This window comes from Cupressus sempervirens, chromosome 4 (assembly GCF_028749045.1).
Source record: "Cupressus sempervirens isolate cs-2001-9-10 chromosome 4, ASM2874904v1, whole genome shotgun sequence".
Taxonomy (NCBI): Eukaryota; Viridiplantae; Streptophyta; class Pinopsida; order Cupressales; family Cupressaceae; genus Cupressus; species Cupressus sempervirens.
The window spans coordinates 802735240-802807328 of record NC_143121.1 but is presented as its reverse complement, the minus strand read 5'-3'; positions in this window follow the sequence as shown (position 1 = coordinate 802807328).

Sequence of the window (72089 nt, the reverse complement as noted above, 5' to 3'; positions counted from 1 at the left end):
TAGAATATCAGTCAGATGAGAGGACTATAGGGAAGGCTTCAATCTATTCGTAGGTTTATTTCATAATTGGTGGATAGATCACAACCCTTCACAAAGACCTTACATAAGGGTGTGAATTCAATTGGAGCCAAGATTGTGAGCAAAGCTTAACACAGATTAAACAATATCTTGTCAATCCGCCAATCTTGATGCCTCCCATCCATGGGAAGCCTTTGCTTTTATACATCTAGGCAATTGAAACATCTCTAGGCATCCTATTGGCTTAGGAAGATAATGACAACAAAGAAAGGGCTATTTACTACTTGAGCCAAAAACTGGTCTCTTATGAGAAAAATTACAACATTATTGAGAAAGCTTTCTTTGTAGTTGTCTTTGCTTCTCAAAAGTTGAGACACCATATGCTTGTCCACACTACATAGCTTGTGGCTAAAATAGATCCATTAAAGTACTTGCTCAGTAAGGTAGCTCTCACAGGAAGATTGGCTAAATGGGTTATGATACTCAATGAGTTTGACATTCAATACGTTGAATGCAAGGCTATCAAGGGATAGACAATTGCAGATCAATTGGCCGATGAACCCATACAGAGTCTTCTGCCAATGAACATTGATTTCCTAGATGAGTTGATTCTAACACTCACACACCACACATGGGTCATGTTCTTTGATGGATCCTTCCCACAACAAGGATCAAGTGCTGGATTACTCTTTATTATGCCACAAAGATATTCATTGCCCAAAGTGTACAAGATTCTATTTCCTTGTACAAACAACATTGCTGAATACGAGGCTTTGATCAATGGCATGAAAATTGTAGCTGAATGGAGAGTGGATTAGTTAGATATCTTTGGTGACTCTCAGCTTGTCATCAACCAAGTTAATGATATGTACCAAACAAAGGATGAAAAACTAATTCCTTACAAGCACATGGTTGATGACTTAAAGAAGTATTTTGTGCACATCACCTTCTAGCAAGTTCCACGAGCAGATAATAAAGCAGCTAATGCCATGGCTACTCTGGCCTCTCTGCTACAAATGCTTGAAAATGATCTCTGACATGAGTTCTTGGTGGAAGCGTTACACTATGACACCCCTGATTCTAAGATGATTTGTTTTGTTATAGGACAAGAATCATCTCGCTACCTTCACATTTATTCCTACCTTCACAATCAAACCATCTTGGAAGGTCTGACCCAGAATGAGAAATGTTACCTAATCTGTAATGCTTCGCATTATGTGATTATTGCTGATAATCTATATAGGAGAGGTCTCGATGGAACACTCCTTAGGTGTTTAGAACTTGAAGAGTCCAAACATGCACTAATTGATGTTCATGAGGGCATTTGTGGAGCTCATTCCAATGGCCTGACACTAGCTCACAAACTCCTTCATGCTGGTTACTACTAGCCCAAAATGGATAAAGAAGCTATCAAGTATGCTAGGTCCTACAAGCAGTGTCAACTACACAGGAATATGATTCATGCTCCAGCCAGGGAGCTGATTCCTTCTACTACAACATGGCCATTTCAACATTGGGCCTTTGACTTGGTGGGATAGATCCACCCAACCTCCTCTAATGGACATAATCTCATTATCACACCTATAGATTATTTCATGAAGTGGGTAGAGACAGTCCCTCTCATAGGTGTTGATGGAAAAAATATAGCACTTTTCATCACAAAATACATCATCTACAGATATGGTGTACCATCCTCAATTATTACTGACAATGGAGGACAATTCAAGAACAAAAGACCTCAAGGAACTATGCAAGAAATTCAAAATCACACAACATTGGTCTTCCATTTATTACCTTTGGGTAATGGCCAGGCTGAGGCATCCAATAAGGTGATCCTCAAAATTCTTCATCATACAGTTAGCAAGTCAGGGAGAGACTGGCATCTCCAGATCAATCCAGCTATGTGGGCATATAGGACAAACATTAGAACTCCACCGAGCATAACTCCCTTTGCGTTGGTGTATGGGGTGGATGCTATGCTTCCAATAGAGGTTGAGATTCCTACCTTGAGAATCTCTATGAAGGGCCTTATCACTGATGATGACTATAGGATAGCTCAGCTTCAAGATCTTATGTTACTGGATGAACGTCGACAAGTTGCATGTGATCATCTATGAGCATATCAACAACAAATGACAAGAAGCTACAATTGAAGGGTCTAGCCATGTGACTTCCAGCTAGGTGATCTTGTCCTGAGAGAGAACCCTAAGAATCAACAACAGTGAGTACAAAAAGGAAAGTTTGAACCAAACTAGCTAGGTCCCTATATCATTACTATAGTATATGGATCTGGCACCTATCAACTTTCCACAATCGAGGGAGAATTACTCAAAGAGCCTTTCAACAGTCTTCACCTGAAGTGGTTTTACAGTTGATCTAATATCAGTAACCTCTATGTACATATCTAAATGTCTTGAAAAAATCTAAAAATTAGAAAAAGTCTCGAAAAAAATTGTTACCTTGGTGAAAACCTAGCAATAGGTGCCTTGGTAACACCAAGAAAAGTGAAAAATCTCAAAAATACAAAAAAAATTCAAAAAGAGAAAAATGTGAAAAAATTCAAAAATGGAAAAATACAAAAAAATTGAAAAACAAAAAAAAGTACCATTGGTGAAAACCTGGAAATAGGCATCATGGTAGCAAAAAAAGAGAAATCTCTACCAAGAAGGTGAAAACTTGGTAAATAGGCACCTCTTGTTCACAACGCTCCATCTTGTAGCGCATCTTCTAGCTCTCTGTATAGTTGCTATCATGCTTCCACTTTCCTACTTTTCCTACTTTTTGCTCATGTATCCATGGATTGAGTCTTGTTACAGTTCAAGGGCATTCCCCTTTAGTGTCACTCTTTTTGAGATTCTCCTCATAGAATCTCCTTCGTGATAGTCACCAGCGGTCCTCACCGCGTCTGCCTACTGTCGCTAGTGTCACTTTTTTTGAGATTCTCCTCATAGAATCTACCTCGCAATAGTCACCAGTGGTCCTCACTATATCTGCCTACTATCGCCAGTGTCACTCTTTCAAGATTCTCCTCATAGAATCTCTTTCACAATAGTCACCAGTTGTATCAGCTGTGTCTACTTACTGTTGCTTGGGTCACTTCTCCAGATTCCTTTATGGAAGATCTCTCTTCTGTCAGTCACCAATCATCCTGGTTGTGTCTATCTACTATCACTCAATCCTTCTTAGGTTCTTCATCGTGAAGATTCCTCATTGACCTCAGTCACTAGTCATTTTGACTATGTCTGCCTACTGTTATCACCCTACTAAAGAGATTTCTTTCAAACATGTTCTGGACACTGACACTTGACATCAATCCCAAAAATGTTGAACTCAAAAATGATATACTTGTTCGGATATGCTGAGCATTTTCTTTGTTTTCTTTGTTTTGCTTTATCATATCTCCTTGAGCAACTCGATGATGTCATCTTTGACTAGAGAAGTAATGACTGGGGGCATGATCTTTTCTTTGCTTTCCCGACGCGATTGAACGTTTGTGCAGCCCAAATCTTTCTGATACTTTGCGATTCTTAGAATCTTTTCAATTCCAAATCCTTCATGTTTTCAAATTTTTTTTGAAAAAGTTAACTCAAGTCAACTAGGGCCAAATCTGGTCAACTTTTGGTCAACCTTGGTCTTTGGACCTCGTAATCATTTCAAATCAACTTTGAATTTTCTTTTGATCTTTCTGATCTCTTCTATATTCTGCTAAATCTTTGATTTCTTTTTTATCTCTCAAAATATTGCTTTACATCATATTTCTGGTGTAACATCTTTTTGATTTTGCTCCCGAGGGGGTAGGATGATTACATCATTAAACTTGAATTTCAAATCAATTTGAATCTTCATCACTTGGGGCATCTCATCACTCAGGGCATCTTGCTCCCTTCTATCTGACATCTTTGCTATCTATCTTATCTTTTCATCAACTGATCAATCTTATAACAACTCTTCTTAGAGTTCAATGGACAGGTATTAGGATAGTCTCAACGGCCTGAGTCCTAAGGATCAAGCCTTGTCCTAGGGATGGTCCTATGACACATAAATCAATCTCAGGTATCTAGGTGTTCTATTTGGATCCTAGAAGGTTAAGCTCCATTCTAGAGATAATCTTCTAAATGCTTTCAATCTTAGGTATCTAGGTGTTCTATCTAGATCATTGAAGGTTAAGCTCCATTCTGGAGATAATCTTCTAAATGCTTTCAATCTCAGGTATCTAGGTGTTCTATCTCGATCCTTGAAGGTTAAGCTCCATTCTAGAGATAATCTTCTAAATGCTTTCAATCTCAGGTATCTAGTTGTTCTATTTGGATCCTTGAAGGTTAAGCTCCGTTCTGGAGATAATCTTCTAAATGCTTATCAATTTTAGGTATCTAGATGTTCTGTTTGGATCCTTAAAGATTATGCTCTGTTTTGGAGATACTCTTTAAATGCTTATCAATCTTAGGTATCTAGGCACTCTTCTTGGATCCCTTAGGATTAAGCTCTGTTCTAGAGATAGTCCTTAAAAGCTTATCAATTGGTCTTCGTATCATCAATTTTGGAACCAATCTCATTTCTTGATCCTCGCATCATTCTTTCTAATTTTTCTTTGAATTGAATGTGCTGCACACACATTCATTCAAAGAGGGGCAAAATGTAATACCCCAAAATTGGCTTATTGCCATGATCACCAATTATGGTCTATTTCTGATCAATTCTAAAGTCCTATTTCATTAGGCAAATTCTTGTTCTAACATTCACTACTTGACTTAATTGTCAAATACAGAAAACCCTAATCTGCATTCATCATACTCGTTATTTAATCTCTATAGTATGCACTCATATTAGCCATGTTAAACCTATTTGATTTCAGTTTAATTTAATCTAAAGTGTTCATACTTTATTAAATTAAATTATCTCCTAAGGCAAATGTGCTACGGGATTAAATTTATTTAATTTAATAAATATGCCTATTCTAATTAATTAAATAGAAAAAGGTAATTATGAGAATATATCTCATTTTATTAAATTAAATATCTCTCCTAATTTTCTCTTCAGTTCAAGAATGGAAATTCCTAGTTCACTGTTGATCAAATTAGAAGTGACCCAGAGCACTTACTCTCACATTGAAGTCTATATGAGTTGACTAACTCTTACACTAAGATCTAATCCAGTTAACTCCCTCTAATTTGGGAATCTTCCACCTTAACTAAACCTCATCTTCAATCCTGACCGTTGATTGAAATCGATCTCAACCGTTGACGGATTCCAGGAAAGTCTATTTAAGAGACCCTCATTTCTTCATTACAGAGGTTGAATTTTCATGTTATCGAATTACTGTCGCATTTTGCACTCACTTAGCTCAATACATTCTCACATATTTTCATCATTTAGCTTAATTTCATTTAGTATTTAAAATGTATGCATCTAATATAGTTTCTTTTACAAGTTCTTAAGTTAGTTTTCATTATACATTTAGAGTAAATTTGCACATTCATATAGCTTAATTGCATTCAAATCCTGCGTTCTTAGAGGGTCTGGTTGCCCGCACCTCAATTCTGAGGCTATTAACAGGAAAAATCCCTTTAGATAGAAGGTGATAGGTTGCTCTGTCGGATCTCTTGGATAAATAACTCAATGTTTCTTCCAGGCTGATTTCACAGGTAACGACCATGTCGAAGTGTCTATGAGGTTCAGAGGCCCACATTTCATAGGTACATTTCTTAGGATGATTACATCATTAAACTTGAATTTCAAATCAATTTGAATCTTCATTTCTTGGGGCATCTCATCACTTGGGGCATCTTGCTCCCCTTTATCTGGCATCTTTGCTATCTATCTCATCTTTTCATCAACTAATCAATCTTATAACAACTATTCTTAGAGTTTGATGGACAGGTATTGGGACAGTCTCAACCCTGACTCTTAAGGATCAAGCCTCATCCTAGGGATGGTCTTATGACTCATAAATTAATCTCAGGTATCTAGGTGTTCTATCTAGATCCTTGAAGGTTAAGCTTCGTTCTGGAGATAATCTTCTAAATGCTTTCAATCTCAGGTATCTAGGTGTTCTATCTGGATCCTTGAAGGTTAAGCTCTATTTTGGAGATAATCTTCTAAATGCTTTCAATCTCAGGTATCTAGGTGTTCTATCTGGATCCTTGAAGGTTAAGCTCCATTCTGGAGATAATCTTCTAAAGGCTTTCAATATTAGGTATCTAGGTGTTCTATTTGGATCCTTGAAGGTTACGCTCCGTTCTAGAGATAATCTTCTAAATGCTTATTAGTTTCAGGTATCTAGACATTCTGTTTGGATCCTTAAAGATTACGCTCTATTCTAGAGATAGTCTTTTAAATGCTTATCAATCTTAGGTATCTAAGTGCTCTGCTTGGATCCCTTAGGATTAAGCTCTATTCTAGAGATAGTCCTTAAAAGCTTATCAATTGGTCTTCGTATCGTCAATTTCAGAACCAATCTCATTTCTTGATCCTCGCATCATTCTTTTTTATTTTTCTTTGAATTAAATGTGCTGCACGCACATTCATTCAAAGAGGGGCAAAATGTAATACCCCAAAATTGGCTTATTTCCATGATCACCAATTATGGTATAATTCTGATCAATTCTAAAGTCCTATTTCATTAGGCAAATTCTTGTTCTAACATTCACTACTTGACTTAATTGTCAAATGTAGAAAACCCTAATCTCCATTCATCATAATCGTTATTTAATCTCTACAATATGCACTCATATTAGCCATGTTAAACCTATTTGATTTCAATTTAATTTAATTTAAAGTGTTCATACTTTATTAAATTAAATTATCTCCTAAGGCTAATGTGCTCTGGGATTAAATTTATTTAATTTAATAAATATGCCTATTCTAATTAATTAAATAGAATTATTTAATTAAATAGAAAAAGGTAATTATGAGAGCATATCTCATTTTATTAAATTAAATATCTCTCCTAGTTTTCTCTTCAGTTCAAGAATGGAAATTCCTAATTCACTGTTGATCAAATTAGATGTGACTCAGATCACTTGCTCTCACATTGAAGTCTATCTAAGTTGACTAAATCTTACACTTAGATCTGAGCCAGTTAACTCCCTCTAATTTGGGAATCTTCCACCTTAACTAAACCTCATCTTCAATCCTGACTGTTGATTGAAATCAATCTCAACCATTGATGGATTCCAGGAAAGTCTATTTAAGAGACCCTCATTTCCTCATTATAGAGGTTGAATTTTCATGCTATCGAATTGTTGTCGCATTTTGCACTCACTTAGCTCAATACATTCTCACATATTTTCATCATTTAGCTTAATTTCATTTAGCATTTAAAATGTATGCATGTAATATAGTTTCTTTTACAAGTTCTTAAGTTAGTTTGCATTATACATTTAGAGTAAATTTTCACATTCATATAGCTTAATTGCATTCAAATCCTTCATTCTTAGAGGGTCTAGTTTCCTACACCTTGATTCTGAGGATATTAACATGCAAAATCCCTTTAGATAGAAGGTGACAGGTCACTCTGTCAGATCTCTTGGATAAATAATTCAATGTTTATTTTAGGACGATTCCATAGGTAATGACCATGTCGAAGTGTTTGTGAGGTTTAGAGGCCCACATTTCACAGGTACATTTCTCAAGATGATTACATCATTAAATTTGAATTTCAAATCAATTTGAATCTTCATCGCTTGGGGAATCTCATCACTCAGGGCATCTTGCTCCGTTCTATCTGGCATCTTTGCTATCTATCTTATCTTTTCATCAACTGATCAATCTTATAACAACTCTTCTTAGAGTTCGATGGATAGGTATTGGGAAAATCTCAACCCTGACTCTTAAGGATCAAGCCTCATCTTGGGGATGGTCCTATGACTCATAAATCAATCTCAGGTATCTAGGTGTTCTATTTGGATCCTTGAAGGTTAAGCTCCATTCTAGAGATAATCTTCTAAATGCTTTCAATCTCAGGTATCTAGGTGTTCTATCTAGATCCTTGAAGGTTAAGCTCCGTTATGGAGATAATCTTCTAAATGCTTTTAATCTTAGGTATCTAGGTGTTCTATCTAGATATTTGAAGGTTAAGCTTCGTTTTGGAGATAATCTTCTAAATGCTTTCAATCTCAGGTATCTAGGTGTTCTATCTGGATCCTTGAAGGTTAAGCTCCATTCTAGAGATAATCTTCTAAATGCTTATCAATTTTAGGTATTTAGACATTCTGTTTGGATCCTTAAAGATTATGCTCTATTCTAGAGATAGTCTTTTAAATGCTTATCAATCTTAGGTATCTAGGTGCTCTGCTTGGATCCCTTAGGATTAAGCTCTATTCTAGAGATAGTCCTTAAAAGCTTATCAATTGGTCTTCGTATTGTCAATTTTAGAACCAATCTCATTTCTTGATCCTCGCATCATTCTTTTTGATTTTTTTTTGAATTGAATGTGCTGCACACACATTCATTCAAAAAGGGGCAAAATGTAATACCCCAAAATTGGCTTATTGCCATGATCACCAATTATGGTATATTTCTGATCAATTCTAAAGTCCTATTTCATTAGGCAAATTCTTATTCTAACATTGGCTACTTGACTTAATTGTCAAATGCAGAAAACTCTAATCTGCATTCATCATACTTGTTATTTAATCTCTATAGTACACACTCATATTAGCCATGTTAAACCTATTTGATTTCAATTTAATTTAATCTTAAGTGTTCATACTTTATTAAATTAAATTATCTCCTAAGGCTAATGTGCTATGGGATTAAATTTATTTAATTTAATAAATATGCCTATTCTAATTAATTAAATAGAATTATTTAATTAAATAGAAAAAGGTAATTATGAGAGCATATCTCAATTTATTAAATTAAATATCTCTCCTAGTTTTCTCTTCAGTTCAAGAATGGAAATTCCTAATTCACTGCTGATCAAATTAGAAGTGACTTAGATCACTTGCTCTCACATTGAAGTCTATCTAAGTTGACTGACTCTTACACTTAGATCTGAGCCAGTTAACTCCCTCTAATTTGGGAATCTTCCACCTTAACTAAACCTCATCTTCAATCCTGACCGTTGATTGAAATCAATCTCAACCATTGATGGATTCCAGGAAAGTCTGTTTAAGAGACCCTCATTTCCTCATTATAGAGGTTGAATTTTCATGCTATCAAATTGCTATCGCATTTTGCACTTACTTAGCTCAATACATTCTCACATATTTTCATCATTTAGCTTAATTTCATTTAGCATTTAAAATGTGTGCATCTAATATAGTTTCTTTTACAAGTTCTTAAGTTAGGTTGAATTATACATTTAGAGTAAATTTGCAAATTCATATAGCTTAATTGCATTCATATCCTTCATTCTTAGAGGGTCTGGTTTCCTGCACCTCAATTCTGAGGATATTAATAGGCAAAATCCCTTTAGATAAAAGGTGACAGGTCGCTCTGTCAAATCTGTTGGATAAACAACTCAATGTTTATTCCAGGATGATTTTGCAGGTAATGACCATGTCAAAGTGTCAGTGAGGTTCAGAGGCCCACATTTCACAGGTAAAATTGGTTCTATGATTTCTTCCTCCATTCCTTTGAGTAGCTATTTTATCCACACAATGTTTTTACACATGGTAGTAGCAGCAACATATTCAACTTCAACAATAGATTATGAAGTGCAGTTTGTTTCTTACTAGTCCATGTAACTAGTCTATTGCCTAAGAAAAATGCTCTTCCACTGGTGCTCTTTCTATCATCAATATTTCTAGCCCAATCAACATCAGTGTAGGTTCTCAATTTAAATTTTTCATTCTTCTAGTAGTATAGACCAAACTCTTATGTTCCTTTCAGATATCTCATTATTCTCTTCACATCCATTAAGTGATTCTCCCTGGGATTATTAGAGAATCTTGCAACTATCCCTATAGATAATGCAATGTCAGGTATGCTATATACTAAATATTGCAATTTTCCAATCATATACCTCTATAATGTTTGATTCACCTCAGCTAAACCATCATTCTTTGACAACTTGTGTCCTATCACCATAGGTGTACTTACTGGTTTAGAATCTTCTAATCCAAAATTTCAATATTTCTTTGACATACTTTAACTGAGTGATGTATATACCATACTTTTTTTGATATACTTGCAAACCCACAAAAAATTTGATCTCTTCAAACATAAACATTTCAAACTCTTGTTTCATCTGTTTTGCAAAATCCTTACATAAAGCATCTTGACCTCCAAATATGATATCATAAACAAATATTTCAGATAACAAAATACCTTTTCCTTTCTCTGTCTTCATGTATATATTTCTATTATCATTAGTCCTTTCAAATCCAATATTAACAAGATAAGTATGAAGTCTCTAATACCATGCTCTTGGTGCCTGTTTCAAACCATATAGAACTTTATGTAGTCTATATACCATGTTCTTATTGTTAACATAAAAAAAACCTTTTGGCTATTCTATGTAAACTTCTTCCTCTAATATGCCATTTGGAAATGTAGATTTAACATCCATCTGATAAACTTTGAAACCTTTGTATGTATAATAAGGAAGTAGAATTCTTACTCCTTCCATTCTAGAAACAAGGGAAAACATCCCCCCATATTCAATTCCTTCTTCTTGTACATATCCCTTGCAAACTAATCTTTCTTTGTTCCTTGCGACTTCACCATTTTCATCTAGCTTGTTTCTGAATACCCATTTGATACCAATCACATATTTGTCTTCTAGTCTAGGAACTAGACTCCATGTTTTGTTCTTCTCTATTTTTTCAATCTCTTCTTCCATGGTTTTACTCTAGTCCACATCTTCTAATGCATATTTCACTATTTTGGGTTCCTTCATTCTCAAAAAACATGATTCACTTCTCAATCTGTTTCTTGTCATTGGACTAACATCTTTATCTCCAATGATTTGAGTAGTAGGATGATGTCTTTTGACATATTTGGACAATCTTGGCTCAACTTTTATTTCTTCATTTTGTCTTTCAGCTTTAGAATCACTATGTACATCTTTGTTAGGTATCTCAATATCTCTTTAATGTGTGTTAATCTCAAAATAAAAGTGTGCATCTACTTTATTCTATAACTTAGCATCTGAATGTAGCTCAGTTCTTGAATGCAGATCAACATTCATAGGATGTGGCTCTATAGTCACTGAAAGTTGCTGTTGGTTTCTAGCTTGATTTACAACACCTTCTTTAGCAAGGACACTTTCATAAAAGTATACAAATGATTTATATTCTCCTGGTTCTTTCATAGGTTCAACCTCATGTACTTCTATATAAAAATCAAAGTCCATATTTTCACTTTCCACAACTTTATTAGTGTTAGTATTCAAACACTTATAAGCTTTACTTCTTATGGATTAATCAAGGAATATACCTTGTTCACTTTTTGCATTGAGTTTACCATTCCTAACATATTTAAGAATGTAAAATTTTCTTCCAAATACCTTAAAATATTTCACATTGGGTGAGTGTCCATACCACAGTTCAAAAGGTGTTGAATGAGTACCTTTCTTGACTTGCACATGGTTCAAGGTATACACATCTATACTTACAACTTCTCTCTAGTATTTCAAAGAAACATTCTTCTCCATCATGAGTGTTCTAGCATAGTCCATTATAGACTCATTTTTTCTTTCAACTATTCCATTTTGTGGAGGGGTTCTGGGGGTAGATGTCTATCTTTTGATTCCTTTGTCATTACAGAACATCTCAAACTCATTTGATGTGAATTCTCCTCCTCTATCTAATCTCAAGCATTTCAAACTCTTGTCTATTTCTTTCTCAACTCTTGCTAAGTACCACTTAAACATTTGAAAATAATTAGATTTATATTTCAGAAACATGACTGTTATCATTTTAGAATAATCATCAAAAAATATCATAATATACTTATCTTCTTTGTAGCTTTTCACATCAATTGGTTTGCACAAGTTAGTATGAAAAAGCTCTAGTAATTCTTTAGAGGTATAAGCTTTACTCTTAAAGCTTGACTTTGTCATTTGGCCTAACTATCATTGTTTGCACATTGTATTGTTAGGTTTCTTTAACTTAGACAAACCTCTAACTTTCTTCATGTTACTAATACTAACCAAGTTATCAAAATTAACATGACATAACCTCTTGTGCCATAGCCACACATCATCAACTCTTACAACAAGACAAGTAGCATTCTCTATATCAAGATAAAATAGATTACTTCTAGTTTGATCACCTTTTCCAATCAGTTTCCCATCAGTATCATATATCTTAACAATCTTATTTTCAAATTCAACCTTACATCCCAAATTGTTCAATTGTGACACACTCAACAAGGTATAGTTTTATCCTTCAATATAGTAAACATTGTCACATGAAATCTTATCTATGAGTTTGATAGAACCTTTTTCTTTTATCAAACATGGTACATCATTACCAAATCTTACACTATTTCCTCCATAAAAATTTAAAGTAATGAACTTACTTTTGTCTCCAGTCATGTGATATGAGCATCCACTGCCAATGATCCATCTATCATTTTTGTTCACATAAGTTACAAGTGTAGTTGCCTCATCTTCATTAGATTCATCCTTCATCACAATATACAACACTTCATCATCATGTTCATCAGAATCATCCCTTGTTTCCTCTTCAACAATGTAGCATGACTTCTTGCCTTTATCTTTGTAATCTTTGCTGTCATCTTCTCTTCTACTTTTATACTTGTCACCACCTCTTTAGTACTTCTTCTATGTACATCTTACATTATATGACCAACCTCATTTCAATTGAAAAAAATGATGGGTACCTTACCTTTGAACTTTCCTTTACCTCTATGGAATCTTCTTGCGAGTAGTGCTTCCAATTGTTTAACATCTTCTTGATCTGTATCACTATCACTAGACACATATTTTTTCTTTCTTTTCTTCTTCTACTTCACCTCATCAAAATCCTTCAATAACAACTTAGCTTTGAAAGTAGATTCAAGACTCTCTAATTTGTAATTGTCAATGTTAGATAGCTCAAAAGTAGTGAGACTACTTACCAGACCTTCAAAGGTTAGATCATTTCCTAGAATACATCTCAGTTCTTGAATTATAGAAACTCGTATAGCATAAATAGGTAGTAGTATTCTCAAAAATTTTCTTAGCATAATATCATCATCTAAATGACTAGTAGCACCTTTTATTGCACTAACAACTTTTATTCTAGCAACATATTGAGCAATGTTCTCACCTTCTTCCATTCTCATGTCATCAAACTTACCTCTAAGACTCTTATATTTAGCTCTTTGAACATTCTTGTCACCTCCATAGATGATGTGTAGGGCATCCCATATTTTCTCTATAGTGTCATAGCCTTTGATATCATCAAATTTGGCATAGCTTAGATATCATCAAATTTGGCATAGCAAAGGTAATCTCCAATATTGTCTGATTGTGTTCTTTCTTCTTCTTCATATCTTTAGTAGTTAGGGCTCTAATTAGATCAACATGTTCCACTAAATGGTAGATTGTGCATGATCTCTAAGTCCACCAAGGTGTAGCTTCATCAAACTTTTCCATGCAATAAATTTATCTCTATTGAGCTTGGGCACATCTCTTTTTGACATCTTGATCTTTGTGCTTCTAGTACCTTCAAACTAGTCCTCTTAAGTAGATGACTCTGATACCAATTGTTGGAATTCTTTAGAATAACTAAGAGGGGGGGTGAATCAATTATCCAAGGTCCAAATATATAAATAAAACTTTTCATAGCTTAGTGAACCCATAAAACATTTATGCTCATGCATGCATCCATAAGATTATGCAATCACTTAAAACATGTAGGTTATTGTCAAATCAACTTGTAGAAATGTAAAGCATGAAAAAATTTAGATTCATCAACACAATTGACATAATGATTTACATGGAAACTCAATTTGGGAAAAACCACTAGTAACATGCTACTCTTTCCACTCTTCTGAAGTGATGCCCCGTGAAAGGCCAACCTTATTAAAGGTTACAATACACATTATTAAATGTGACCCTATTAAAGGATTTTAATCACCCTATTAGGAGTGAGCCTTGTTAGAGGACTTTATGTCATTCACTTGGAATGCCACCCAGTTAAAGGATTTAAAAATGACTGTTAGGTCAACCTTAATACAAAGGATTTACCCTATATTGATACAATTGTTAGGGAGTAATAACAAAGCTTTGATTTGATATAACCTACAACTTCTCTTGCAGATTATAGATCTCTATTCAGTCATCCATTCTGCTTGGCCTTTATACTTTGTAGCTTTGATAACTTGTTCACCCTTCATGCATTCTTCTCCTTAATCCTTCTTGATTAACATGCCATTGCAAACTCTTCTCTTAGGTCACTTGATGAAGCAAAACCCTTAACTCCTTCTCCTCCTTGGGTTCTCACACATGACGACCTTGCTTCATGACCATACATTCCTATAAATAAGAAATGAAGATATTTTTCTGCTCATTCTCCATTGTCCAAATTAGGGTTTAGATGGATTAGGTAGGACACAATGTATCTACCCTATATCTTGTATCTCTTCTATAAAATTCTCCTAGAATCCACTTTGAATTTTCCTCAAAATGGTTTACATCAAATTTTGTGCCACCAGATCATCAACCTTATCTTCCTCCTAGTTCACAAGTTTCAAGAAAAAAAACTTGTTAGCTTAGATTTAGCGAATCTTTGATCTTTAAAATAATGCAATAGCTCAACATAATCAACCTGCTGAGGCTTGACACATATTGTGTTACTTGGTATCAACTATAAAATCACTCAACATCAACTAAAGTTTACTTATGCTTGGAATCAACTAAACCTTACTTGGCATCAACTATCTTGCTCAACATCCACTAGAATTTGCTTTCACTTGACTCCAATTGACTTTTTTCTCAGCTTGTGATTGACTTTGCTCGACACCTTCTATCCACTCTATCAAGCTTGGCAGAAAAACTTTGTATAAATTGTTCTCCTAAACTATATAAGTGTACCCAGCCTTTGTAACCTTAAGTAGATTATCAATACATCATATCATCACTATCTTAATTTATCCTTGTACTTCATTACATAATCATAATTCAACCTTTCCTCTAGGTTTTTTTGTTACCTCTTATTGATCAAATCCTTTTCATCAATCAACTAATGATAGTACTTAAATCTTATAAGCAATTGTCTTACCAACAAATAACAGTTTTGACATCAGTGACAAAACAATGATTGAACCACATGGTCTTCTTAAAAAATCTCTCTCTTTGATTAGCTTCTTCAATACATTCTCAACAACGATCTTTTCAATTAGATTTTGACATATTTAACAAAGGAAACATTGCTTGGAAGGTTAGAGTCTATAGAAGCAAAATTGAGACAGTCTGGAGAACTAGCTAGAGTTGAGACATCTTTAAGTGCTTTGAAAATTTAACCTAATCTGTCAAGAAGTACAAGTGCAAGAGGAGACTATGCCAATTGTAGTAGATTTGAAGAAGATAAAAAGATTGAAGAAGGAATAACCCTTTTGGTAAGAAAATAGAAAGATGGTAAGAAAATCTTTAACTGTTGGACTTGTGATGAATATGGTCATTATGCATCTAAATGTCCTAAAAGAGAGAAAATGTTTAGAGGAAAATTTAAGCCTAGAAGAGATAAGGATATAAATTGTTTATTTGTTAATGAGGACAAAGAATCTGATGGAAGAGATCAGAGTGGAAGTGATGATGAATCAGGATTTGTGGCTATCAAGAAGATGATCTTGATAGAGAAATTAGAGAAGAGAGAGCTCTAGTTACCTAAGTTGAAAAGAAATTAGATTAGATAATTGATAGTAGATATTCACATCACATGACTGGTGATATGAACAAATTTGTTAAGTTCATAAATCATGACGAAAGTATTGTTGGAGTTGGTAACAATGCAACCTATCATATTATAGGGATAGGATCTATTACTCTTGATGGTAAAACTAACACTAATGATGTTTACTTTGTTGATGGTTTGCAACATAATGTGTTAAGTGTTGGACAATTGGTAGACAAGGGATATCTATTGTAGTTCATAAAGAAGATTTGCATTATCAAAGAAAAATATTGTAAGCTAATTGGTAATGTATTTTAGTTGAATCCTACTGAAATAACATGTTTGGTTGCAAAGGTTGACAATAGTTGGTTATGGCATATAAGGTTCTATCATATAAACTTTGATAATATTGTGAAAGTTAGCAGTACATTTTCAGTGAGAGATCTACCTAAGATTATTAAGCTTACTAATGCTATTTGCAAGGAATGTATTTTGGCTAAATAGAGGAAAGTGTCTTTTCCTAGCAAGAAGTTCTCTACTACAGAGAAACTAGAGATTGTTCACATAGATCTAAGTGGTCATGCAAGAACTAGAGGATTCTACAGAGAAAAGTATTTTATGATTTTTGTTGATGGTTTCACTAGGATGATGTGGGTAGCATTTCTTAAAGAGAAGTCTGAAGCTTATGAGAAATTTAAGATATTTAAGAATAGAGTTGAAAATGAACCCAGTGTCAAGATTAAATGTTTGAGACTAGATAGAGGAGGAGAGTTCACCTCTAGAGATTTCAACACATTCTGTGAAGAGAATGGAATCAAAAGACAATTACCTTCACCAAGAACACATGAACAAAATGGGATTGTTAAAAGAAGGAACAAGTCAGAAGCAAAAGTAGAAAGAGTGATGTTATTTGAGAATGATGTCTCAAAGACATTTTGGAGAGAAGCAATTAAAACTATAGTATATACTCTAAAAAATGTATATATTAGAAAAGGTATGAGAAAAACACCCTATGAGTTATGTTTTGGTCATTCACCACTAGTCAAGTATTTTAGAATATTTGGAAGTAAGTGTTACATAAAGAGATATGATGATATTGGTAAGTTTGATTCTAGAATCGATGAATGTATGTTTCTTGGCTATTGAAAAGTAAAGCATATAGATTTTTCAACTATAGAACTAAGACAATAGTTGAGTGTGCAAATATAAGGATTTATAAGGATTGACGAAAATTTTGGTACTAAAGAGAAGATGGTAGAATATATTTCTAATGAAGAAGATGATAATTCTATAATTGTTAGACATAATGTTGAAGTTCTTTTTGAGACAAATAATGACTTGCAAAATGATGTATCTATTGAGCATAGAGAAGAACAAAGATCTAAACCTAGAGAAGAGATAAGAGTTAAGATATCAAACTCCTACTTCCAACAAAAACACGACAAAGAATCACCATCTAGAGCAGATAATTGGGAGCAAAGATAAAGGTGTGATGACAAGGAACTGAGTGAATGAGGAATTATATCTGATTTCTCAAGTGGAATCTAAGAGCATAGATGAGTCATGTAAGGATGATCATTGGATGCAAGAAATGAAAGAAGAACTAGATCAGATTGTGAAGAATGAGACATAAGAATTAGTTCCTAGACTTAAAGATTTTTTTTTTTATAGGAACCAAGTGGGTATTCAGAAATAAGATGAATGAGCAAGGAGAGGTTGTGAGAAACAAGGCCAAACTTATTTGAAAAGGTTACTCATAGAAAGAAGGCATAGATTATGAAGAGACATAGCACATGTGGCATGAATGGAAGCAATAAGAATGCTATTGGCTTATGCAACAAGCAAGAATTTCAAGGTTTATCAGAGGGATGTCAAGTTAGATTTTTTGAATGGAGAACTTGAAGAAGAAGTCTACATTGAGAAACCTAATGGATTTCCTTTGATAAAAGAAAAAATTTTTGTATGCAGATTGAAGAAAGCACAATATGGTCTGAAGCAAGCATCTAGAACCTAGTAATCAAGGTTGGATAGGTATTTGTCTAAGCTTGGATTTATCAAAGGTACAATATATGGTAATCTATATTTAAGGAAAATTGATGATGGTTTATTTATCATTGTAATATTTGTTGATGACATAATATTTGGAGGTAATGATAAAGAAAGTGATAAGTTTTTTGAAGAGATAAAAAAAAATTTGAGATGAGAATGATAGGAGAAATGAAGTTTTTCCTGGGATTGCAAATTGCATAGAGTAGAGATGGGATATTTATTTCATAAACCAAGTATCTAAAAGACTTGTTGAAAATATTTTGTTAAGAAAGTTGCAAACCATTGGTACACCCATGATAATTGCTCACAAGTTATCTAGTAAAAATGAAACACCTACAATTGAGAAAAAGAAGTATAGATCTATGATTGGAGGATTGAAATATTTGACTCACACTAGACCAGATATAGAAAATTTAGTTTTGATTGTAGAAATATTTCAAGCTGATCCTAAAGAGTATCATTATGTAGTAGTAAAATGGATATTCAAATATTTGAAGGGTACATCTGATTAATGAATTTGGTATGATAGATCAAATGATTCCACTTTGTGTGCATATACTGATGCAGATTGGATAGGCAATATGGATGACAGAAAGAGCACCAGTGGTGGAGCATTCTTTCTTGGAGGAATATTGGTTTCTTGGATGAGCAAGAAACAAGACTATACATCTCAAAGTATAGCCGAGGTAAAGTATGTTGCAATAGTAAATAACTATAATCAAGTTATTTGGATGAAACACATGTTGAAGGATATTGGGATTGAGTTTATAGAACTTTTTATCATTTACTGTGATAACACAAGTACAATGAGTATGTTTAAGAATCTAGTATTACATTCTAAGACAAAGCACATATCCATAAAGTATCATGTTTTGAGAGAAAAGGTAGCTAAATAGGAAATAAGGTTGGAGTATGTATGTACTAAAGATCAAATTCCAGATATCTTTACAAAGCCTTTGCCCAAAGATACTTTTTAGTACCTAAGAGGTATGCTAGGGGTTATACCCCTACCTACTTCAAAGTAGATGATGCAAGGAGTGCATCAGTCTAGTGGTATAGAACACTATGGTTAGACTGGATTAAATGCTGATGCTTCCTGTGTGAGGGAGTATCTGGTATGTATTGAGTCATTGAGGACTCTTAGTTTTTTGGTATTTTGTATTAAATAGTATCTTTGGACACTTAAGCTGATTAAAAGAGTTGGAAGACACATATTCTAAAAATTGGTATTGTGTACTTGTATTGATACCTTTAACATTGATGTCAATGGGGGAGAGAATGTGTACATAAAAAACATCTCCTAGGAATGGGGGAGTGCTATCTCTTTAGGGAGATTTAGAAAGATTCATGTAATTGTGTAGAAGAATATGTAAGTGTGTAGAAGAATATATTAGTGCATAGAAGTATATCTCTATGAGGAGGATATGTAGCCAAAAAAGTGTTGTAAGTTGTTCACCATGAAAAACTCATGACCAACAACCAGGAGATTTTAGATTGATAAAAAGGATTTGAGAAGATAACAACAACAACAACAACAGAGTACAATTTAGTATTCTTGTAACTTAGATTTTTTCATCTATGTTGCCATCAATGCTAAAAGGGGAGATTTTTAGCATGAATGCTAATGATACTACATTGGGAGAGTATCCTAAGCATTGAAGAGTACTGATATGTTGCATTCATGATTGCATTTGTCATTGATGTCAACATTACAATAATTCTATAAAGACTGGAGAATAATAGTCAGAGATCTTATGATGCATAGAAGCTAAGGAAGTTTTAGATGATTTGTAGTGGAGGAAATATTTTTGAGGTTGTCTTGATGATATGGTTAAGAGGACTAAGTCTGAATTGATGGTATACCAAAGTTACACTTGATTTGCCTGAAGTAGTGCAAAAACAAAGTACTAGAAAATATAGTTTTGATGATCTATCACTATCTTTCATCTAAGATATAATGAAGAGATGCACAGTTACACAATGATTGAGGATAGTCATGTGATGATTCTAGCATGTGTGCAAGACGTGGTTTCACACATGTGAAGTTTTATATAGACTATGAGTTGATAGTGCTATTGTAATTATGAATTGATTAATTGAGAAATCCTTAAGGTTGACTCAAGGAATTATAATGATGATACAATATAAAGGAAAGTTGTTTTTCTTATTTGAAAATGGTATAAAGAATTAGAGGATCAAGTAGAATGTGAAGTATTAGTATGAAATACAAGGAGCAAAATTCTTCCTGAATGCACATAAGCTATCCAAGGGATAATTGGATGTAGAGTATGAGATCTTGTTACAAGATCTAAAGGAGAAGAAGTTTGGTTGATAGGAAAGAGACAGAGGAAGGAAGTATATTTCAATTCTATTATTCTGCAAAGAATAATACAAAGATTATTTAGACAATGGGTTCTTTAATCTTAACCTTGAAGCTATTTGGGCAATAGGTCCAACTGTCTTCCATAACTCCTAATAGGGTTGGTACAACTCCTAACAGGGTTGTAATCTCCTAACAGGGATTCAAAGTCTTCTAACAGGGATTCAAAGTCTTCTAACAGGGACTCATATGTACTAAATTTTTTAATAGACTCCTAACAGGGTCTATCCTCTAACAAGGAATATTTATTTTAGTACATCATCTTGTGGGTACCATCCCTAGTAGGGTTTTCCCTCTGATCAAGGGTTTCCCTAGTTAACATATCTAGTTTTATTGTGTATAAGTATCTTGTTGTGGTTTCAATTAACATTACTCATATGGTTAAGATTGTTTAAAATTAAAGATTGATATGATAGTTGTATAACATATTCACCCCCCCTCTCAACTATATTGGTGGACTATATATTCTAATACTAGCTTTATCACTGCCTCCAAAAATGATATCATCAACAAATTTTACAATAATCAATAAACCATCTTTAATTTCTTTTAGATACAAGTTACTATCTATTGTACATTTAGCAAATCCAAGCTTTGCTAGGTAACTGTCCAACCTTGCATACCAGGTTCTTGGTGCTTGCTTCATACCATAACGATCTTTCTTCAATCTATATACCATGTCTTTATCTTCTAATAAGGGAAATCCTTCAGGTTGCTTAATATAGACTCCCTCTTCTAATTCTCCATTTAGAAATGCTGATTTAACATCCATTTGATAAACCTTAGATTTCTTGTTTGCTACATATGCCAAGAACATCCTTACTGCTTCTATTCTTGCTATAGGTGCATATGTCTCCTCATGATTAATGCCTTCTTATTGTGAATAACCTTTACAAACAAGTCTGGCCTTGTTTCTCACAACTTCTCCTTGCTCATTCACCTTAGTTCTAAAAACCCATTTAGTTCCTATCATATTCTTGTCTTTTGGTCTAGGAACCAATTCTCATGTACTATTTATTATTATCTAATCCAATTATTCCTTCATTGCTTAGATCCAATGATTGTCTTTGATTTCTTCATCTACACACTTGGGTTCAACTTGAGATATTGAGCACATCTCCTTGTTTACTCTATTTCTTGTTATAACGTCTTTGTCTTTACTTCCAATTAATTGCTTAGGAGGGTGATTCCTTGTTAGATTTCTATTAGGAGTAGGAGTTGGCATTTCAACTCTCATCTCTTCTCTAAGTTCAGGGTTGTACTCTCCTCTATGCTCAAAAGTTAGCACATCATTCTGCAAGTCATTATTAGTCTTAAACAAAACTTCAACATTCTATCTAACAATTCTAGAGTTATCCTCTTCTTCATTTGAATTATAATCTAACATATTTTCTTTGGTTCCAAACTTCTCATCAATCCTTACATTTGCACATTCAAATATTGTTTTAGTTCTATGGTTGAAACATCTACAAGCCTTATTTATAAAAGAATGGCCAAGAAACATACCTTTATCACTTCTTGGATCAAACTTACCAATGTCATCATCTCTCTTAATATAACATTTTCTCCTACAGATTCTAAAATATTTGACTGATGGTGAATGTACAAACCATAGCTCATAAGGGTACTTATCCATATGTTTTTTGATTCGTACACTATTCAAAGTATATACTGTTGTGTTTATTGCTTCTCTCTAGAATGTCTTCGAAACATCATTGTCAAATAAAATTATTGTAACTACTTTTTCTATAGATCTATTTCTTCTTTTAGTAATCCCATTTTGCTTAGGTTTTCTAGGTGTCGATAGTTGTCTTTTAATTCTATTTTCTTCATAGAATATATTTAATTCTCTAGAGGTGAATTCTCCTCCTCTATCATATCTCAAACACTTAATCTTAACACCAAATTCATTCTCCACTCCATTTTTAAATATCTTGAACAATTCAAAAGCTTCAGATTTCTCTTTAAGAAATGCTATCCACATCATTCTAGTGAAATCATCAACATAAATCATAAAATACCTTTCACCATAGAGTCCTCTAGTTCTTGTAGGACCACTTAGATTTGTGTGAACAATTGCCATTTTCTCTGTAGTAGAGAACTTCTTGCTAGGAAAAGACACTTTTCTCTACTTAGCCAAAATACATTCCTTGCATACAACATTACTAGGCATAACAATCTTAGGTAGATCTCTTGCTGCAAATGTGCTACTAACCTTCACAATATTATCAAAGTTTATATGACAAAATATTCTATGCCACAAGCAACTGTTATCAAATTTTTCTGCCAAACATGTCATCTCAGTAAGATTTAATTGAAATACATTACCTCTAGATCTAGTGCCAGTTCCAATCATCTTACCATATCTATCTTTGATAGTGCAGGTCTTCTCAGTAAACTGGAACTGATAACCTTTGTCCACTGATTGTCCAACATTCAACAAGTTTTTCTTCAATCTATTAACAAAATAGACATCATCAATGTTAGTTTTACCATCAAGAGTAATGGATCCAATTCGTGTTATATGATAGGCTGCATTATTACCAACTCTAACAATTAATCTATTATGATTCTTGAACTTAACAAACTTATTCATATCACCAGTCATGTGATGTGGACAACCACTATTAATTATTCAATCAGATTTCTTTTCTACTTGGGTAACTAGATCTCTTTCTTATCTAATTTCTCTATCAAGATTGTCTTCCTTGATAGCCACAAATCCTAATTCATCGTCACTTTCACTTTCACCTTTCTCATTAAATTCTTCATCTTCATTTGCGTACAAACAATTTCTATCTCTATCTCTTCTAGGATTAAACCTTCCCTTATACTTCTTTTCTCTTTTAGGAGATTTAGATGCATAATGACCAAATTCATTAAAATTCCAACATTTAAATATTTTTTTACAATATTTTTCTCTTTTCACTAGAAGGGCTATTCCTTCCTCAATCTTCTTGTCCTCATTAACTTTGCTACTGCCAAAAAAATCTCCATGGGTGCTTGCACTCCTTGTTAAATTAGGTCAAAAGTTTAGGGCACTAAAGGGCATTTTAACTCTTGTAAGTTCACCAAACTATCTTAGATCAACTTCTATTGATTCTAATCTTCAAAGAAATGTTTCCTTAGTGAAATATTTAGTGCAAGGTATCACTAGCCAAATCATCTATGCAATTGTGTGAAAGGTGGTGAAAAACTTTTCAAGATCTTCCATATGACTTCATCATCATCTTTGGTTCTAGCATGAGACCGAGTACTTGCAACCATTTCTAATATTCTACCAATATAATTTCTTACAAATTCATCTTCCATCATCTTAGCATCTTGATATGCACATATCCAACTTTGTAATCTCATTCTTTTTGCATGATCATCACCTTCAAAAGTAGATTCTAATGCTTTCCAAATTTCATGAGATGTTGCAAATGACTTTACCTCATTGTACTCATTTTTTGGAAGAACTGTGAGTAGGGATTATCTTGCTCTCATGTTACACATGAATAGATCTCTCTCTTCTTCACTACAACCTTCAAGGTTTTCTTCTTTAATGATTGTCTTCAATTTTTTTTTCAAGAGCCAATATGCTGGACCCATGCACAACAGATGAGTCTTCATCTTTTCCTTCCAACTATCATAATTGGACCCATAAAATCTAGGACTATCCTTTTTGAAAATATTTCTCATCAATCTCCTAAAGTTATTAAGATTATCCTTCAAGGACTTGAATCTCTACTACTAATTGTTAGAATATATAGTCCATTGATATAACTAGGAGGGGAGGTGAATTAGTTATCCACCTAATATCACCAATAACAAATTTTAACAATCTTAACCATATGAGTAATGTAAACTGAAACCACAAAAGGATACTCATACAAAATAACACCAGATATGTTAACTAGGGAAACCCTTGATTAGAGGGAAAACTCTAGTGGGGATGGTACCCACAAGATGATGTATTAATATAAATATTCCTTGTTAGAGGATAGACCCTGTTAGGAGTCTGTTACAATATTTAGTGCATATGAGTCCCTATTAGGAGTTGTGCCAACCCTATTAGCAGTTGTACCAACCCTATTAGGAGTTGTTCCAACCTTGTTAGGAGTTGTGGAAGATAGTTGGACCTATTGCCCAAACAACTTCTAGGATAAGACCAATGAACCCACTGTCTCAATGATCTCTATATTATTCCTTGTAGAATAATGGAACTAAATTGTAATTCCTTCCTCTGTCTTTGTCCTATCAACCAAAGTTCTACTCCTTCTAATCTTGTAACTAGATCATGAATTATACATCCAATAATCCCTTGGATTGCTTACATGCATTCAGTAAGTACTTTGCTCCTTTTCACAATTCACACTTAAAAAATGATCACAATACTTTAACATACATTACAAATAAGGAAAAAAATCTTTCCTTTATACCATATCTTCATAATAATTCCTCGAGTCAACCTTGAAGCTTTCCCAATTAATTAAAATAAGATATATAATTAATTACAATTACAATAGCACTTTTGGCTCATAGTCTATTACTAAAGTTTACATGTGCGACTCTAAGTCTTGCATACTCATTGACATCATCACATGACTTCCCTCTATCACTGGTTGACTACACTTCGCCTCATTATATCTTGGCTAAAAATATATAATGCAAACATCAAAAATTGTCAAATAGATGCTCTGTTTCTACACTGGTCATAGTAAATCAAACATAACTACTATACATCTTTGACTCAAATTTTGTCCTCTTAACCATGTCATCAAGATATTCTCAAGAACATGTCCTTAACTACACATTACTTAACCCTTAATCAGTTACTATGCAACACAAGATCTCTGACTATTATTCTTCCAGTCTCTACAAAAACCATACTATGTTGTTATCAATGAAAAACACAATCATGAATGCAACATGCCAATGTTTTTCAAAGCTCAAGATACTCCCCCAAAGTAGTATCATCAATATTCATGCTAACACCTATTTGGGTTCACCTTCATAAACTTCCAATAGAGTTTTGGTATGAAGATGTATTTGATGGCATAAAAATATATTTTAGGGAGCTTCTATCCATTGATCCCATTACGGTGTCAAGAAGTTGATTAAGCTATGTTCAGATCTATATTAGGGTTAGTGAGGGTAGAGACATGCCAGAGGTTGTGTGTCTTCACTCTAAAATAGGAATGCATATTTAGAAGTTGGACTTTGAAAGTGTCCCTTTTGCATGCTTCCATTGTAAGAAAGTAGGCCATGTGGCAAAGTTATGCCCTATATTTCTGGAGGAAAAAGCTAGGAAACAATTAGTGAGTAAGAATAAGAGCTAGGGAATTTCCAACGATAAAATCAAGAATAAAAAATATGGAGAAAAAAGGAAATTGTGAACCATGAAGGAGGGCCTAAGCAACAATGGGAAGACCAAGTAGGACCCACACAGTCAGTACCTGTAGTGGTTCAGGGGGAAGAATCTAGAGGAATCTCCATTAAGGAAGTAGATATGCTTAAGCCTTTGGTAGCTAAGCAGTGGGCTACAAAAGAGGTAAGGACTAAGGTTGTTTCTCATGGAAAATAATTTGAGGATACTACTATCCCTTAGATTTCTAATCCTATAGAGGCTAATGAAAAGGTGGATCCTTTTTCTAGGGAGTTAGGGATTGTAAGCATTGATCATGTAGTAGAAGAAGATGTATCACAAGTTCTTGACTCCCAAGCTCTTGAAGGGCATAAGGATGTTGCTCAAAAGCATAGACCCTCCCCTAGGGAATCTATTATCAACCTTAGCTTGGAGGTAGCTTACCCCTAGAAGGTTTCAAGAGTGATGGAAATTGTTAGATCCTCATTGCAATTAACAAGAATGGAGGCTCTTTTTTAGAGCTATGTAGATGAGTGACAGGGGGAGTGGACTATGGTTAGAAAGAAAAAGAAAGGTAGAGACCCTTCTCTAGTTTCCCTAACTACTACCAAGAGTAGAGTGAAAGGTGATGTTGGAGAAAAACTTAAAACCCTTGGAAGGAATAGTCATAACTAGAATAGAAAAGAGGAAACTAGAAGGAATCTAGTAGATGGGAGTCAAAAGATCGTCCAAGAGGCCTGCCTTGAAAAGAAGAGATGAAGGTCATATCCTAGAATATACATAGGCTAAATGAAGCCCACAAACAAGAGGCAATTAGAAATATGATTAGGGATCATAGATTAGATTTTATGCTTATTTAAGAAACTAAAATGAGAAAGGAGTTTGTGGAGAGAATCTCTTTCTATAGTAGTTCGAAGCAATTTTCTACGAGATCTAATGGGGTCTTGGGGGGTCTTCTTACCCTCTACAACTCTAACATTTTTGAGCCCCAACTCTTATATGGTAAGGGTAATACTCTTCTCATTCAAGTGCTTAATATCAAAAATTATGAAAGTTGGTATCTTTTGAATGTGTATGCTCCTAATTCTAAGATTGGTAGGAGGAGCTATTGAATAAATATTAGAAATATTTTATCTAGATTCCAAGTGGAAAATTGTATCATTATGGGGGACTTTAATACCCCCTTAAAGGATGATGAGAAACAGGGTGGATTGGCTCTAGATCTAGATAGTAGGCAAGACTTTTAAGACTTCATCAATGATTTGGCTTTGCTAGATGTTGATCTTGGAGGAGGCTTCTTCACCTAATCTAATAGAAGAGTTAGTAGAGATTGCATCCAAGTGCAGCTAGATAAGGTTCTCATATCTTTAGATTGGATGAATTCCAACAACTGTAATTTGTCTTTATTGGCTTAGACTAGTTCAAATCACTCTCCTATTTCTCTCACTATTGACCCTATTGCCATCAAACATAATTTACCCTTTACATTTGAAAGAATGTGGACTTCCCACCTAGATATATCTCTTTGTATCTTAGAGTGGTGGAATATTCACATAGAGGGAATTGCCATGTTTAGGGTGGCCAATAAGTTGAAACATATTAAGAATAAAATCAAGAAGTGGAATAAGTTAGATTTTGGTAACATATTCCAATCCAAAGAAAAGATCCTAGATGACTTCAACATCATTCAGGGTGTTATTTAGAAGGAGGGCTATAACGAGGTGAGGCTAGAAGAAGAAAAAATTGTTCTTTTCGAGCTTCACAATATTATTGATCAAGAGGAAGCATACTGAAAATAGAGATTGAGAGCTATCTAGTTAAAAGAGGGGGACCAAAACACTAGATTCTTCCATATCTCTACTTTGAAACATAGATTCCATAATAGAATTAGTAGAATCAAACTAGGGGCTTTTTTTGGAGGAAGAATAAGATATAGTGGCAAAGGCCATCTCTTTCTTTTGTAATATTTTGACTAGAGATCTTAGCCTTGTAGAAGATGATCAATAGGATATTATCTCTAATATCTTGGCTTTGATCTAGCTAGAACACAACTCTATGATTGAGGTTATTCCTCCCCTTTGAAAATTGAGCAGGCAATTTTCTCCCTCCCCACAGAAAAATCTCTAGGTTTGGATGTTTTCCCTACTATCTTATTTCAATTTTTTTGGGAAGTAGTTCAATAGGATGTTATCAAAGTCATCCAAGAGTTTTTCAGAGCTAAAAGTCTTCTCAAGGAGGTAAATTCTACATTCTTATAGATTTCTTATTGCTAAAGTTTTGAGTGCAGATTCGATGGATCTTTTCAGATCTATCAAACTCTGCAACTCTTTCTAGAAGATTATTTCTAAAGTCTTGGCTAATAGGATTATCAAGGTCCTCCCTATTATTATTGCTCCTCAACAATCTAGTTTTATCTTGGGGATGCAAATCCTCGATTCCATCATGACTGTTCATGAAGTCATCCACTCTTTGGAAGAAGGAAAGAGAGAAGGCTTTCTCCTCAAGCTAGACCTATCTAAGGCTTATGATTGGGTTGACTGGTCTTTTCTCTTCAAGGTTCTTAGAGCCTTTGGGTTTGATTCTAAGGTCTACAAGCTTATTAACTAGCCAATTTTTACTTCCTCTTTGGCTATTTGATCAATGGTTCTCCATTGACTTTCTTCAAACCCTCAAGGGGCTTAAGGCAAGGGGACCCCTATCACTCATTCTCTTTATCATTTTGATTGAGTGTTTGGGAAGGATGATTTTAGCCAAAAAAATTTTAGGGGCTTTAAAAGGAATCAAAACTTCTTTTGGTCTCCTAACTTTCTCTCATAAGCAATTTGTGGTTGACACCATTATGGGGGTGAAGCTTTGGTTGGGGAAGCCAAGGTCGTCAAAAAAGATTTTAAGCTCTTACACTAGGGGATTAGGGAAACTTATCAATTTGAACAAGAGCTCTATCTTCTTCATTAATACTTTGGATATGAGAGAGAGGAAGATGGCTGATATTCTAGGATGTGGCATAGGTAGCCTTCCCTTGACCTATTTGGGTCTCCCTATGGGCCTCAAACCCCCTAATTATTTTTTGGATCAGTCTTATTGATAGGTTTAATAAGAAATTGGATGGCTGGAAGGGTATCACCCTAAGCCAAGTAGGAAAAATTTAGTTGGTCAAATCCATCCTTTAGAATATTCCAACCTATGCACTGAGTCTTTTCAGTATTCCCAACAAGTTTATCGACCTCATGGAGAAGATCTAGAGGAATTTTCTTTGGTCTAGTTCAAAAGACCACACAAATTTCCTCTCATTGCTTGAGACAATGTGTGCCTCCTCAAACATTATGGGGTTTGGGTATTAGAAATCTGAGACCTTTCAATAAAGCTCTTCAAGCTAAATAGATTTGAAGAATCTTTTCTAGCATGGGGGATTGGCGAGATATCATGGAGGATAAATATCTTAGGAGATCTTCAATTAGGTACTTGTTTAATGAAGACACTTTGGAATGGAATTCTAAAAGCTAGAGATACTATTAAATGCAAGGTGAAGTGGAGAGTGGAAAATGGTAATGACATTCTTTTCTAGTAGAACAATTGGCTATCCTAGGGGCCTCTCCTCAATTTTCCTACTTTTGATAGATGGGCTAATACTTGCATTCAGAGGTTTGGTAGTAAAATCAATGGCTATAAATTAGGCCAAGAGTGGAGATACCTTTCTTTAATCTCTGAGGATCTAACCTCTAATGACTATCCTCTACTCAATGATTTTGAATGTTGACCAAGACTAGTTAGTGTAGGAGAATACTTCTAGTGGCATTTAATCAGTGGCTTTTGGGTACCAAGCTCTAATGAAGTAGGATTCAAAACCTTTATGGGTGAATGCATGGTACCCTAACCTTATTCCTAAAATTAACATCTTCTTTTGGATTTTCCTCCATAATAGGGTTCTAGCTATTGATAATCTCAGCAAAAGGGGACTCTATATTCCTAACAGATACATTCTATGCAAAAATTAGGCTGAGTCTATGGACCACTTGTTTATTCATTGCACTTTTACAAGAGAGGTATGATATATTTTTAGTCAAGGTTTTGGTTTGGACTAGTGTTCCCCTTCCTCAACTACAAACTTCTTTAGGCAATGGGACAATTCTTGGAAGGGTTTTGGTCTTTAGCAAATGGGCTCTTCCCCACTTTGGTTGGAGAATATGGAAAGATCACAATAATCATATCTTTAGGGATGCCAACCTTCCTACCAATATTGTGTTAGGTAAAATTTGAAATGCCCTTATGGAAAATTATCTTTTTTGCAAAGGATCTAACCCATTTGTAGGAGACACTAGAAGAGGTATTGACATACAAAAAAGAAGAAAAGAATGCCAATGGTTGTTGCCCCCTGATGGGTGGCACAAAGTGAATTTCAATGGGGTAGTAAAAGGTAATTTGAGTGAAGTAGGTAGTGGTGGGGTGATTAGAAATAGCTTTGGTTATGGCATAGTAGTTGTCACCTTCCCCCCGGGGAACCAAAATAACCACTTTGCTGAGGTATGTTCTTCCCTTCATACAACTAAGCTAGCAAAAGATATTGGTGTTAAATGCCTCTAGCTTGAGGGAGATTCTAATAACATCATAAAGTGCCTCAAAGGTGAACATCCTCCTTCCTAATCTATTAAGAATTTGGTGGAAGAAACCAAACAAATCCTACTTACTTTTGAGAGGGTCTACGTGTTACATGATATAGAGAGGCAAATTTAGTAGTTGACTAGATGGCTAATGAGGCTGTCAAAAGGGACACATAATATAGGTGGATTAATGGCAATGGAATCTCAATGATAATTAAAAGCATGATTGAGATTGAAAGAATCTAGAGGAGGACGAGTAGTATAGAGACTAATGATAAAAGGTTATGTTATTAGTTCCACATATAACTCAATGAAAGCTAAGCATGGGCCGAACATGAGTAAACTTAATTTGGAGGCTTTTTGGCATGCTTTCTAGGTGTTCTGTAATCTTAATTGCTCTTGTATTCCCAAAGAAAAAAAGAAATTTTTGTTTCAGTGAGATTTATCAAAGGTTTGTTCTTCACTATCAAAGTTTGTAGAGAATTTTCCCTACTCTTAACAACACTATAGTGAGAGAAAGGAATCACAGAGAGCCAAAGGATGAAGCAACAAAATGGAAATAGAGGTCAAAGGTTTGGGAGAAGCTGAGGGAAGGTGGCATTTCAAATTACATTGAGAAATTGCATTGCTGGAACCCTAAGGTTACTAAAATTATGGTCACATCTTAGAGAGAAGGGAAATTTAATATTGGTGGAATTGATTTCTAGGTTAATGAAAGTGTTATTGTAGAGGTCACTAACTCCCCTTCTGAGGGCATCAAATTCTTTAGGGATAGGAAATTTCCCCTCAATGTTGTTAAAAACTTTGCCAAGAATTCCAAGGAGTTGAAGGATTTGGTGAATATGGGAGCATACTATGAACCAACTTCAATAAAAAAAATTATGGAGGTTTGTTCTTAGGGTGATCATCTATTACATTACACTAGACACAAGGTATGATAGAGTTAGTACCCATCATTTTTTCATCCTTAACCACTTCAAGTATGGAACTAAGATCTGAATCCCCTACTACCTCTTCTTCTCTATAAATAAGAATATCATGGGATATAAGAAGAAATCATATGCTAACCCAACATTCCATGAGAGCTTGTTGTTGCTAATTTATGAGCACTTTATGGCTCAAACTTAGGGTAGAACCATAGCCCATAAAGTGGAGTCCTTGAAGGACATGAATAGCTCCTATCTCCTATTTGACACTAAGGATGGTGTTGGGCTTCATTCATATGATGAAGAGCAGGTGGCCAAGATTATAAAGGATTTGGGTAAAAACAAGAAGAAAAGTGAACCCAAAAAGAATATAATCAAGGCTGGGAAAGGCTAGATGGGTAAAACTATTAAGTCTAAGGTAAATTATACTGAGGAATATAATGAAGAGGATGAAAAAATGGGATCAGAGGAGGAAAATAATATGAAAGATGAGGGTAATAGCAAGGTCCCAGTTTGCAGGAAGGTGGAAAGCCCAACCAAGAGGAGAAGGGGCAATGATATGGATGCAGATTAGGATTCTAGTAAGGGACAAGAAACCCCTCTCCATGTCCAATAGGAGAGAAATGAGGATTATGGTATGAAAAAAACCACCTGTACTTTTAGCTCTAAGGGCAGGAAAATGGTCTGAAGAAACTTTGAAACTCAGACTATGAAAATGGGCTTTGTGAGAGAAACTATCTAGCCCAAGTTCTTTTAGGGTAATGATGGAAGAATTCATTTGGAGGAACTTATTGATCTAGAGATGGTGATTCTTAGTGATAATGCTAGGGAGGTGGAGATGAATCTCCTCAATAATGCCCAAAACAACATGTTGGACAAATTTTGGTCTATCAAGTGCAATTTTGATGAAATAGAGGAGATAAAGAATAAGTTGTAGGGTCTAAAAAGGAAGGAAGGGTACAACAAGATTGACAAAATCAACAAACTAGATATTAGGGTTACTAAGGTGGAAAAAATAATGGAAACAATGGAGAGCTCTCTCCATAACATTGCTAATCAGAGTTTCAATATTATCAAAGGCTTAAATGATAATATCAAACAACTACATGTTATGATGGAGGTTAGCATAGGGGTGAAAGATGACATAGAAAATGAGGACAACAGGGTAACAAAAGAGGATGTCAACCCCCTTGTTGAGAGCCTGAGAAATAATTTGAGATCAAATAAGAAGAAGAGGGACAAGGATGACTCTCTTGATGACATTCAGTTGATGAGTGAAGCAACAAAGACAATGGAAATGCTAGAGCTCAAGTATGTAGAGTTGCTCAAAAATACGATGCCATGATTTGTTCCCCTGGATTTTCTATTTCTCCTTTGGTTTTTTCTTTGCTAGAATTGCCTGCTCCTTTAGAGGCTATGTTTTATTTTGTTAAGTTCTTGTGGCCTTCTATGGCCTATTATTTCATGTTGAACTACTTCATGCTCAGGACATAATGTTGGTTTTATTTGTTTACTATTGGGTTTTAGGCACCTATTAAAACTTGTTTTACTTAATCAAAAATAATTTGCAGATGACACCAATCTCCCCAGTGTTAGATATAAGGAAGAAACACAAATTTTTAAAAAAATTATACTAGAATATACTACAACCTTAGGTTATAAAGTTAATGAAAAAAAAATTAGAAATCTTCTTCCTAAAGACACCTAGAGAAATGGAAGAGTATATTTTTAATCAAATGGGTTATAAGAAAGGTAATTTCCCTTGCAAATACCTTGGGATACACTTAGAAAAAGGTGTAAGGAAGCATAAAGGATGGGAAAATATTTTAGATAGAATAGATAAATAGACAGAGACATAGAAAGAAAAATGGCTAACTAAAGCAGGTAGAGCTACTAAAATCAAATCGATCCTATCAGCCATTCCTACTTATCAATTGTCCTACCTTCCCTTATCTAAGAAGGTAAACAAAAAATTGGAAGGTAAACTTAAATTTTTTTTCTGGAGTGGAACAAAAGAGAAAAATAAACTAGCATTAATAAAATGAGATAAGATTTTTTGACCAAGAGACCAAGGGGGATTAGGAATTAAGAACCTCAGTTGGCAAAATGAGGCATTGGGAGAAAAACTAGTATGGAGAACATATCAAGAAAAGGAAAACAAATGGGTTAAAATTTTGTAAAACAAATACTTAAATCCAAATGATCCAACATGTTTATTTAGAATTAGAAACCCACCAATTGGATTTGAAACTTCGAATTTCATGGTAAGATATCAACCAATGATTAATGAATTTGTCACTTGGGATATTGGAAGAGGATATGGCACTCTTTTTTGGGAAGACTCTTGGGATGGTCAACCACCTCTGACTAACACCAATATAAATGATGAGGTAAAAATTGTGCTTATTAATCTATGGGGCACAAAGATTTTAGATTATAAATATCTAAAAAAGGTCATTGGGGTTGACACTTGGGCCTAGAAAACCATGGAGAATGTAGATATCTCCCTTATAGACAAAAAAAATGTGGAAAACATTCTTAAAGACTGATAGGTGAATCATAAAAATAAGGAAGATAAACTTATATAGGGAGCTTCTAAAGATGGATTATACAAAGTTAAGCTAGGATAAAATCTAATTATAAATTCAAAGAGATGGGAAAACATCAACTTACCTTTAAAGTTATGCTAGGATGGAACATGTCTACCTAAGGCAGGCATCTTTCTATGGGCTATGATGCAAAAAATAATCCTAACAGTCAAAAAATTTACAAAAATGGGTTTTGAAGGACCATCTAGATGTTGTCTCTGTAAAGAAAATATAGAGACATTTCAGTATCTTCTCTTTAATTACCTATTCACTCAAGAATGTTGGCATTGGCTTCAATATAAACTTTCATGGCCTTCCCCTCTTACTAAAGATTTATCAGGTCACCTATTAGGGTGGCCTACTAAGAATAATACTAGTGTATATGATAAGCTTTGGAATATATCCTTTGCAATACTATTGTGGAAAATTTGGAAATAAATAAATAGGTGTATCTTTAGTAATACAAAATTTAGGTTGCAACTCCTTTTAAATAAGATTGAAGCAAGTATTACTAAAATTATGAATAGCTATCTAAGAAAATCAATTAAAATTGAAGGGACATTCTCCCAATGGGATGAGAAAAAGAAAAAGAATTGGGCTCATCTTATCAACCCCCTGTTAATATATGAGAAAAAGATCAAATAGCTAGGAAATATTATAAATGGCAGGCTCCACTAATAGGATGGATGGAACTTAATTTTGATGGGGCATCTAGAGGTAATCTAGGAAAAGAAGGAATAGGATGCATTATAAGATCAAAAATAGGAGAGTGGATTACCAAGAGATCCAAACCTCTTGGGATTGCCTCAAACAATATAATCGAATTAGAAGCCCTTTGGGAAGGATTACAATTAAGTCTAAACAATAAGATTACAAAACTAATTATAGAAGGAGATTCTCAAATTATTATTAATGCTATTAGAAAATGTCAAACATTGAACTAGGTGATGAATTCTAAAATCAAAGACATTCTCAATTTAATTGACCTATTTGAAGAAATTAGATTTCAACATATATATCATGAAGGCAATACAGAGGCAAATAAGTTAGCAAATAGAGGAGTTGAAGATGAGGATTTTATCATACAATCTTCATGATTAGTTTCTAGTTTAATTGAATGATGTTAGTCCTTTTTATCAACTTACTCTCTATCTCATAATACAATTGTCTTTAGTGCTCTTTATTTATTATAGTATTATCATTTCTAGGTAATCCCTTCCTTCAAAGTACTTTAACCTTTAATAATTTGTGACACGATAATTATGAGCAGTTAAGCCTACGTATCACCAAGTTGCAATCTCATGAGAAATATGCTTTAGCCCTTTCCTTGTATGTGTTTCTAGACTCTTCTTCTAACCTAGAGGTTATTTAAAGGGCCTCTTTGACTCTAAGTATTCTTGTATTTTGTCTTGTCTCTACCTCCCTTTGATTTTAGATGGATTTACCATTTCACTTTTTTATTCATTGGAGGTCAAAACTATGGTGTTTAGGGGGTCAGTGAAGCTTGCACATTGGAATAGGATCCTTAACCCGCTTGATGATTCGTTGAGGCTTGCAATTAGCTGGGCCATAGGTGAGAAGGATTTCACTTATGATTACACTAGGTGCACCAATAGCTCTATAATTGGTACTTTTATAGGTTGTCTAGCTAGGGAAAACATAGGTAGTGGAGAGATCATTCAGCTCTATCATGATGTTTTTTACCTGAACTAGTTAGTAGGCCTAGAGGAAGCAGTGCTCAGTATAGGCTAGAAACTCAAAATCCCATTTTATAAAGTGTATATGGCTCATCCTCTAGGTAGCCTCAGGCTTTCCATTATGGCTAGGATACTGTTAGCCAAAAATGCCTTCCCACCAGAAATTTGATTTCAAAATGTTGAGCCATATAACAATCATACCTTTTGAATATTCGAATGATCAAATGTTAAATAAGGATCTATTTTAAACTTTTGTTATGTCTTTTATCCTAAGTCTCATGACTTTATTTCATGTATGCCTTTTGAAACATTTCAAAGTTGTGACTATGCGATTCACACAATCACAGTGGTTAAGTGCTAACTAGAGCTCAAGAAGCGAAGGCATGATTGCTTATATTTACATCATCACAGAGTTAGCTAGTTCAACCAAAGTTAGGGTCCCAACAGGATGATTGCATTGTTTTCACCTGGTCATAGGATGAGTTTGGCATACTATTGTTTAAGTCATGACTATGCAGTAAGGGAAAAATCTTTAGTGTTTCAAGGATACATTTTGCACCATTAGATCTTTCAGATATATGCCTAGTGCACTATCACAAAATGTTAAGAAGGAAGCTATGGTTAGAGTTATGACCAAGTGATTTCTTTGTTTCACTTAGTTGTAAAGTTAGAGGGTGAACCTTAGGTTAGGGTGGTGATAGTACAAATATATTCAGGATATCAGTCTTTGCATGGTAATAGTAGTTAATAAAAGATGTCAAGGGTAGGCTATGAAGCAGCAATAACCAATTGGTCATAGCTTTACAATCAAGAACTATTAATGAAAAAAGATGGTGATGAAGTTGTGATCATAAGTAGTCAAACATAAGATATAAGGTTGAATGTTGGAAATGGTAAAAGATGATTGGTCCACATGGAAAAGCTTGATGGATTGACTCCAACTGACCAAATAACAGAGTTGATTTGGCACATTTATGAAAATGGAGGCAACTCTTTGATGATGGATATGATCTTTTCAATCTCCTGCAACCACTTTCATCATTCCCCAAGTCTGATAAATGCAAAGGAACACTCCATCATTCTTAGTTAATCCATCTATTTAACTAAAAGTTAATGACTATTATTCCTGACCTCTCAGAGCTTTGTTTGGTGGACAAAAGAATTGCCAACATCTATTTTTGTACCACGATTATATATTTTCTAGGTTTGCAATAGTGGTTGGATGTAGTGGTTGTGAAGTACTTTTGTCAGAAATATCTACTTATGCTTAGTTATAAAAGAACATTTTTTGTAACTTCTCAATGTGGTAGATTCTTCTCTATTTTTCTTGGCATGTTTTTCATGTGCATTGTAAATTCCCTTTGCCTTTGAGCCATTATAATCCTCTTCTATATCTCTTTTAGCCATTAACACACTCTACAAGACTTCTTTGCCTCTTGTTAATGTTCTTGTGTATATTCTAAAATTTGCATTATTGTATCTATTTTTGGAATATGAATGATATTGAGTGAAGTTTCTTCGTATAGCATTCTTTTGTTGTCTTATCTACATGTGGTTGTTAGATTAAGCAGAGTCTGAATCCATATTCTTTGAGGTTATAATTGGTTAAATATTTATATATGGGAAAAGATAGGATTGAACACCCTATTTTGATGCATCACCTCCTTATAATAGATTAGGTAGTTACTTTCATGCATTTATTCTCCTTTTTCTCTTCAAGAGTAGTTTAAGTGCATCTTGATAGTAGAGGAAGCTGACCTTCTCTGGAGACTCAACCTCATAGTTCAAGTCCCATAGCTTGGAGGTTGGTTCCATGTTTTACAACATTTTCCTTAGGTAAAAACTTTAGGCAAGGGTGCAATCTTTTGTGACAATAGTTTTTGGCATGCCTGGTGGGACCATATATAGAAGATTTCAAGTTCACTAGCGTCAAAGAAGGAAAGTTTCAATATGTGTTGAGAAGATAATTCTGCTCTTAGTATTTTTAGGCCTTCAAGAGGCTCTTATCCAAGCACTTAGTGATTGTACTCCATTCTACATCTAGTTTCTAGACCAATTTGCTGTGATTCATGCCCAAAGCTAAAACAAGGGCATCTTCTAGTGGCAAGTTCCAATACCAGGAGCTTTCATTTTCTAATACAAGAAGAAAGTCTAGGGTATCTCTATAACTAGTTAGGAGTGCAACTGTAACACATACCCCTATAAGATCCATCTCCATTCCTCCTATTGTTAGATCTTAGCCTAGAATACCATCTAATCACATCAATACATCACTTGCTTACATGGCTAAAGCTCATGCTTTTGCCACCTTTAATGGTGGAACTCCTCTCCTATTAGCCCAAAGACATGACATACCAATATCAACTCTTAAAAGTATACCTAATTTTACTAGTGAAACCTCCATCTCCCTCTTATAACACATTCAAGAAGTTGTAAATGTTTGTAGTATACATTTGATATCTAAGGATGTTACTATTAGGCTTTTGGCTTCATTCTTGAAGGGGAAAGTGCTACAATGTATAGAGATTTTCCTCATAACTCTATTCCTGATTGGGATGGGTTACAAGTGGCCCTATGCAAGCATTTTGAAGACAAAAGTGATCACCTATTACTTTTAGAACAACTAACAACTATTAAGAGGGCACCCCATGAATGTATGACTAATTTTAACTATAGATTTCAAAAGACATGGGATATAATATCTACTATAGTGAAGCCTTCTCCTAGTAATGCATTCTTGTATTACCTCAGAGCCTTCAATAGTGATATTGCTACCACTCTGCAATCTATGGGAGGGGACACTCAAACAAATTCTTATGAGGTTGTCATAAGAGTAGAAAATATCTTGATACAAGGAGGGAAGTTAGCTCCAAGGCCTCCAATGCCTTTTACCTTGACATGCCCAATCATCAGCCTATTGTGGTCCCTATTCATACTTGCTCTACAAGTCAACCTCTTGTTGTGGTCCCAATGGACTCCACATCCTCCAATGGAGTTGAAAGGATTGAGGCCATGATGCAGATATTGACGTAGAATGTGGATAGGAGGATGTAAGACCAAGAAAAGAAGATGGGGGACAACAATGTAGTAGTGCAAAAAATGGGTAATGAGTTGGTGACTATGAAGAGGTAATAAGCTCAAAATAATAAGCCTTCCCAACTCTAGTATTAAGGTCCCAACCATAATAGACCTCCAAACTAAATTCATGTTACCTACAATTAGAATAGACTATCAACCACACCCAAACTACAGACACCAACCTAAATAGAGCTTTAGTCCCTTAGAACAATCTTGCCCAAGATCAAGATTTATGCCCTTCTTCTAAGAACTCCTATGGATATTGCATGTGTCAGAAGGTAGAATATTACTTGGCATTAGCTATACCAAAGTAGGTAGTTGCCTAACAACACAATGCTAATCAACCTATTGATACTTTTTAGTAGGGTGATTGTTCTTTCATGAACCATCAGGTGGAATAGAATGGTAATTTAAACCAAGATTCCTGTGCTTACAATACCAAGAGCAAGAGAAGAGCTATTGAAGATGTTACTCCTCCCTTCCCAATTAGGCTTTAGCATCAAGTGTAGTGCCACATGTACAAATAGTTTCCCAACAATAAAATGCTAATCAAATTTCTAATTCCCCTTGGCAAAAAAAACAAAATGATAGCAGAGGGGATGTGAATGACCCTCAAGTTGTCCCATCTCAACTTCCTACACATGTAGCTCCCAAGTTTCTTATTAAAGCACCTAATGCATCATTTAGTGTGGTAAAGAAGATGAAGAGGAAAAATGTGAATATTTCTATGTGGGATGTTGTTGTTACTATACCATCACAAAAGAAGTTGCTACAATAGGAATTGGAGAGCATTGAATCAAACGATCAACTGCCTAGCACAAAGAGTGCCATAAGTTTGGTACAACCATAAAAGGAGGTATAAACAAGTAAGAAGGTTAGATCTCCTCCATTTTATGTGTCTCTAATTATTGGAGATAAGCTAGTCCATAATTGCATGATTGATTCAGGGGTTAGAAGTTCAATAATGCCCAAGTGTGTTGCTGGTATCTTAGAAATGAAATATGAACCCATTGTTAGGGTTGTATTGAAGTTAGATGGTAGTACTATCAAAACTGTAGAAATCCTTATGAATGTTAAAATAGCCTTACATGCATGCCCTATCTATACTATAATTCAAGATATATCAATTGTCAATTTTAAAGCACACTTTTCCATTTGTCTTTCAAGAGATTTCATTGCCCAAATAGGTGGTTGCATATCCTCTGATTGGTCATAAATTTTTTTTAGAACAAGTTATGGAACCAAAACTTCAATCAAAGTAGAACCGTTAGCCCTCCATCATATTGATCCCTACACTCCTAATCTCATCAATATGAACTGTACTATCCTAGTGATAAATGAAAATGATAGAGCAAACAAGCCTACTACTTCTCTAGTAGAGATACCTAATTTCCTCTTAGATGAATGGGGTAATGCATATCAGTTTGATCCTATGTCAAAAACCTTGGAGATAGGCCTTGGTACTTATTGTATATTAGAGAAGGATGCTCTCGTCCCTAACTTGATTAAGAACAATGGAGACACAAGTGGGACATGAAGTATGTTTTTTGATGGACCAAGAAATAAAAATGGATCAGGGGCTGGTTTGATGTTGGTTTCTCCTACACTAGAAAGGTACTACTTCTCATTTAGACCTCAATTTAGTTATACCAATAATATGGTCGAGTATGAGGCATTAATTCAGGGTCCCTACTTGCTCAAAATAGAGGAATCCAAGTCTTAAGTATATATGGAGATAGTGAGATGGTGGCTAATTAGGTGAGAAATCAAAGTATCACCAAGAATAGTTTGCTCAAGTCTTATAAACATAGAGTATGGGATTTGATTAAAACTTTCAATGCCTTTAATATTCAAAGCATTCCTAGGAAAGGAAATAGACATGCTAATAGACTTGCAATAGTGGGTGAATCTTATGATGTGCCAAAGAGCTTTAAAGATGAGAAGAAGTAGAATATTAAAGTGGTGGTTAGACCTACTATCCCTGATAATAATATCAATTGGAAAGTCTTTGAATTTGATTCACAAATTGTAAGTTTCTTGCAGAATGAGGTGGAGTTCTTAGATAAAGATTAGTAAAGATTGCATGACTAGTATGGTGATCAAATCATCAACCTCAGTTCTAATAAGTTTGCTAAGGGTCTTATTACCTTAGAGAGTGTCTTTGATCTCGATGATCAAGATAGGGATAGAGTCATGGATCTTGCTGCAAATAAAGATGATCATATGCTACTTACAGTTGCTAATGGAAGGATTCTAAACAAGGGTAAGGTATATTCTAAAATAGGGAAAGAAATTTTTTTTCATCTATGTCAAGAATTTAATGATGTATTTGCTTGGACATATGATGATTTAAAGGGTTTTGACCCTAGTTTGTTTCAACATACCATAGATCTAGTTGATAATGTGAAGCCTATTAGGCAAAAGCAAAGATCAATAAATCCCAAGATTGAGCCATTAATGAGAAAAAAGCTATCCAAATTAACTAAGGCCAATATCATCATCCCTATTAAGCATTCTTCTTGGGTAACAAATCTCTTCCCTATTAGGAAAAAAAAATGGGGAAATCAAACTATGTGTAGACTTTAGGGATCTTAACCAAGCCTCTCTTAAGGATCATCATCCCCTCCCTTCCATGGAATAAATATTGTCCAAAGTTAGTGGTTCAAAGAGGTTTTCATTCCTTAGCAGATTCTCAGATTAAAATTAGGTGTTAGTCAAAGAGGCTAACATATACAAGACTATTTTCACTACCAAATGGGGCACCTATGCCTCTAGTAAAATGCCTTTTGGACTAACAAATATAGGTGCCAAATTTAAAAAACCAATGGAGATGACCTTCAAGAACATGATTGAAAGGTTTGTGTTGGTCTACCTTGATGATATCACAGTATATCCAAAAAATATAGCAGATCATTTTGGCCATCTTAAACAAGTATTCATAAAATGCAGAGTATGGAGTATTATTGAATTCAAGCAAGTGTATCTTTGTTACTAATCAAGGGAAGTCATTGGGACACATTATATCCAAGGATGGTTTGACTATTGATCTAGAAAGAACTAAAGCCATACTTTATCTCTCTCTTCCTAACCACAAGAAGGGTCTGCAAAGCTTTCTTGGTAGAATACATTTTGTAAGGAGGTTTATTCCTAATTTAGCTACCATGGTGAAACCTCTTATAGCTATGCTTAAGAAGAATATGGTCTTTTCATGGACCAAATAAGGGAATGCAAGTTTTGAAGAGATCAAAGTAGCCATTGCTTCAATGCCTACTATCATCAATCCATATTTTGAGAAGAATTTCATCCTTTACACCTTGGGTGGTGAATCAAGTATTTCTGCTATTTTAACTCAATTGAATGATAAGAATGAAGAGCCAAATATTGCTTTCTTTAGTGAAGGGTTGAAGGAGTGTGAGAATAAGTATAATTATGTGGAGAAGCAAGCCCTCATGGTCATAAGTGCTTTGAAGAAGTTCAGGCACCTTCTATCCCACAATAAGATCCATTTATTAGTCCCTCATGCAATTTTTAAAGATTTCCTTTTGAGCAAGGATATCAATGAGAAAAGAGGAGGTTGGATCAATAAGGTGATGGAGTATGATGTGGACATCCAAGTTACCAAACTAGTAAGAGGGAAAGTGTTGTGCAAGTAGATGACCTCATCTCATGAAACTGATGAAGAAGTTGCCTTGGTGTTGGCAGAACAATAGGAGGTGAGAAATAATAATATAAGGAGTTGGATAGATGATATGAAGAAACTCTTATCTAGAAATTGATATCCTCAAGGGTTGGATAGGGCTGATAGGAGAGAGTTCAAATTGCAATCAATCCTCTATGCTATAGTTGATAGTGTTCTTTTTAGGAAGGACTTCAATGGAGCGTTGCTAAGATGTATTGATGCAGACCAAGTAGAGAGAATGATTAAAGAGCTTCATGATGGTTCTGATGGTGGCCACTTTTCAGCAAGGACAACTACAATACAAATCATGAGGGCTGGTTACTACTAGCCATCCTTGTTCCATGATTGTCATAGACATGTGAGGAAGTGTGAAAAATTTGTCTTCTTTTTAGGTAAGGAAAGACTTTTGACCCTTCCATTGCATCCCATTCAAGTGGATCAACCCTTTACTCAATGGGGATAAGATTTTATTGGCCCCATCAATCCACCTTCTAGTTCTAGTCACCAATGGATTCTAGCTACTACAAATTATTTTACCAGGGGGATAGAGGCAATTGCATTGAAAGATGCCACTGAGAATTCAACTATTGAATTATTAGATGGACTTGTTAAAAGGTTTGGTGCTCCTTCTACCATAATTTTAGACAATGCAAAATCATTTGTAGGAGCTCAGATTTGTGCATGGGAAAATTGATCATGGAATTTACCTAAGGACTTTTTCTAATTACAACCCCCAAGGTAATGGCTTGGCTAAGTCCTCCAATAATAATTCGATAAAAATAATTAAGAGGATTATTGAAGATAATCAAAGGTGTTGGCACCAAAAATTTAGAACTATCCTTTGGGCTAACATAATAACACCTAAAATGGCTATTGGGAGCTCTCCTTTCATGCTAGTATATAGTAGAGAAGCAAGGCTTCCTATCTCATTAGAGTTTCCTGCTCTTGAATTGGCTCATCAATTAGAGCTAATTAAAAATGATGCTATGTCTATAAGAATGGTAGAACTAATGGAGTTAGAAGAGAAGAGACATCAAGCAATACACACCTTAGAGATACATTATCAATGAGTGAAGAAGAGCTTTGATAGGAAGGCTAAGTTCAAAATTTTTAGAGAGGATGATCTTGTGTTGAAGTGGGATGTAGATAGAGTGAAGGTAGGAAGACATGCAAAATTTGATGCACTATGGAGTGGTCCCTATGTAATCATCACTTGCAAGCAAGCCAATGCTTTTGAGTTAAGCAGGCCTAATGGTGAAATCTTGCCTATTCCAGTCAATGGAATATATCTCAAGCCCTATTTTTGATAGAAATTTTTTTTCTTGTATATAGCTAGTTAGTTTGCTTCCTGTTCTTTCCTATTTTCCAAGAAGTGCATGGGCACATGTTGTGTTTTTTGTAGCAAAGAGTTTTGGTTCTATTTTTGTAGAGTTGTAGAGATAGAAGGTTTTTTTTAAGGCTCAAGATGTAGTAAAGGTGATGAAATGAATATGTTCTCAAATTCAGAGACTCTATAGCCCAATGAATTTTAAGCAGTCACTAGTCTAATGCCAAGTAGGCTTGCATCCCCTCTGAGTTGCCAGAAATGTTAGACAAAAATGCTTTCCCACCAGAAAATTGATTTCAAAATGTTGCACCATCTAACAGTCATATTTTTCAAATATTCAAATATTCAAATGAACAAATGTTACACAAGGATCTATTCTAACTTTGGTCATGTCTTTTATCCTAAGTCTCATGGCTTTATTTCATGTATGCCTTTTGAAACATTTCAAAGTTGTGACCATGCGATTTGTACAGTTACAGCGGGTTAAGTGCTAACTAGAGTTCAAGTGGTGAAGGTACAATTACTTGTGTTCACATCATCGTAGAGCTAGTTAGTTCAACCAAAGTTAAGGTCCCGATGGGGTGATTGTGTTTTTTTTGCCTGGTTGTGGGTGAGTTTGGCATACCATGGTTTAAGTTGTGACAATGCAGCAAGGGAAAATATTTAGAGTTTCAATGATACATTCTACACTGTTAGATCTTTAGATCTATGGCCAATGTGCCATCAGAACATGTTAAGAAGGAAGCTATGGTTATAGTTATGAACAAGTGATTTCTTTATTTCACTTGATCACAAAGTTAGAGGGTGCACCTTGGGTCAGGGTGGTGAAAGTACGAATGCGGTTAGGATCTTAGTCTTTGCATGGTTGCAGTAGTTAATAAAAGATGCTAAGGGTAGGCTACAAAGTAGCAATAACCAATTGCTCATGGTTTCACAAGCAAGAACTATTAATGAAGAAAGGTGGTGGCAAAGTTGTGATTATAAGTGGTCAAACATAGGATATAAGGTTGAATACTGGCAGAGTTTTAAAAGATGATTGGTCCATGTGGCAAGGCTTGATGGATTGACTCTAGTTGACCAAATAAAAAAGCTAATTTGGTGCACTTATGATAGTAGAGACAACTCTTTGATGATGGATCCAATCTTTTCAATCTCCTACAATCACTTTTATTGTTCCCTAGGTCTACTAAATGCAAATGAACACTCCATCACTATTGGTTGATCCATCTATTCAGTCAGAAGTTAATGACCATTGTTCTTGACCTCTCATAGCTTTGTTTGGTGGATAAGTGAATTACCAATATCTAGTTCTATACCATGATTAGATAGTTTCTAGATTTGTAATAGTGGTTCGATGTAGTGGTTGTGAAGTATTTTTGTTAGAAATATCTAATTATACTTAAGCTATAAAAGCACATTTTTTGTAACTTCTTGGTTTGGTAGATTCTTCTCTATTTTCCTTGGCATGTTTTGCATGTGCATTGTAAATTCCCTTTGCCTCTGAGTCATTGTAATCCTTTTTTGTATCTCTTTCAACCATTAACAAACTATGCAAGACTTCTTTGGCTCTAGTTAATGTTCTTGTCTAAAATTCTAGAATTTTCATGATTGTATTTATTGTTGGTATTTGAATGATATTGAGTGAAGCTTCTTCCTATAGCATTCTTTTGTTGTCTGATCTGCATGTGGTTGTTAGATTAAGGTCAGTCTGAATCAATATTCTTTTAGGTTAGAACTGGTTAACTGTGCATATATGGGTAGAGGTAGGATTGGACACCCTATTTTGGTGCATTACCTCCTTAGAATAGATTATGTAGTTACTTTCATGTATTCCTTCTCCCTTTTCTCTTCAAGAGTAGTTTAAGTGCATCTTGATAGTAGAGGAAGCTAACCTTCTCTAGAAACTCAACCTCATAGTTCAAGTCCCATAGCTTGGAGGTTATATTTATGTTTCACAAGGTTGTCCTTAGGTAAAAACTTTGGACAGGGGTACAAGCTTTTGTGACAACAGAGACCTTATCTATATATTCAAGATAACATCCAATTTTTCTCTGCTTGGCCAAAAATGGAGGCTAGTATTTAGTTCTTACTTTTCTAGAGGGAAATTGTAGCAGGCCAAAGTAAGGAGTGGCTTACCCTTTTTATCCAGTTATTTGAGGCCTATATTGAGCCTAGAGTTTCTTTTGATGATCTTGATAATCTAGAATTATATTGCTTAATATGATAATATCCAACAAACAGCAACTGCCATACATGTTTCCTCTAGGGTCTAAAGTACACAATTTGGACAAAGCCACATGCATCATCATGGTTTGTCGAAAGAAAGAGGAGGAGGCATAGTTCGATTGGAGGTAACCAATTTTTTTGGACTTTGCCAGATTGTCTTATTATAGCTTTAGGGTTTTATCTATATATCGTAATGTTGTTTTTGTACTTCTTATGGGTGTCTCAATGTATCATCCCTTTTTGATACCATTTATAGATAGTGGTCACCTTCTGTATTATATAGATACTTATGTATTGAAATTATCAGCAATATAAATAGATAATGCCTTAATTTTTTCATCTCTCTTTCCCATGGGTTTTTATTTTCTTAGAATAATCTACTCTGAATTTTAATTTTTAGTTTAGTTTGTAGAAGCTAAAAATCTAAAATGATTCTATCTTTAACATAGTATCTAATATTAGTAGAATTATGAGAATCGTAGCTCTAAAGAGTTTAGGTTTGATAGGCATTTTGGTATGGATTCTCACTCTATTTTAGTTTAGGTCTAGTTTTGTGATCTATCTTTTCATCTAAGGTTATTTCAATTAGGATCTTTAGGTATAGCAAGATCCATACTCATTTAGCTTTGTTGTTGTTATTTTTCTACTTTCTTGTCTTCCCATTTATACAGGTGAAAGCTCTTAGAATCTTCAATGGGGGCTTTGTCTTTCAAGCTAGGTTTGGCTATTGTACTTTGTTTTTTATCTTCTTTTCCTTTTTTGCCTTTATTTTGGAGTGTTGTGAGTTTTAATATCTATATTTTTAGGTGTGTAGATTTGGGTTATATTAAATTATCAAGCTGCACTTAGGTTTCATGGGTTACCGATATCTAGACCCATTTTATTTTGAAAACTATACAATTTTAATTCAAATATAATCAGAATAAGATCAAACACACTTGTCAATTAGGCATTTCTTAAGTAAATGTACTCAATACTAATACAAATTATACATTAAACTTTAAACATAAGTAATTTCAATTAATATCCAAACTTTAGCTTTTAAAATTTGTCTTTGTACTATTAGGATTTAGCAAGAACTGAATATTTCAATTTATCTCTCTAATTTAGATATATAAGATGTTCTCTAGTTAACTTCAATAATTACTAAAAGAGTAATGGTCTAGAAGTAATATAGTGTATAAATTTTTATATAATAAGCACTAACTCTCAAAACAATCATGTAGTGGTTCTGATTGTAGAACTTTTGCCTTCGGTATCTAATTGAAACACCTAGATTTTTTGAAAGAAGAATGAAGGAATTGGTCTTCAAAATAAGATCCCATAAACATTAAGGATGAATGGTTCTCTAGTAGCAAACATATCAAGCTCTAAAGTATAAAAATAATTAAAGTAGTTAAAAGCAATGTAATATTGTAAAGAACTGGGGTAATGGTCCCGGACTAGACTAGAGGTTTTCTTCTTCATTCTTTCCTACCAGTGTCTATTTGAATGAAGATACTCAACTATGCAATTTCTCTATTTTAATTAATATTATCCTACGGCTTTGGCCATTTACTGATAAAAAAAAAAAAAAAAATTTTGACATATTATTACTTATATATATATATTTGCATTAATTTTTAAAAAAATCCCAAGTCACTTTTTTTTATCATGATATTGAATCAATCTTTTTATTTTAATGTTGTTTATGTGTAATATTTTCATTTATCATGATATTGAGTCAATCTTTTAATTTTAGTGTTGTTCATGTGTAATATTTTTATTTACCATGATATTGAATTAATCTTTTAATTTTATTGTTGTTCATGAGTAATATTTTATTTGCTTTAATATTTTAGTTCAACTCTAATATCATGGTTTTTGTATTTTAAAATTTATGGTATTGAATAAATTATTCATTTTGTAATTATATTTAGTACTAATTAATGGGAATGAACAAATAAATGACCAAATTAATCATAAAATAAATGATTAGTCAACTACCAAATCAACTACTGAATATACTACCAAATTAACTACCAATTCAACTACCAAATCAACTACCAAATATGCTACCAAATCTACTACCAATTTGACTACCAAATCAACTACAAAATATACTAACAAATATACTACCACATTAACTATCAAATCTACTACTTTAGACTAACCATGTTGCTAAAGCCATGGCTTCCCTCCAAACTACTAAACTTGCTAAAAAGAGGGGAGTTTCAAAACTTTGGCTAGAGGGAGATTCACTCAATATTGTGAAATTCCTTAAAGGTTAATTTGATCCTTCTTGGAGCATAGACAAAATTATAAAAGATAATATTTATATCCTCAATACCTTTGAGGATTACTTCATTAGTCATACTTACCATGAAGCCAACAAGGTTGCTGACACCATGGCGAACCTAGTTTTTACATGTCAAAGCTTGCAAATATGAAATGAAAACCTTCCTGATATAGTCATCTTGAGAATCAATCATGATGTGATGGTTAAGGTAAAAGGGGTCATCATTAAAGATATTGATGTATGCTAAGTTGGATATATTTTTAATGATTAAAAGGAGTGGTAGAGGTGGCGGTGGTACTCACCATAACTATGCCTTTTTCTCACATAGATTCTAGGTCTTTTTGTTAGTTGTTGTGTTTCTATTCATCTCTTGCTTTAGCTTTGCATACATAGTAAAGAGAATGTGAGGCCAAAGAAGATGTTAGGAGCCTACTAGATGTGACGAATGGAGGAAGAGAACATGGATTTGGGATGTGTTGAGAAAAGTGGTATTGCTACTTTCCTTGAGAAGCTACATGGGGGGAATCCCCAAGTTACCTAGTTATTTTTGCAGAATTGGAATGAGGGTTGCTTGATTGTGAATGATAGGAAGTATTCCATCACTGATGAGTATATCTCCAAGGTCATGGGCACCCCAATCATTGGTAAGAAGTTTTACAAATACAGGAAGATCTCTGACCTTGCAGTGGACACCTTGCCAAAGACACCCAAGGAGAAGAAGAATCTGGTGAAGAAAAAAGGTATTTTCAACCCAAGTCTTTGAAGAAATTCTAGAGGATTATTCTTAGGGCCATTATTTCCTACATTACCCTTGATGGAAGATTCTCCAGGGTTTATACATATCATTTTTTTAATGCTTAATCACTTTAGGCATAATGTTAATATTTCTATTCATTTTCATTTGTATTCCTTGTTGAACAATAGTATCAATGGGGTTAGAAATCAAAGTATTACCATCCCCCCTTCATGATGGCCTCATGCTTCTCATTTATGAGGAAATTAAAGCTAATAATATAGGGAAGTTCATTGAAATCAAGACTACAGAGGGTGTTGGGGATGATTCTAATGACTATGATGATTATTTAAAGGAAGAGGACAATGATGGCCATGACTTTGATGAGGACTTTTAACTAAGCAAGAGTAAGAAGAAAAATACAAAAAATAAAACTTCTAGAGATTAGCTTCATAAAAGGGTGAAAAAGGAAAACTCTATTGACTCTAAAGATGATCTTAACTCTAGTAAGGATGATATAGACATGGATATAGAGGTTTTGTACATGCCCAAGAAGACTAACACTACTAAGAAACATAGGAAGGATGAAAATTCCTTTAAACCCTAGAAGAAGAAATAAAGGGAGATGTCCTTTGAGAATGATGAGGAGGAAGGTGAGGAGATGGAAATAAAAGGGGAGGAAGAGGCTATGAGAAATACCATCGAGGAAAAGAAAAAATGGCCACATCAAGAGGAGACTGTGGGATTTGAGGAGGATAGGGAGCATAACCCTATCAAGAATATGGACTTGGGAGACCAATAGGGATTTGAGACTCCTACCAAGCTCGTGGAAGAATAGATGAAAGACAAAAATGTGACAGTTACTGTGTCTATTAAAGGGAGGGTGACAACTTGGAAAAACATGAACATGGACAACATTCACCTAGGGATAGCCAAAGAAATAGTCAACCTAAAAATTCATGAAGATAGTCAACTTGAAAATTCATGAAGAGCTAAAAGGGAAGGTGGAAATCTAGAAGCTCATTGACCTTGCTATGTTGACCATGAGTGACTTCAACAAGGAAGATGACTTCAATTTTCTCAACAATGTTAAGAACAATATGATGGACAACTTAAGGACCATTAAATCATTGTTCCACCAGATTGGTTTGATGGAAGGAAAGAAGACCTATGGAAGGGGATAGAGATGAGTCTAACTAGTATGCTGACCTTGCTATCTTCTATAGCCTAGAAGCTAAAGTGTTGGATCTTACCAACAAAGTGCATGCAACTCAAGATCCCCTATGAGGCATAGCTAACTAAAGCTACCTTATCCTAAAAGCCTCCAATGAAAACCTCAATGCTCTTATCAACAAACTAGAGGGCAAGGGAATGGAAAAGATAATGACCATCACAGATGATGGGGGTGCTGGAGTTGATACAGAAGGCCTAGGGAGTAGGACCAGGTCTAGAAAGAAGAAGAAAGTCTTTGAGTACAATAATGAGCTAATTGAGATCAAAGAGACTGCAGAAAAGATGGACACTCTCGAGAAGGAGGCTATGAACCTCCTTATGAACATGGACTCTTAGTTCTGGTTGTTCTTTTAGTGTTTTTTCAGGTTGTCCCTGTGTTGATGGCCTTTCTAGCTGGACCTTTTGGTCACTATCCTTTTTTAGCTCTATTTCTTATTAGCTTTCTCTATTAATGTTTTGTACTCTAGCACCGTAAACGGTTCAAGGCCCTTCAAAACCTATTTTCTTTATAAAAAACTATCAAGTCTAGTACCAAATCAACCACCAAATATGCTACCAAATTAACTACCAAATCAACTACTAAATATAATATCAAATATACTACCAAATAAATTACTAAATAAACTACCAAATAAATCACCAAATAAACTACTATTAATAACATTCAACAACCAAATCAATGACTAGATTAGTGATTAAAATAGTTTAGTCATAAATTTGGTTGTTATATTAACGACAAGCAAGAAACTACCAATGGTCATGTGATGAAAATTGGTCATATATCTATAATTTTTAGTAGTTTATTTACTCATATATTCTTGTTTTTGTACTAGTGAAAATGTTCATAATAATCCAATATATTCATTCCATTTTAGCTCTATGTTCTATATCTGCCAACTTGCAGAAACTTATCATAGTAAACAATAAACTTAAATTTAAAAATAGTGAACACATAAAAAACATCCACACAATGTTTGACACTAGGATTTAACATGGAAACCCAATTTGGAAAAAACCACTAGTAACATGCCACCACTTTTTCACTTTTTTGAAGTGAGTTATGTTAGGAGCCAACCCTGTTAAATTTTACAAAACACACTATTAGGTGTGACCCTATTAAACGATTTAATCACCCTATTAGGAGTGGCCTTGCTAGAGGACTTAAAAACATTCCATTGGAATGTCACCTTGATTAAAGGATTTACAAATGTCTGTTAGGTCAACCTTATCAAAGGATTTTACAACTACCACAATGGTTAGAAAGTAACAATGAAACTTTGATCTGATATACAATTTACTTTGCAAATTTAGATCTTGGTTTGGCTCAACTTTGGTTCATTGACTAGACTCCATCATTCTCTTCATCTCAGATCTACTTGGCAACTCTTCAAGAACTCCTTCACTTCACAAACTTTTCACAACTCCTTGCAAGTATGTTCACCACCTGTCTTCACAAGTTTCCAATCCAAAAAACCCATTAAACATATCAGATATCTCCTCATATAGGTAGCTTTGATCTTTTGTCACTTAATCATAATCATAGATCGTAGGGTTTACAATTAAATCCAAAACATTCAATGAATCTATCCACCTTCTCATTCTTCTTCTCTTCTCAACACTTCTAGAAATATATTCTCAAATCGTAGCCTTTCCTTGCATTAAATAATATATCTCATCAATCCTTATTGTTAACACATTTTTCTTATTCTAAGATTTCAACTATGTCAACCACAAATCTTGATTCTTTCACAAATTGTTCTTTTGTTGTCACCCAGTTATCACTATGTTCTTCTTCTTGGTCTTCATTCAATCACAAAATCTATATTAAATTCTCTCACTTGGTCACCACTATTCAACTCGATCGATATTATCACTCGGCCAATACTAGTACTTAACCAACACTATTCTACTCGACAATACTTAAGTTCCTTAATCTTTTGCTTCAACTCCTTCATTGAATGTGCAACATTGATATTCTACCAAGCATATCCTTATGACTTGTTTCAACTCCTATTTTCATCCAACTATCTCCTACACTTCATATATTGATTAAATAATAAATTATCTTGTCAAGTACAAACTTATCAAGTACCTATTGTAATTCCATCTCACTTACACATCTCAACTCAACCTTTCACTAGGTCATCTCATGATCTCTTATTTTCAAATCCTCTTCATCAATCAATAGACATGACAATCTATACTGTTAGTGAATGTCTCCCCAGTAGGTCTAAAACTTGTCTTACCAATAGGTTTGACATCAATGACAAAATAATAAGTATTCCAATTAATCTCTCAAAAATTGTAGCTCCAACAAGTACTAGTATTTTTTGGTGAGCAACTATTAGGGAATGAACATAAACTCCATAGAGAGGTTAGTAAATGTCTAAACTCTAAAGTCTTCACTTCTTAAGTCACCTAGTTGGCATAGTTTGACTTAAGGTTTAGGAGATCTACGTGCATTAGTTTGGATTGCTACTCGGTCTCTTCCACTATTAGTACATTAACATAAGGATATCAACAAAGTATGCAAAGTTAGTTTGGAGGTGTATATATTTCTTTTGTAATTTTTTTCTATTTAAAGATTTTATTGTTAGAATATATAAATTTTGATTTTGATTTTATTTATTATTTAAGACTTACATAGAATTATCAATCTCACCAATGTTGATAGATACTTGAGCTTCTAAAATTTCTTCTTGTTAATACATCTTTATATGTGCTAACTTGTCCTTCCACAAAACATAGTTTCTTGATTATTTTAGTACACGTAAAACATAATTTCAAATTAAATTAGTAGATTCCCTTAAATAAAAAGATTAAGTTTTCTAGTTATTGATTTGGTGGTCTCATGAGAGTCTCACTAGTCTATAAAAATAGTTCATGAAGCTTTTCTATAAGATCAATATACCCAAAACTTAAGATCTTTAGATATAACAATAAAATTATTACACTTCAAAGAGTGAAAACAAAATAAGGGGTTGAAGTAATACAAAATCATAGATATAATTAAGAATAATAATATTATTATATAATTGAATAAATTTTAAACTCTTATCTATCCATTCTCTTTTAAATTTTATCTCTATTTAATATTAAGCAAGACATAGTATGATATTTCAAATGAGTTTTGTTTATAAGAAAATTATTTACATGGAGAGTAGTTATTTACAACAATCAACAAGCTCAACAACTCCATGTATTATTCCCACTCTTCAAGATAGCCATCACTAACATAAAATCAATAGTAGTGTACTAGATATATTCTTTGAAGGGGTGATAGATGCTCATGAGTGCTCATGTACAAGTGGAGATAAATTGTTAACATTTTTTAACGAGATTGTAATATCTCATATTACGCAAAAGAAGAAGAAGCACCAAAAAAATGATGTTTGTGTTTTAAGAATTCACTACATGACTCATTTAAGTCAATAGAAGCCCCTAAAAGTGACACCAAAAATCCCACCAAGAAAATAGAGGATGTTGGAAAACTTTTGAGGTATTAAAAAAACATCAAGAGGAAGTGATGCAATAGAACCTTTCCTATCATAGAATAATATTTATGGAAAATAAAAAAATACTTCCACGTTGTATGGCTTGGTTTCAACAAAAAGGCAAAAGATGCCTAAAAAATTTAAAAAGTTGCCAATAGGGTTCTTGTTGAATATCGTAAATTGAATCTCAAAAAGACCAACAACATTAAATGAACATATCTTTATTGGAAAAGAGTTCCTAAATGTTCAATAATATATCCATGAGAAAGTTCAACCTATAGTACCTCAAGAGTGACCAAAATGAATGAATATTATTTGAAGAGTATGCCAAAACTAATTAATATTATGAAAATGTATAAAACATGCAATGGTTTGTAATATTTAGGTAATAAATTATTACATTATTTGACTTATATTTCACTATCGACATAACCATTGCACCTCCATTTGGTGCAAGTACTAATTTATTAAACACAAACTAAAAGCATGAAAACACTAAAAATAAAGGTTAAACCCTCATTTTTGTAGATTGTCCACATAATTCCTTCAGGGTTTCAGACTTGTTACAATCCAAAAAGTCATGGCATGTGACAATACAAAAAGCCAAAAACTTGCTCCTTTGCATGGTTGACCTTCTACAAGATATCATGTTTATTGTAGTCCAAAAAACACCAGACTAAAAAAGTTCAAATTGGTTGACAAACAAGGAAATAAGTGGGATGCTAAAATGTTTAAGAGGTGTTAAATGTGTTGGACATTAAAAATATTTATGAAATTTCACAATGCGAAAGTGGTAGTTTGTGGTGACTGATTAGGGAAGTACTATACAAAATTTTTTTGGGCTATGGCTGACATTGTGGTTGATGTATGGCTAACATATGGTAGACATGTTGTAAACCTAAAGTGAAAAAAATACTTGTATAAAAAGGGCTTAGGGTTAGGTATCTTTGATTACGTGTGATGTGAAAATTGCATCTTGAGGTGGTGTTGAGCTGTAAGGGACTACAGATTGTAATAAGGTTGTAACCATTGGATCATAATAATATTGGACTTTCTTTTTGGTGGATGTCGCCCAGCGTTTGGGTGAACCACATTAAATATTGGTGTCTTGTGTTCTTTTTTGTGCGATTTATTATTTCTTGATATTGTTTATATTTTCATGTAATTGTTATTTTTGTCTGTGGTTTAATCCTAACATAAAGTCCAAAAGGATTTCCTATTGTAAAGAAGTTTATGTAAAATAAAAAGTGATAGGTTGGAGGTATTCAACCTATTGTAGCTTATAAAACACCAGATGGTAAAAATTTGATATCTCCAAAGATGAAGAGAGTTGAAGTTCAAGAAACATGAAGAATGGGAAAAGGTGGACATTTTTGAACCTTTGCACTACAAAAGTCCAAAAAGACTACACAATGTGATGAAGACAAAATATGAAAGGGTTCAAAACCCTAATTGACTGATGAGTCAAAATCTAACCTACTAGATTGACCTAGAGGACTAAGAATCCTACTAGAAATTCTTAGAAAGCTAAGAACACCTACAAAGAAAACAAACACAACCTTAGAAATATAAAAACTAGGAAAGAGAACACATAAAACCAAAATAAAACCCTAGGACCTGGAAAGGGAAAGAGGAGGGAGAAAATATAGTTGAGACATGATGATGGTCTATCAATCAAGATCCTCTTTGTAGGGACATGTAATTTGATGAACAAACTAACAAATCAAGTTCAACTACAAACCAAAAACCAAGAATACTAAAGAAAGAAAAAGAGGCATCCCCATTAAAGACAAGTACTCATGATGGGGAGTGTGTCATGTGATCACAATTTATGCATGAGTGCAATTATGTCTTTAATGTGATAGTAGCAATTCTTGGTCCTCAATTGTGCTTCACTAGTTTGTGCTAGGGATTCTTCATTATGAGATGCCTTATTCTATCTCCTCCTTTGCATACTCTTTCAATGCCTAGGTACCCATTTGAATCTCCAAATCAAGGAGGTGAAGGAACATAAAATCCTCATCTCCAACCTTTTTGGAGATCAAGAAATATCTATTAAGGGTAGGAGGAAAACATTGCTATGCATGTGTTTGTTCCATTGAAAAGGTGGTGAAGAGGCTTAGTTTTATTCAAGATTTTAACATTAACACCCTTTAAAATAAGGTTCAAATTGTATATTATACCAAGTTTTTCAATTGAAGGTCTCTTATCTTTAAAGTTGATGGAGTGGTTTTTCATTTTATTAAAAGAAATGTGATTTATTTTTAAAACATGACATTAGACAATTAGAATTTGGGGTTGGGCCTATGGTGGTGTGAGATGCTTTTGGAATTCGTTTGTTGATCATTATCTTTGTAAAATTGATAATGAGGATTCTATTTTGTAGCTTTTCAACTCTTTTTAAATTTGAGAGGTGGACTTGAAAACATTGTAAGGTATTTTAGATTTGCGATTCTCGCAATAATTTTTCATAATCTTTGGTAAAGAGTTTCCATTTTAAGCACTCTAACGGCTCCCACTTAACTTTGTGACCTAGGAGAATTGAACATAGGTATACATATTTGGATACAATCTATTACTTACTTATATTTCATATTACATGTCAAGAGTTTAATAAATTTGAATTTGGAGCTCTGTATCAAGATCCTAGCTTAATTGATAATTTTATCTCTAAGTTCATTTTGCAGTGTTTGTTTAGTGTACTTTCATTTTTTTTCAAATTTGGGTATTGAATTTTGTTTAGTGTACTTTCATTTTGTTTCAAATTCTAGATAACATGGATGTTTCCTAGTTCCAAGCCATGGTTGGGAACCTATCCCCCTCATAGCATATCACCTTTTCCCATCAAGATATTCCTAAGGACAAACCTAACCAAAATGATCCCCTTTATCTTGAAGTCTTCATCCATAATTCCAAAGTCAAACATGTCTTAATAGATGGAGGAGTAGGACTGAACATCTATACTATTAAGGTTGTTAAAAGTTTGGGTTAATCTGAAGATGATGTGGATCCCTCTCGAAGAATCACAATAAAAGCTTATGATGATGGTGAATGCTTCTCCAAGGGTGTCATCACATTACCTATCAGAGTTGGTCCAACTACTAAAGATACATTGTTCCATGTCCTAGATATAGAAATGAATTGCAACATGATACTAGGATGCCCTTGGCTTCATGCTATGAAAGTAGTACCCTCTACATATCATCAATGTTTAAAGTTTTCCTATGAAAATGTGGAGGTTACCATCCCTAGAAATCCAAATCCTTTCCAGTTTTGTGCCAATCTAAGAGATGCTACTACATACCAAGTCCCCACAAATATTGAAGTACAACCCACAGATTCCTCTAAGTATGTGGATGCTGATATACTTCTCAATAAGGCCAAGGAAAAGATGAAAATTGAAGATAATGGGTGTGGAGAATAATTTATGTCTCATGTATCCCACATCAGGGAGTCACCACTTTTTTCCATTAGTACACAAGATGCCATTCCTATCAATGAGAATACTTTCATTTATATGGAGAAAGCACAAGGGGAACACAAACGCACTTTGATATCTGCTAGCAAGTATGGACTTGGGTTTACTATCATGTAGAAACAAAGCTATCATGGATGTAGTGGTCTTGGATCTCAGAAACAAGGTATAATTGAACCTATCACTACAAAAGGATGACCTCCTAGTTTGGGGCTTGGATTTGAACCATTATAGATAGGGCCTCCTAGTACTACAATACCTACATGTAAGACTAGATGTTTTGAACGATGAAAAGGCATCTAAGGATATCCCACTTGAAACCAACAATCCTCTTGCTTCTGAGCATAACCCCAATGATACAACATAATCTAATGCCCATATCCATACCTTTCACCAAAGCCCATTCAGCACTGATGATGATATCCCCTCAAGTTATTCTGAACTATTGGATTGGGACCAACATGGACCACCAATTTTTGATCGATTTGACAATGAGGACACTCTTATAATAGACTTTGAAATCTATGAAGGAATTATGATTGACTATCATAAAGAAGAAATTTCTTCTAAAGAGAACACATTGGCATACTTTGGGGAGCCAATTCCACCTTCTAGTTATAAAGCAAAAAGAGAAAAAAAAATAAGCATAGGTCTCTTGGTGAAAACTGAATGGTGTCATTAGACCATAAAAAATCAATAGCTAAGAAGCTCCCAAGGATATAAGATGAAAAATATGATGCCATGAATATTAGTGTTCTAGTATTCAACATGCCACAAAGTCTTTCGAAGCTCTCTCAATCAGAATTCATGTGGAGGGTCATTGGTCTCAACCCTCCCTTATATCTAGTTGTTTATCCCCAAATCTAGCTACCTAATTTTCCCAACACCCAAGCTCAAATATTCATCTAACAAGCCTTTTCATATGTCATCATCAATGACATCCCACATGACATATTTTTTGACCCATTTATCCTGAGATTCCTTGATTTGCAAGAGGTAGACATTGTCTTACATACGGTACATGATGGTATATCTCAAGGCCTTTCTAGTGGTTTGATTTTAGCTATAGACTCAGAACAAATCCTGCATAGTTATGGTTAGTCATGAACCCTGAGATTATCAACTAGAAGCAGCAACAGTAGATTTCTTATCAGTAATTTTCAGCAACATTCTTGATTCCATCTAAAAGTCCTGAAAAATATCAAAAAAATAGCAAAATGTCCTGAAATAAGAAAAGAAAAAAGTGAAAAAAAAGTCATGAAAAAATGGATGCCTTGAAAAAAAACTGGCAAATAGGCATCTTGGCATGAAAATTTGAGTCAAGAGAAAAAGTTTTTCCACAAGTAAAAACTTGGCAAACAGGTGCTTTGGGCAAGTACCATGGTGAAAACCTGGCAAATAGGCACCATGTGTAATCAGTTATTGCTCCTCCATCTCTCAAGATTCCATCTAGTTTTTCCCCCTTTGTCATTCCTTGATCATACGTATCATCTTGCAAGACATCCTTGGCTCCTTGACCATGGCTCATGAACTAGTTGATATCCATTGTTATCTTACTTAAAGCATCACTAGTCTGCACACATCCTCTCATTGGCCTTTGTACATAGTTTGCATCTTGTTTGGGGGCATATCACCTACACAATGCACGATTTTGAATTTGAACTGGGGGCATGTTCCTAAGCACATCTTATCCATTGGACCTATTGCATAATAGATTGGAGCTAACACTTGTATATGCTTATAAGATCTTGAAAAAATCCTAAAAATTCAAATATGATCCTGAAAAAATCTTAAATTTTCAAATATGATCCTGGAAAAAGCACTAAAAATCATAAAATGTCCTGAAAAAAGAACTAAAAATCATAAAACGTCCTGAAGAAAATCCTAAAAATCATAAAATGTCCCGAAGAAATCAGTCACACCAAAAACATCAAATATCCCCAAAAACCCTAAAAATCACAAAACCCATAAAAAATTTGCAATAAACCTTATACATATTCATTGTGGATAACCACCCCTTTTGCAGACACACTTGCACTTTGTAGATCAAAACTCAAAGCACTACACTTTCAAAACAATCACACTATCTGAGCAACGTGAACCAACAATCAATCCAACATATCACTATGAACCTATCAATTGAATCCACAAACAGAGCTATCACATTATCAACATGTCAAACACCATCTAAAAACCTAAAAGCACTCAAAAGAAAGTAATAATGGACAATAATAGTTGTTGGCTCACGCTATTTAGTGAGTGATTTATTTTTTCTTTTTTTTTCTTTGATCATGTTCCTATGCTACTCGATGATATAAATTGATCTATGAGAGTGGCCGAGATGGTTCATGGTCATCCTTTTCTATTTGTATCTGTTACAATGTACCTTTGAGAGTTTGGGGCATGTACATATGTCTCAAGAAGGACAAGGTCATTTTTTGTCTACATCATGCTTGTTTACACAAAAGGCTTGCATTTGCACTCTGGCCCTTTATGCCATGATGCATTGCATTCCATTTGCCATATCAAAATAAAGCTCCATTTGACATATAGTGCACTTTCTAGAAGAAAAAGTCTTCACCTCAATCTAATTGGTCCTCATCTCATCTCCTCAGTCTTCTATCATTCACCTCTTGATCCATCACCATGATCATGTATCCCAATACACCAAATCATCTTTATCTTGCATTCATCCATTCATGTATCATCCTACTCTGTTTATCACTCTTTTGTGACTTTCCACCTAGTCCAACCTTAGTCTGACATTTTTTTGGAATATTCAAATATGGAAAGAGTACTTATGAGGGGGGGGGGGGGGTGAAGTATCACACTTTAGCCAATAAAACTTTTAACTGAAAGTAAATTGCATACATGTAAATACATCAAATAAACATGTAACTAAACACATGCATCAATAGCTCATAACACTAGAATTTGGTAACCTAGAAACCCTCCAAGAATAAGAAGGTAAAATTGGGGTGGGGATGATACCCACCAAAATTACTATAGCAATATTGTTCAACCACTTCTGATGGTCTGCCCTGTTAAAGGCTTTACACTATGTCAATAGTGACCTGATTAGAGGATTTCAAACACTTAACATGAAGTGTCACCCTGTTAAAGGATTTAATCACCTAATTAAGGATTTATCGAAATAGCTATTAAGCTAACCTATCACCATAGGATTTTTATTCTAATACAATTGCTAGAGAGTATTAGGTACAATAAACCTGACTGATTACAATCCTTGATTGCTGAATGCAAGCACTTGTTCTACTTTCTCTGATCTGGATCCTTTTTTGTGATCTGATAATCCTCACTTATAAAAATAGAATTCCTTGTGAACCCTTCTATGTCTTCTCACACCTCTCATCTTCTTTACAATGAAATTTTGTCTTCCTTATAAAGACATTTGAGAATTTAGGGTTAGGTATGGATCTACGATCCACATTCAATCTTCATTTTATGCTCAATACTTATCTTTTGCTAATTGGTTGCATGCCTTCATCATTTTTCTTATTGGCTGCATGTAAATTGCATAGGAAAAATAAAAGATTTGATCTCATCATTAAATCCTTCGAGATTTACCTTTTGTCGGCTGTAAAAAATGTTTGCATCATAGTTTGTGCAATTACAAACTCTTATGTTGATCTACTAAGTTACTCGGCTCCTGAAGTATTGATGATACTCGACACATGCTGATTCTTGAATAGCTTGGAACTAAATAAAACTATATCACTCGGCACCTTATATTACTCGGCACTTGTTAACACTTAGCACCTTGTGTTGCTCGGAACTAATACTTCACTTGGAATTTGATCTTCACTCGGTATCTAAAAACTACTCAGCATCTGATCTTCACTTAGTATCTAATCTTCACTCAGTATCTGATGACTACTCGGCATGCATGATGTACTCAGCTTCCAATGTGGAATGTGATTAAGTGTGTTGGCACTCAAATGTCAAAAACCATTATGAGGTTAACACATTTGTCTAACCATTTTTGACCAAATGTGACCATGTTGATGATTTAACTCATGTTCTAACATCTTTCCATCATTTTTTGCATGCACACATAGTTTTGGGTCATTCCAAGTCCAATTGGGTTGATTTTGGCTCCTAGAGCCTTCTATGGTGTAGTCTGCTCTTTTAGAGCACAGTTGGGCTTCCCAAGTGCATTGTGGGCACACTTGGTATTGTCATGATGAACTTGGGCTTACCAAGTGCACAATAGGCAAAATTGAATGATTTTTGGGCTCACTTGGGGTAGTAGAATGCCCAGAACTACTCTTGGGGCCCCTATGTTGCACTCTGGAGGCCATAACTTTTGCAGTTCAACTCCAATTTACAAACCGTCAGTTGCATTGGATTCATATTTTTCTTGTGAACATAATGAGCTATAATTTTAATTATTTTTTCACCATATTGAGTGTTAATCATTGAAAATACTCTTGGGCTCTTGATTGACCCCCATCAGGTTGATTTTGGCCCCTGGAGCCTTCTAGGGCACATTCTGCACTTTTGGAGCACACCTACGCTTCCCAATTGCATTATGGGCACACTTGGTACTGTCATGGAACACTTGGGCTTACCAAGTGTGCATTGGGTGCACTTGGATGAGTTTTGGGTGCACTTGGGGTAGTAGGATGCCCAAAACTGCTCTCGGAGCCCCTAGGTTGTACTCCAGAGCCCATAACTTTTGCATTTTAACTCAGATTTGCACTCTGTCAGTTGCATTTGTATCTTTTTCATTGAAAAAATGAGCTATCATTTTCATCATTTTTTCACTTTCTCGACTGGTAATCCATGCAATTACTCTCAGGCTCTTGATTAACCCCATTATGCACTTTGGACCTCATAACTTTCACATTTTACCTCCAATTTTTGATCCATCAGTTTCTATGGTTTTTTTTTATCATTTCCAAAAAAATCAACCTATCATATGCCTATTTTTGTCAATTTCTTGAGGGGGCATAAATATATATACCATTACTAGGGCATGCTTTTATGGCTTGTTCGTTAGCATTCTTTGATACAATGCTCTAAATCACATTGTATTAAAGAGGGGCAAAATGTGGACTCTCAAAAATGGTTCACATATATGGTTTCATCACTTCTTCATACTAATTTGTCCCATTTTCTTATTCTAATAACTTTGATCTTTTGTCCAAAATCGATCATATTTCATCATTTGTATCCTTTTTCACATCACTTTCATATCATTTTGCAATAATTTCAAATCAACTCAAAATCATTTCAAATCAATCAAAATCACCTAGAATCAATCATAATCATCACAAAACATATCAAATATAAAAAATCAATCATCATCTATCCAATCCTAGACATTGTTTTGGCTTTCAGTGCCTTGGAAACCTATCAACCTATCAATCTTATCAATTTGACCTTAGTACTATCATGGCTCTCAGTGCTCGGTAAAACTATCATTCATGTCATCCAATCCTTGACATTGTTGATGCTTTCAATGTTAGATCATGGCATTATCAACCATTTTAATAATATTGACAATTTCCATCAATGTTATTATGATCAAACCTTTTCAATCAATTTAGATCTTATAGCATTTACAATGTTGGTAAATGTTACATATCAATCAATTCATGTCATGTGTCCTTGGCATGTTATCAATTTCAATCAATCAATCTGACCATGGCTTTGGTCTACCTATCATCATCCTAGTCAATCTCCATCATCATCACATTTTCATCAAAGGATACTATCGCACTTATTTAATCAATTTTGGCCAATCATTTACTAATTTCCTCTATAGGATTAAATAAACCATAATTTAATCCTATCATTCTTACTAATTATTCTTCTTAACTAGCCTTCTCAATTAATTAATTTTATTAATTAATTGATTCATTATCCGCAAACCATAGAAATTCTTAATTTCCTAAGTCACATTTTCCTCCATTAATTCCATTTTTTTACTAATTTCTATTTTGTGGAATAGAGGATTTTTAATTCAAACATTCCACGAAATATTGACATCACCATGACACATGGATGTGACACCTTGTGGATTCTCCTTTGACACTTGGCTAAGATATGTCACAACCCAAGATTCTTATTCTCTTATGCATGTCCATATTTGGCTTCATTCGACATAGATTCTTGGCTTTAAGTGGGCTTGAGGTGTCATATGACGCGTTGTAGATTTTCTTCCACATTTAGCCAAGTTTGACTTCCATTTGTCATAGAATCTTATACTTGGCATCTTGTGTCATATGTGTCATGGATTCTCAAAGGAATCTCTTGCCACATTGCATATCCAAGGTGACAAATCCAATGCTTTCACCTTGAATGTTGTTTATAAAATGGACACTCTTTCTCTCATTTCCAGTTCTTAGCTTTTCTCATCTTTTGCAATCTTGCTTTCATACTCAAATCACACTTCAAGTATTCTCATAGCATTATCATCACTATAGGATTTTACTTCAACTTTGTATGCACTATAGACAATTTTGGAGCTACATCATTTGGAGAGGACTGAAGGACATGGGAGATACAAATGAAAAGAGGGATTTTTAACATTGTTTGCTTCTTTTGATTAATTTGGCTTTCATGGTAGACTAGAGGGTGCTAATGTATGTTGATTGAGTTTGTGATTTTCTCATAATATGTTATGCATTTAGCCCATTTTCTGGTCCTATAGCTCTGAGCAACACATTTTGGCATTTTTTGTTTTATAGTAGGAGCTCATTTATCTACAATTATGGGTGTCGAAAGAGCAAACAAAAAAAATTTAAAAGAAAAAAAAGGGCCCAAAAAATGTAATTTTGTATGTTCACTACGAATGTAATGTTTGCAACAAACATTTGGCCCAAAAATTATTGGCAGCTAGAAATTGAGGTGGATATATTCACACGAACATGTAAATTTTATTACATTCATGCGAACATAAAAAAACAAAAATGTTGATGTCGGCTTCAGAAAAGTTAGCTTAAAAATAGTGAAGTCATACTGCCAATTCATATGATGACATTTTTATATAGTTATTACATGAAATTTATGTTGAGGGAAGGAGTAAATTTTATTTTTTTATGATTTTATAATGGGAAACAAGAAAGGAAGGCAAAACAAATATGCAAGGAAGAGATCTAATGAAGTAGAACAAAGAAATGTTCAGAAGATTATGGCACATTATCATATAATTAAACAAGGTATGTATATATATATATATATATATATATATATATATATATATATATATATATATTTATTTATTTATTTATGATTTTGAATTTAATTATGTTTCAATCTTATTTTGTATCTAATTTGATTTATTTATAAATTTGTTGCAACCAATCAACAAGGTAAAAGAAATGTTGAAGAAGGCTTGATAGAAGTAGAAGAAGTGGAGATGGGAGAGAGGTCAGGAACACTCCTTATGGATGTATATGAGCAATGTTAGTATGCTAATAGAAACCAAATTTAAATAAAGCTTCTACAAACTAAGCAAAATTCATAAACTTCAAGATAGACTAAGATGAACTCTCAATTGAGAATATGAGCCATTAATGGACTCTCTCAATGAGAAGCTCTCTTGTTGAGTGGCTTTGTCTAAATAGATAGGATGTATGCTCAAACTTATGCTTCAAAAAGGGCTTCAAATGGAGTTTGAATTTGGGTGTGAGTGTATAGTTTTGATGTAAAATGGTTTCTTAAAATGGCATTATGACTTTACTTCATGGATTGTGTTATTTTGCAAAGGGGAAGGATCCAATTTATAGGCAATAGGCTTGAGGGATTGAGGGCTAAGATGCAAGGATGGAAAAAAGCTCATGGAGGGCTCAGATTGCATGAGAGGAGAGCACATGGATTGTGCTTCCTTACAACCAATCAGGGAGTGACACATGTCACAGGGTGAGAGGATGGAGGAAAGGGGAAGGATGAGTCAACAAAGGAGGCTCAAGGGATAAAATCTTCATAAAGACCCTCATAATGGCTTGTAAGAGCAATAAAAGGGCTTGGAAGAGTCATTTATGGCCTAGTGGACTTCATAAAGTTTTATGGTTGGGATATTTTGAAGGAGATGAGAGGAATTTCGACTTGGGCTTGATTAGGAAGGTTTTAAGCTTTCTTAGGATTGTGCAAATGATTAGAGGATGGATTAGGATGGTTTAGGATTAGCTTAGGGATAGGCAAGTGGATGGTATTTAATGAGGGTGGGTGAAGGAGGAGATATTTGTTAACTTTGGCTTGGGTTAGTAAGTCTTAACCCATGTTTAGAGAATGTGACAAGGTTAGGAGGGGATTAGGATTAGGTTTAAAGACATCTTCTAGAAGAGTCTAGACTTTGGATGAGGATAAAGACTTTCTAGAATAGTCTAGAATTTCCTAGGATGAGGATGAAGACTTTCTAGAAGAGTCTAGAACTTCTTAGGATGAGGATAAATTAGATTTTTAGGAAATAAATAAAGTTTTATTTATTTCAAGGGTTTGGGTTGAGGAGATATTTATTAAAACTTTTTTAATAAACATGAGGATTAATATTTAATCTTAATTAAATATTTTGAGTTGGGATTAGGGGTAGGAAATGATGGGATTAGCCTTTAATCAAAATTAAAGAAGGATTAGAAGATTTTGGAAGAGGTTAGTGGTCTTAAGGAAATTGGCCAAGTTTTGGGCAAAAAATAAATTTTTTATTTATTTTGGGTTTTTTGGTCAATTTATTAATTAAATAATTAATAAATAAGAAAATAATGTTTAAATAAGATTTAAACATTTTTGGGAGGGATTCCTTAATTAAATATTTTTAATTAAGATAAAGGGATTTAATGGCATAAAAATAAATTAATTAATTAAATAATTAATTAATTAATAAATGATGATGTCATCAAGAATTTTTCAAAAAATAAAAATACTTTATTTTCTAAAGGTTTTTAGGTGTCTACAATGGAATCTCAAACAATGAATGTTGAAGAAGGTTCAAGATTGCTCCCTATAGAGGTTCAAATAACAGAAGTTGGAGAAGGGTCAGAATCTTTCCCTGTAGAATCTCAAACAATGAATGTTGGAGAAGGCTCAAGATTGCACCCTATACAAATTCCTATAACACAAGTCAGAGAAGGATTAGGATTAGGTGCAAGAACTGGTATGGATGAACTGCTAAATATTGCCCAATCTGTAAAGAATGCTATTTCTCCAAAAAATCTAGATCATTTACTTAAAATGGATGTGGATAAATTGAAAAGACTTGTAGCTACTATTCAACCATTAAGTTTGTCTAAGAAAAGGTCAACGAATAAGAAGATAAGAGAAATTGTGACTCAATTTGATAACACTAAAACACTTGAACAAGCTCAGTTACTTTCACTTTTGCTTACACAAAAGAAGTTGCAAGAGGCATTGAAATTTTTTGTTGTAGACACAACATCAAAGAAGAGAAGATTTTCTAGCATGCAAATAGATCTAATTGAAAATGTTAAACAAGGTTTGAGAAACATAGGAAAATACTCTCGAACTAAAGATAAGTTCGTGGCAAGAAAAGTGATGTTGATGTCTATTGTAAACAAGAATATGAACCCAAATAGAAAAATATCTTCAATTTCATCTAAAATGGGTTTTAGTAGGAAAACAATGAGAAAATATGTTAAGAGAAGATTAATTATGGATGATAGTACTATGGAGGGAAATTGGGCAATCATGTGTAGAGCACCTCATTCTGATAGGATTGAAGAGTCATTAAAAAATTTAGTCATATCATTTTGGATTGATAATAATCATCCTTCATCAAATAGTAGAGATGTTATTAGGCATAGGATTGCATCTGGTCAATAAAAACATCATAAAAAACATTGGTTGGACACAACACAACATGAGTTATATGAGTCATTTTGTAGTGAACATTCTAATGTAAAAGTTGGGCAAATATTGTTTGAAAAATTGAATCCATACTTTGTGAGGTCAAACAAAGTGTTTGAAACATGTTCTCATCATCACATTGAGTTTGATCTCCACTATCAGGTATTTTGAAAGTTTTTAGAAGAAACATATGGTTTTCATGCTGCTCCTCCTAGTAGGAGAATGAGTCTATATCATCCATTCTATGTGGAAAAATAGATGATCTAGCTAGTCAAATAAATTGCGTCAAAGGATTATGTGAAACATGTGGTGAATTCGCTCTATTTCCTTTGAAAATTGAAAATATTGATGCAACAAAAAAATTGAATTGCAAAAGTTGCAAGTATGTCAAGAATGAAACAAAGTTGGGAAAAAAGACAAAAAGGTTAGAATATGTTGAAGAGGAGTTACCTGTTCTAACATTTATGGACAAATTTAAGAATTTGATTCAACCTTGTATTCACTACGCATTTTTTGCAAAGTGGCAAGCACAACAATTTCAAACTTTGAGAGATAATTTCCCACTTGGAATGACTGTATCAGTTTTTGATTTTGTAGAGAACTATTCCTTTGTTCATTAGAAAGCAATTCAATCAAATTATTACTTTTCTAAGCAGGTCACTATTATGGTACATGTTTGTTATAGACATGCACAGTTAGATTTGGATGGTGTTCAGAGTACAGTTCAAGCACAAGTAATTAAAAAGGAATATCATTTCTATATAAGTGATGATAAAGAACATGACATTCACTATGTCAAACATTGCTTCAATATCTTCTTTTCTTATTTGAAAGAAAGAAACATAAATGTTGATAAACACTACGTTTGGTCTGATGGATGTGCTTCATAGTTCAAATCATCTAGACCATTTTATGCATTATGTAGATATCATCACAATGAGAATATAAAACACATATGGAATTTCTTTGAGAGTGGTCATGGAAAAGCTGAACATAATGGTGTTGGAGCTTGCATCAAACATGCTCTGCGAAAGTATCAAATGAATTATTAGGGAGTTCGTATAAATGATGCACATGATATCGTTGAATGGTGTAAGACACATTTTTCATTAGATGAGGTTGGGACATCATCAACAATGAGTTGACAGGTACCATATAGAGTCTTTTGGGAGATAACAAGTATAGATGTGTACATCTGTTTAATTTTTATGCAATTAAGTTATAAAATTTTATTGTTAACTTTTATTTTTCAATTCATTGAAGTTTAAATTTAATTTTTCCATATTTTAAATTTAATGAACTTTCAGGTGTTAATAGAAAAAACATGCATGGTTGCAAGAGGATAGAGAACACACATTCCTTGCATTCAATCATGAGTACAGATAATTGCAATTGGACATTGAAGACAAGAGAATATTCATGTTTTTGTGACAGTTGCATGGATGAAGATTATGAAGAATGCATTAATCAAGCACGTGGATATATAGGTGCATGGAATTTGGTAGCACTTGATGTTACTAATACATTTGATAAAGATGATGAAAATTTTGATGATATTCCATTGATTTTTGATGATCATTAATCATATCTCTAGATTGGTAAAAGTGAGTAAGTATTATAAAAAATAATTTGAACAAGTGTTATTTAATTATCAATTTGAACTGTCTTATATATGTACTGTACACATACACATGTATGTATACTTGTTATGCGGTGATATCTTTGCAGTGATTGTTGAGCCTGAAAATTATGAAGGTGTTAGTTATTATTTATTGCAATGTACTACAGAGAGGACAAAGTTATATGACCCTAAAGAAAGTGATGGAATGTTGTTCCCCATAGGTAAGTTTATATGAATAAATAAATAAATAAATAAATAAATAAATAGGTAACTTTATATCTATCAAATTTTAAAATACTTAAATTTGTGGTGCAGGTTTTGTTGTGATAGAGGGAACATATTTGAAGCAAGACAAAATAGTCGAACATGGAATACACTTTGTTGATTATCAACCTAATAACAAGGTTTTACAATACAACCACCTAGTCGTTGCTACCGAGCTTTGTCTACATCCAGTCAAAGTTAAGTGTGCATGTCACAAGTGAAGACTAGATAGTGAAGATCATGTGAAGATATTACATGTTATAAGTGTACATCATGGTTGAAATGACATTTGAGATTTATTTTATAATAATTTGAATATCAACTTCTTTTCAAACTATTGAATTTCATCTTGAATTAGATGTGTTTTTAATTGTATGATCATACACTTAGTTATCATTAGTTTATTGAAAAACTATATAAATTAATAATATTAATTGTACTATGGATGAATTTAATAATTTAACAACTTGATATATAAATAGGCTAAGTTAGTTTGCACTTGCACAATCATTATCTATAGGTACATGTATCAAAGATAATTTAATATGTTAGAATTCTTAAATATCAACTTCTTTTCAAACTATTGAATTTCATCTTGAATTAAATGTGTTTTTAATTGTATGGTCATAAGTTCTTAATTATCATTAGTTTATTAAAAACTATATAATTTAATAATAAATTAATTTTATAAGTGAATTAAATGTGCTTTTAAAATTGTAAGATTAATAAGTTCATCTAGTTAGTGTAGACACCTAAATTTGATTACATCGCTTTAGTAATCCTATTTAGTTATCTCTAAAGGCATCATTAATTAAATTTCTATTTAATTAATCCTTTGTCATCCCCTAGTTGATTAATTTAATTAATCATCTATAGTCCTAATTGATAAATCAAATAATCTATTATTTATCAATTAAATCCTTTTCTCCTATCTAATTCCAAAAATCCCCATTTATTAAATAAATCTATTTGATAAATGAAATCCTCAAATTCAAAAACCCCTAACCTATCTCTAATCCTCCATTTAGCCTAATCCACCCCATCCACCCATACTAACCAAGCTTAGCCACTAACTCACCCACCCTCATTAATGCCATCCACTTGCACATCTCTAACATCCCTAATCTAATCCTAAACCCAAGCCTAATCCACCCCCTAATGTTGTCACGTTCCTTAAACAAGTTTAAGACTTTCCTAATCCAAAACAAAGTCTCCCCTCAAAAAACCCAACCACTAAGTCATGAGTGCTCTTACAAAACATAAAAGACTCTTACAAACCCACTCATGACTCTTACACCCATCTTCCACACTCTTCCCTCTTCCACACTCATTCCTCTTACATCCCTCTTACATACTCAACCCCACTCATCATGACTTTAACCAACTCTTAACCCTACCCTCTCACACTCATCCTCCTTGTGACAAGTGTCACCTTCCCATTGGTGCTAAACAAGCACAATCCATGTGCTCCCCTTTGAGTGCATCTTAGCCCTCCTTAAGCCTTCATCCATCCTTGCATCTAAGCCCTCCATCCCTCTACCCCTTAGCCTATAAATTGAATCCCATCCCAAGCCATTTCATCAACAATCTTTGAGCTAAAGTTACCATGCTATTTTGAGAACTAAAGCCATCAACCATACCCTTATAATGCCAAATTGAGAGCTCACAAAGCTACCAATTTGCCATTACCCATCTCCATTGAAGCAGCTTTTGAGCATCTTGAGCATACATCCACAGCAAAAGGACACATCTACAGAATCAAGAAAGCATGGAGTGTTTTCTCTTGTGAGGTTTGCACTTCTTATTTTCTTTCTTAGTCTAAGCATATATGTGAATTTAGTTTTTGGTTTGTGAATGTTTACTTTATTTGTTAATGTTCTTTGCATACTGATTTTAAGCATTTTTACGCATAGAAAAAACAACAAAAAAAGTTAAAATTTTTTTTCCCATAGTTAAGCTCTCATTTTTGAAAATTTTGGCTAACTAACTAAATTGTTTTTTTTTGTCTCATTGCAGGTTGGAGCACATATGGAACCACTAACCATGTTTCTTGCAGGTTTTCATGTTGCTAAAAAAATGAACTTGAATGTTTAACCATTTGTCTTTGAATGCATGTTGCTAAAAAAAAAAATGAACTTGAATGGTTAAACACATTTTTCATTGAATGAATGTTGCTCAAAAAACACACTCTTGAATGTCATGGATTAAAATCAACTTTCTTTGGAATGCACGCTTAAAACAAAAAAATCCAATCTTGAATGCCAAGGATCAATTAACCATTACAAATCTCTTTTTCACATGCAATCTAGGTAAAGTTGGATTTTTGGACATTTAAGAAACTTTGTTAAGTTAAAATACAAATTTACAAAAATCAATTTGAGTAGTTCCTTGGACTCACCTCTTTTCTAATCACCCATCAAATATTAACCATTGGTTGCAATCTCAGCGCCATTTATGGGGATGGGTCTACTTGAAAAAGGTGTTAAATGTTCCACAATCTAACTCACTCACTTGGTCTTTGAACGTTTGCTTTAACTTTATCAAAATTCTTAAATGGTCAAAACTCTAGATTAAATCGATCACACTTTGAGTTTGGGCACTAAAATTGAACAACAACTGACGTGGAGAGCCTCCGGGCGCGCGCTTGAAATTGAATCTCACACACTTTTGTTTTGGGCTTAAAACAAACTCACACTCAATCTTGAATGCCTTAAAGAAAATTAATCGATACTTGACGTGGAGGGCCTCCGGGCGCGCGAGTTTGCTTTTGTTGACCCTAACTCTTCTTATTGTGTGCATTCTTCGATTGATTTACTTTTGTTGGCACTTCAAGTTGGAATTGAACATTGTCTCTTAAACATGAGTGCTTGCAAAGTCTAGATTAGCACACATAAGAGTCAGTTGGTAAAAGAACAAGCGTGTTTTTTAGCCCAAGGTCATCCGAGTCTTCTCTCCCCTTGTCGTCTTTCGAGGCCATCTTGGGTGCATAAGATTAGGATCCAAAACCTTGTTTCTTTTTTAGGAGGCCTGCTTGGGGATTTCATCACCCCTTGGACGACCTCAACTCCAGCGTTCCGGCGGAGTATAAGAATCGGGAGGTGAATCGAAAGACACCTCTCTTGGGATCAAGATTTTGTCATTCGGGCTAAGCCTCAAGGAACTTTATACCCTTGAGAAGTGAAAGAGGAGAAGTGGGTTACCGCTCCTCTCGGCTGTGTGACATCCTTTTGGTCTCATCTACGGATTTGGGCCTCACGTACCTTGCGTATATTGAGGACACCCTAGCTAAACCAATTGTCTGCCTTGCAGAAAACCATCTAAGATGTTAATGTGTTTGGAGTGACTGATCGAAACATTTGTAGAACATACACACTCCTTGGCGCAAGTACCACATTCTGAGAACCACAAACTTCTATCTGGGTGTTCCTATCTATTGCTTGTTTTTATTTTACTTGT